This window comes from Oncorhynchus masou, unplaced genomic scaffold (genome assembly GCF_036934945.1).
Source record: "Oncorhynchus masou masou isolate Uvic2021 unplaced genomic scaffold, UVic_Omas_1.1 unplaced_scaffold_974, whole genome shotgun sequence".
In the NCBI taxonomy this organism is placed as follows: Eukaryota; Metazoa; Chordata; class Actinopteri; order Salmoniformes; family Salmonidae; genus Oncorhynchus; species Oncorhynchus masou.
In genome coordinates this window covers 2,158-74,246 of record NW_027016250.1, presented here as the reverse complement: position 1 = coordinate 74,246, position 72,089 = coordinate 2,158, and the positions used below count along the sequence as shown (strand labels likewise).

At 40.4% G+C, this 72,089-nt stretch overlaps 2 protein-coding genes across 9 annotated transcripts; one reads left to right on the top strand and one right to left on the bottom strand.

The window, feature by feature from the left end:
- Positions 1–20,224: 20,224 nt before the first annotated feature.
- On the bottom strand, positions 20,225–22,367 carry LOC135538516 (stonustoxin subunit beta-like). The gene is made up of 2 exons (XM_064964407.1): positions 22,358–22,367; positions 20,225–21,226 (listed from the first exon to the last, which is right to left on the bottom strand). The coding sequence occupies exons 1-2, from the start codon at positions 22,365–22,367 to the stop codon at positions 20,685–20,687; spliced, it is 552 nt and encodes a 183-aa protein (XP_064820479.1). The 3' UTR covers positions 20,225–20,684.
- Positions 22,368–27,113: 4,746 nt separating this feature from the next.
- LOC135538505 (NACHT, LRR and PYD domains-containing protein 3-like) lies at positions 27,114–61,068 on the top strand. 8 transcript variants are annotated; one of them, XM_064964388.1, is made up of 13 exons: positions 27,119–27,201; positions 29,371–29,476; positions 42,922–43,000; positions 44,863–44,961; positions 49,739–49,855; positions 50,040–50,158; positions 50,576–52,373; positions 52,617–52,793; positions 53,714–53,884; positions 57,298–57,471; positions 59,378–59,551; positions 59,741–59,787; positions 60,151–61,068. In XM_064964388.1, exons 3-13 carry the CDS (start codon positions 42,963–42,965, stop codon positions 60,702–60,704), a joined length of 3,468 nt encoding a protein of 1,155 aa, XP_064820460.1. In that variant the 5' UTR covers positions 27,119–27,201; positions 29,371–29,476; positions 42,922–42,962; the 3' UTR covers positions 60,705–61,068. The 8 variants fall into 8 exon arrangements, with proteins under 8 accessions (XP_064820465.1, XP_064820460.1, XP_064820468.1 ...); XM_064964396.1 differs by having other exon boundaries at positions 59,401–59,551; positions 60,151–60,240; XM_064964389.1 differs by lacking the exon at positions 27,119–27,201 and adding an exon at positions 28,299–28,607.
- Positions 61,069–72,089: the final 11,021 nt, after the last annotated feature.

The window sequence follows — 72,089 nt, the reverse complement described above, 5'->3', positions numbered from 1 at the left end:
AAAAAGTTCCGTCACAGGTCGTAGGAACAAGTCAAAACATGTCTGCAATCAATCTTGAGGATGTTTTTAACAAATATCATCAATAAGGTTCCAACCGGAGAACTTCATTGTCTGAATAAAAGCCCTGGAACGAGTGGATATTCTCTTTGAAGCGTGCTTCATGAGACTGAGGCGCTCTGACAGACCCCTCACTAAAAGGGGTCTAATGAGCCCCTCCTTTATAGTATAATCTTAAAACTAGGGTCTAAAGACGGTGACATCTATTGGAAGCCCTGGGAAGTGCATGCACATCCATAACTATCAGGGATTTAAATAGGCTCTGCTTTGAAATTCGACTTCTCACTTCCTGTTTGGATTTCTTCTTAGGTTTTTGCTTGGCATACGAGTTCTGTTATACTCACAGACATCATTCAAATAGTTTTAGAAACTTCAGAGTGTTTTCTATCCAATACTAATAATACTATGCATATATTAGCATCTGGGACAGAGTAGGAGAAAGTTCAGTTTGGGGATGCAATTCATCAAAAAGTGACATATGCTGCCCCCTAACCTAACAGGTTTTATCTAGCCTGATAACTTAAACATGTCTGATATGAACATTGATATAAACACTCTACATACTTGAGTTTCTCCAGTCTGCAGTGTGGATCCTCCAGTCCAGCAGAGACTCCTGAGTCTCCTGGGTGATTGTAGCTCAGGTCCAGCTCTCTCAGGTGTGAGGGGTTTGACTTCAGAGCTGAGACCAGAGAAGCACAGCCTTCCTCTGTGACTAGACAGCCTGACAGCCTGCAAAGAGTAAAATAATTTTAAATTCACACGGCTATTCTTTGGTGGTAAAAATCTTCAACATATTCAGATATATCAGTGTCCTGAAACCTGCCATATCTATTCATAAATGTATATAATATTACAAATGACAAATTATCAAAGTATTGCCTGTAGAGAAAAAAATACGAAGTACACATATGTCACCTTTTATTTGACGGTATTGTCATACATATCTATTTAACTGTTTCAGAATGAAGCACATTATGAATCTACTCCCCCATTTGAATGAGTCATACGTATTCTGACCAATTCACTCATAGTATATTAAAGTAATCAAAAGTATAGTATTTGGTCCCACACTCGTTGGCTGCATTAGCAGTTTGTTTTGGTTGTGTTTTGGGTTATGTTTTGCCCAATAGTAACTGAATAGTGGATGATGACTAGATTAATCTTCTGTCTAAGTGAGTAGATAACATGTTTCTAAACACTACTAAAATATGATATAATTAAGAAAAATAGGGAATCAATCGTGAAAACAGAGGCTACAATAAAACAGCTAACATCTCACCATTATAAATAACAGAGGGGGCATGTGTTTTATTTATGTAATCAGGTAGGCTAGTTGAGAACAAGTTCTCATTTGCATCTGCGACATGGCCAAGATAAAGTGTAGTAATTCGACACATACAACAACACAGAGTTACACATGGAATAAACTAAACATACAGTCAATAATACAGTAGAACAAAAGAAAACAAAAAGTCTATATACAGTGAGTGCAAATGAGGTAAGTTACGGAAATAAATAGGCCATGGTGGCGAAGTAATTACAATATGTCTCTGTAACGTTTTCATTCATCAATTACAATTAATTCATGTTTATTCATAATCATGGTAGCATCCACATGAATGGGGCGGCAGTGTAGCCTAGTGGTTAGAGCGTTGGACTAGTAACCGCAAGGTTGAGAGTTCAAACCCCCGAGCTGACAAGGTACAAAATCTGTCCTTCTGCCCCTGAACAGGCAGTTAACCCACTGTTCCCAGGCCATCATTGAAAATAAGAATTTGTTCTTAACTGACTTGCCTGGTTAAATAAAGGTAAAAAGAAAAGTGTTCAGAAACATTTTATTCTTACAATACAAGTGAAGTGACTCCAAAATGACACAAGATATTATTCACCATTCAGTCTCTATTGGAAAAAACATCACCCAAAACAAACTGCAAATGCCTTCAACAAGTTTGTAGAACCACATCACTGCAGACAAGGAATATACACTCAACTTTTGACTATTTTAATAATACAATAAGTGAATTTGTCTAAATAATTACAACTTCTTCAAATGGGAGAACTAGATACGTAAATTGTATTCAGTATACAGCCCACATCATTCCTATTTTGACATTGAAGCTAACATTCTAAACAGCTCTATACTCCAGCGTTTTAGATCAAATGTTTCATTTGAGGTGACAGTATAATGTCACTTTTTATTTCAGGGGATTTTCATACATATCTCTTTCACCATTTAGAAATGAAAGAACTTTATGTATCTTCTCGCCCCATTTGAATAAGTCTTAAGTTCAGAAACCAAGTCACGTATAGTGTATTTGTCACGGTCGTCTGATGAAGAAGGATCGGACCAAAGCGCAGCGTGGTAAGTGTTCATGATTTTTATTAAAACTGAACACTAGAACAAAAATGACAAAGAGCAAACCGACAACTAACAGTTCTGTCAGGTGCAGAAACACAAAACAGAAAACAACTACCCACAAAACACAGGTGGGAAAAGTCTGCCTAAGTACAGTTCCCAATCAGAGACAACGATAGACAGCTGTCCCTGATTGAGAACCATACCAGGACAAAACACAGAAATACAAAACATAGAAAAATGAACATAGAATGCCCACCCAAATCACACCCTGACCAAACCAAAATAGAGATATAAAAAGCTCTCTAAGGTCAGGGCGTGACAGTATTAAAGTATTCCTGTAGTTGGTCAACAAGTGATAACTGTTCACCAGATCCACGTGTCTACCAGGCACACATAGTCCACATCATATGTGTTTGGAAAGTGAAGCTTACCATTTTAAATTTGGTGCTATGCACACACACACACACACGCACGCACACACACACGCACACACACACAGGGAGGGAATGGTGTGTTTGTTTAATATTGTTTTAGGACTATGAAAATGGAAAAAAGGATTAGTCTATGGATTATGAAAACAACCTAAATAAATTGGAAAATGGGATAGGAAAAATGACTAGAGACAGTGGTCAGCTCTGGTCTTTGTGATGCTGACTTCAGAAAAAGAGCTGGATGTGTTTGACCTGAAGAAATACTCCAGATCAGAGGAAAGTCCTCTGAGGCTGTTGCCAGTGGTAAAAGCCTCCGGAGCTGCTCTGTGAGTACATAAAATGACATTTAAAACCTCTTGGTACTAGGGGGCAGTATTTTAATTTTTGAAAAAAAACCGTTCCCGTTTTAAACGGGATATTTTGTCAGGAAAAGATGCTAGAATATGCATATAATTGACAGCTTTGGATAGAAAACACTCTAACATTTCCCAAACTGTAAAGATATTGTCTGTGAGTATAACAGAACTGATGTTGCAGGCAAAAGCCTGAGAAAAATCCAATCCGGAAGTGCCCCAGGTTTTGAAAGCGCTGCGTTCCAATGACTCCCTATTCAGCTGTGCCATCAATGAGCTTACGCTTTTTACGTATTCCCCAAGGTGTTAACAGCATTGTGACGTAGTTTTACGCATTTCTGTAGAAGAATAGCCGTAGGCGGGTAAATTGCGTAAGTGGTCACATGGTGGCTCCGAGAGAGTCTCGCGTAAAATACAGAGGTAGCTATTACTCCAATCGGTCCTACCGAAAAACTAATTGTCCCGACGGATATATTATCGAATAGATATTAGAAAAACACCTTGAGGATTGATTATAAACAACGTTTGCCATGTTTCTGTCGATATTATGGAGCTAATTTGGAATATTTTTCGTCGTTGTGGTGACTGCAATTTCCGGGCGATTTCTCAGCCAAACGTGAAGAACAAACGGAGCTATTTCGCCTACAAAAATAATCTATTGGGAAAAAATGAACTTTGGCTATCTACCTGGGAGTCTCGTCAGTGAAAACATCCGAAGTTCATCAAAGGTAAACGATTTAATTTGATTGCTTTTCCGATTTCCATGACAAGGTTGCCTGCTGCTAGCAAGGCTTAATGCTATGCTAGGCTATCGATAAACTTACACAAATGCTTGTCTAGCGTTGGCTGTAAAGCATATTTTGAAAATCTGAGATGACAGGGTGATTAACAAAAGGCTAAGCTGTGTCTCAATATATTTCATTTGTGATTTTCATGAATAGGAATATTTTCTAGGGATATTTATGTCTGTTGCGTTATGCTAATTATTGTCAGGCAATGATTGCGGGTTTGGGAATATCAAGAGGAAATTATTATATATATATTTTTTTCCCACCTTTATTTAACCATGTAGGCTAGTTGAGAACAAGTTCTCATTTACAACTGCGACCTGGCCAAGATAAAGCAAAGCAGTGCGACACAAACAACAACACAGAGTTACACATGGAAAAAACAAACATAGAGTCAATAACACAATAGAAAAGTCTATATGTAGGTTGTGCAAATTAGGTAAAATTAGAGAGGTAAGGCAATAAATCGGCCATATTGGCGAAACAATTACAATTTAGCAATTAAACACTGGAGTAATAGATGTGTAGAGATGAATGTGCAAGTAGTGCAAAGGACCAAAAAATATATATAACAATATTGGGGTGAGGAAGTTGTGTGGGCTATTTACAGATGGGCTATGTACAGGTGCAATGATCTGTAAGCTGCTCTGACAGCTGATGCTTAAAGTTAGTGAGGGAGATATGCATCACCAGCTTCAGTGATTTTTGCAATTCATTCCAGTCATTGACAGCAAAGAATTGTAAGGAAAGGCGGCCAAATGAGGAATTGGCTTTGGGGGTGATCAGTGAAATATACCTGCTGGAGCGCGTGCTACGGGTGGGTGCTGTTATGGTGAACAGTGAGCTGAGATAAGGTGGGGCTTTACTTAGCAAAGACTTATAGATGAACTGGAGCCAGGGGGTTTGGCAACGAATATGAAGCGAGGGCCAGCCAACGAGAGCGTACAGGTCGCAGGGGTGAGTAGTATATGGGGCTTTGGTGACAAAACGGATGGCACTGTGATAGACTGCATCCAATTTGCTGAGTAGAGTGTTGGAGGCTATTTTGTAAATGACATCGCCGAAGTCAAGGATCGGTAGGATAGTCAGTTTTACAAGGGTATGTTTGGCAGCATGGGTGAAGGATGCTTTGTTGCGAAATAGGAAGCCGATTCTAGATGTAATTTTGGTCTGGAAGGAGAGTTTATAGTCTAACCAGACACCTAGGTATTTGTAGTTGCCCACATATTCTAATCCAGAGTCGTTTAGAGTAGTGATGCAAGACGGTCGGGCAGGTGTGGGCAGCGATCGGTTGAAGAGCATGCATTTAGTTTTACTTGCATTTAAAAGCAGTTGAATGCCACAGAAGGAGAATTGTATGGCATTGAAGCTTGTCTGGAGGTTAGTTAACAGTTTCCAAAGAAGGGCCAGAAGTACACAGAATGGTGTCATCTGCGTAGAGGTGGATCAGAGACTCACCAGCAGCAAGAGCGACATCATTGATGTATACAGAAAAAAGAGTCGGCCCGAGAATTGAACCCTGTGGCACCCCCATAGAAACTGCCAGAGGTCCGGACAACAGGCCCTCCGATTTAACACACTGAACTCTGTCTGAGAAGTAGTTGGTGACCCAGGCGAGTTGAGAAACCAGGGCTGTTGAGTCTGCCGTTAAGAATCCGGTAATTGACAGAATCAAAATTCTTGGTCAGGTCGATGAAGACGGCTGCACAGTATTGTCTTTTATCGATGGCGGTTATGATATAGTTTAGGACCTTGAGTGTGGCTTAGGTGCACCCATGACAGGCTCGGGAAACCTGATTGCATAGCGGAGAAGGTATGGTGGGATTCTAAATGGTTGGTGATCTGTTTGTTAACTTGGCTTTCGAAGACCTTAAGAAAGGCAGGGTAGGATAGATTTAGGTATTTAACAGTTTGGGTCTAGAGTGTCTCCCCCTTTGAAGAGGGGGATGACCACGGCAGCTTTCTAATCTTTGTGGATCTCAGACTATACGAAAGAGAGGTTGAACAGGCTAAATAATACTACTGATGATCATTACTGTATGAAATACTAAAGTGTTACCCATTATTTATCTGATCACTCTTCCAACATTGATAAACATTTGATAAGTCCAGAGGCTCCAACCAGACCCAGACAATAGTCCCCAGTACCCAGCTGTCAGAGGCTCCAACCAGACCCAGACAATAGTCCCCAGTACCCAGCTGTCAGAGGCTCCAACCAGACCCAGACAATAGTCCCCAGTACCCAGCTGTCAGAGGCTCCAACCAGACCCAGCGAGTAGTCTCCAGTACCCAGCTGTCTGCCTGATCTCTGTATGGACACTCCTCTGAGTTTTATCAGCGTAATGACTCTCTTTGATCAAAAGTTGCCATGAGTGAGACGGTACTTTCAAAAGTTTTTATTGTTCAGAGGTTTTTTAGTTCACTTCCCGGGTTGGGGAGAAAGGGGCATAACTCTGTATTATCCGTACCTGTTGATTACTCTGCTTTGTTAAAATGTTAATCATGACATTACATTAATTGAGAAATAGCAGTGAATGATCTCAATGTCCTCATGTTTTTATAATGTTCTTTCAGCTCTCTGCCAGAGGAGTCTCTCTCTCCTTTATCTCTGTAGTGGATGGTCTACTCTGTTAGAGGATCAGTATCTCTCTCTCTCTCCTTTATCTCTGTAGTGGATGGTCTACTCTGTTAAAGGATCAGTATCTCTCTCTCCTTTATCTCTGTAGTGGATGGTCTACTCTGTTAAAGGATCAGTATCTCTCTCTCCTTTATCTCTGTAGTGGATGGTCTACTCTGTTAAAGGATCAGTATCTCTCTCTCTCTCCTTTATCTCTGTAGTGGATGGTCTACTCTGTTAGAGGATCAGTATCTCTCTCTCCTTTATCTCTGTAGTGGATGGTCTACTCTGTTAGAGGATCAGTATCTCTCTCTCCTTTATCTCTGTAGTGGATGGTCTACTCTGTTAGAGGATCAGTATCTCTCTCTCTCCTTTATCTATGTAGTGGATGGTCTACTCTGTTAGAGGATCAGTATCTCTCTCTCCTTTATCTATGTAGTGGATGGTCTACTCTGTTAGAGGATCAGTATCTCTCTCCTTTATCTATGTAGTGGATGGTCTACTCTGTTAGGGGATCAGTATCTCTCTCTCTCTCTCCTTTATCTCTGTAGTGGATGGTCTACTCTGTTAAAGGATCAGTATCTCTCTCTCTCTCCTTTATCTCTGTAGTGGATGGTCTACTCTGTCAGAGGATCAGTATCTCTCTCTCCTTTATCTCTGTAGTGGATGGTCTACTCTGTTAAAGGTTCAGTATCTCTCTCTCCTTTATCTCTGTAGTGGATGGTCTACTCTGTTAGAGGATCAGTATCTCTCTCTCCTTTATCTCTGTAGTGGATGGTCTACTCTGTTAGAGGATCAGTATCTCTCTCTCCTTTATCTCTGTAGTGGATGGTCTACTCTGTTAGAGGATCAGTATCTCTCTCTCCTTTATCTCTGTAGTGGATGGTCTACTCTGTTAGAGGATCAGTATCTCTCTCCTTTATCTCTGTAGTGGATGGTCTACTCTGTTAGAGGATCAGTATCTCTCTCTCCTTTATCTCTGTAGTGGATGGTCTACTCTGTTATAGGATCAGTATCTCTCTCTCTCTCTCCTTTATCTCTGTAGTGGATGGTCTACTCTGTTAAAGGATCAGTATCTCTCTCTCTCTCCTTTATCTCTGTAGTGGATGGTCTACTCTGTTAGAGGATCAGTATCTCTCTCTCTCCTTTATCTCTGTAGTGGATGGTCTACTCTGTTAGAGGATCAGTATTAACATCGACAAGTCTCTCTCTCCTTTATCTCTGTAGTGGATGGTCTACTCTGCCAGAGGATCAGTCCAGGTGTGCAGCGTGTCAGCAGGTGTTGAGGGATCCAGTCTCTATCACCTGTGGACACAGGTTCTGTAGACCGTGCATCACCAGATAATGGAAGAAACCTGCTCCTTCAGGAGACGATGACTGTCCTCAGTGTAGAAAGAGATCCAGAACACTTCCTGTACTACAGCACCTGAGTGAACCCACTGATACAAGATCTAAACCCTCAGCCATATTTGTTGATGACATGGCAGGTGACCAGAGGTCCCCCTATATAACTCTGTGAGGATACCACTAGCTGGAGTCAGAGTGTGACTGTCGCACCACTACAAGTTATTGTTTAAATGGAATGGAATAGTCCCAAAGGTGCAAAGATCAGTAGAAATCAAGTTCACCTACAAAAATGTACATGGAGTCTTTAACCCAAGTCTGGTATGAAGCTATGATTTCAGGATGTTCAGAACATTCCATTTTCAGATAGAACTGACCTGAAACAGGATACTGGGCCCATATCCACATTGCATCTCATAGTAGGAGTGGTGATCTACGATCTGTCCATATAATCTTATTCATTATTATCTAAACTGATCCTAGGCCTCTTCTGCACACAAGATGATGCACAATAGCTTCAATGAAAACCTTACAATAAAAACATTCTGAATAGAATTCTAGTGAATCCCTTGTCCTTCCAGGTGGTAGACTACTAACAGTAGTATTATAGTGAATCCCTTGTCAAATCAAAATCAAATCATCAAATCATATTTTATTGGTCACATACACATTTGGCAGATGTTATTGCGGGTGTAGCAAAATTCTTGTGTTTCTAGCTCCAACAGTACATAAAATATATAGCAAGTAATATCTAACGATTTTACAATAATACACACAATACACACATCTAAAGTGAAGGAATGGAATTAAGAATATATAAATATTTGGACGGAGCGGCATAGAAACAGTTTTTTAGTCTCTCGGTCCCTGCTTTGATGCTTTTGTACTGACCTTGCTTCTGGTTTATAACGGTGTGAAGACGCAGTAGCTCAGGTGGTTGTTGTCCTTGATGATCTTTTTGGCCTTCCTGTGACATCGGGTGCTGTAGGTGTCCTGGAGGGCAGGTAGTTTGCCCCCGGTGATGCGTTGGGCAGATCACACCACCCTCTGGAGAGCCCTGCAGTTGCAGACGGAGCAGTTGTCGTACCAGGAGGTGATACAGCCCAGAAGGATGCTCTCAATTGTGCATCTGTAAAAGTTTGTGAGGGATTTAGGTGCCAAGCTAAATTTCTTCAGCCTCCGGAGGTTGAAGAGGCGCTGTTGCGCCTTCTCCACCACACTGTCTGTGTGGATGGACCATTTCAGTTTGTCAGTGATGTGTATGCCGAGGAACTTGAAGCTTTCCACCTTTTCCACTGCGGTCCTTCCAGGTGTTAGACTATTAACAGTAGAATTCTAGTGAATTCCATGTCCTTCCAGGGGTTAGACTATCAACAGCGAGTCAGGTGTTCTCTGAATCTGGTCCTGGAGCTACTGGGTGTGAGCTCTGTGGCTATGTAGAGAAGCTACACAAAAATAGACTGTGCCAATGTTTGCTGCTGCATTAAAGAAACTATCACAACAATGAGTTTAATGCTGTTCTAAATGACATTAGAGACAGACTAGTATGTGGGCTACGGAGTGAAGCTACACAAAAGATACTGTTGACTGAAAGTAATCTGACCATGGCAAAGGACATTGAAATCAATGTGTCCATTGAACTAGCTGCTAAAGAGGCTCACCAGTTGATTAATCTAACAAACAGTTGATACATTTTAATCTCATACACAGGCTATACCTTCCACCTAGATAACATAATTTAACAGGCATAAAACCAAGGCTTTTACAGTTACAGAAGTCAACAAATGATAGCACCTGGGTAATAGGAGTGGAACTGGGGGCTACATGGCCTGGGTTAACCTCTACATCACCAGGAGGAGGAGTAGTAGAAGGGTACGGCTAAAGGCTATAAGAACTGGTCGTCTAGTGCGTTGGGGACAGAGAATAAAAGGAGCAGATTTCTGGGCGTGGTAGAATACATTCAAGGCATAATGTACAGACAATGGTATGGTAGGATGTGAGTACAGTGGACGGAAACCTATGCGTTATGTGACAATGAGAGATGTGTTTGTCTCTGGAGGCATCAATTAACGTAGGTGAGGCATGTGTGTGGGTTGGGACGAAAGAGCTATCTAAGGCATTTTGAGTGGGACTGACTGCTCTACAGTGAAATAAAACAATAAAAACTAGCCAAGACAGCAGTAGACAAGGCATATTGACATTAAAGAGAAGCATAAAGCAATCACAGGTGTTGATCAGGAGAGCTAAGACAACAACTGGTAAATGGCGATGAATGGGCAGAGCGGGTCAGTTAGGTACATAAAGGACCTGAGTTCGGCTGGGGCCGACAGGTAAACAAAATGAGGTACCGTGTTATTGAAACAGTCCAGGGGGCATCAGCGGTGTAGCCGAGTGATCATAGGGTCAAAAGAGCAGCAATAGGTAAGTCAGGGTGCTGTTCGGTAGCCACTACTACGCTGGGCAAGCAGGGGACACAGCGTTCAGAAAAGCTAGTGGGCCAGGGCTAGTAGATGGTTCTGAGGCGATATCGTAACAGAATAGCCCTAGAATTAGCCAGTATATGGGCCTAGCTCAAAGCTAGCTGGTGCTTGTTTCAGGACAGAGGCGTTAGCTCACAGTAGCCACTGTTAGTGGCTGCCGGAGTAATGATCCGGTGTAATAATCCAGAGCGGCAGGAATCCGGTGATATGGTAGAGAGAAGCAGTCCGATATGCTCTGGGTTGATATGGCGCTCTGCAGACTGGTAGGTGATTGTCCGAGCTAAGGCTGGCTGATTCCCGGGGGAAAAAAGGCGAGGACCACTAGCCGTGGCTAACAAAGACTATTAGCTAGTTAGCTGGCTAGCTCCAGATGGAAGTTCCAGTTATAAGGAATAAAAATAGCAGATCACATTCGGTGATCTGGCGGGTTGCAGGAAAGCATATTTAGTTCTTACATAAAATAACTTTCTAAGATATATACGAAAAACACTGCCTATTTATAAGGGATAAGACCAGGGATAAGACAAAGACAGATATGCACGTCCTACTGCACTGCCATCTTGGATTTGAAATAAATATCCTTGAATTTCCAGGGCAAAGCTTTGCCCTGAAGCAAGGATATGCATATTCCTGGTACCATTTGAAAGGAAACAGTTTTTGGAAATGTGAAGGGAATGTAGGAGAATAACACATTTAGATCTGGTAAAAGATAATACAAAGAAAAAAACATATTTTAAATGGAAGAGAAAGGCCATAATGTCTTATTCCAGCCCAGGTGCAATTTAGATTTTGTCCACTTGATGGCAGTGTATGCGCAATGTTATAGACTGAGCAATGAACCATTACATTTCTGTTCAAAATGTTGTATCAAGACTGCCCAAATGTGCCTAATTTGTTAATTAATACCTTTTCATGTTCAAAACTGTGCACTATCTTTAAACAATAGCATGGTATTATTTCACTGTAATAGCTACTGTAAATTGGACAGTGCAATTAGATTAACAAGAATTTAAGCTTTCTGCCAATATCAGATATGTCTATGTCCTGGGAAATTTTCTTGTTCCTTACAACCTCATGCTAATCGCATTTGCCTACGTTAGCTCAACCGTCCCGTAGGGGACCCACCAATCCTGAACAAGTTTTAACCCCATAGTATTTCATACAGTAATGATCATCAGTAGTATTACTTAACCCCATAGTATTTCATACAGTAATGATGATCTGTAGTAGTAGAAAGCATCCTGGATCATTTATCATGTCAGACATTTCCCTCTATTTCTTCCCATATCGAACTGCTGTTGTAAAAAGGCTTTATAAATAAATAATTGATATAACGTTGAACCCAACCAAACTCCCAACCAGGCTGCAGTCTGTTACATTCTAACAGTCTATACAAATCTTTGAGGAATTCCCCTTTTCTAATGTATCATGTATAGCAGTAACCTTACTTTGGGTCAAAGGGCATTGGTCCACTGATAACATTCAGAGGATTTTCCCTGGAGCAGTCATAGAGAGAAAGCTGGGTACTGCTCTCTGGGTCTGGGGGTTGGCAGCTCCCTCCTCCTCTCTCTCTCTCTCTCTCTCTCTCTCTCTCTCTCTCTCCTCAGAGACACTCATTTTAGGGGCATGTTCCAACTTCCAGAATTAAAGCGCTATAAAGAGTCACACACACCACTTGGTTGACACACACTTTCTTGATCAAACGTGTACTTACCAGTGTTTATAGTCTATATAAAGACATGCAGTACTACCCAGATTGACACACGATACCTATCTAATAATAACACAAGTTGTCTCTTACTTCAGTATTGTCTCTCTGCTCTGTCTGTTACATTACTGTTCTGAAATACAATACTGTACTGTCCTCTCCAGTTTAGAGTTTATAAGATATCCTGCTCTGTCATCTCAAACTGTATCCCGTCTGGACAGTTTTCTTTACTGACAACTGGGATTAGAGGCCAGAGAGAGAGACAGACTTTAAATACTCATGATTTTTTTTTCACAGTAATTGCATTGTGACACATATCATATGTCTTGTAAAGTATTTTAATACCTTCATAAAGGTAGTGACCATTTTAAATAATATAATTTAAATGTTCAGTGTATGATATACGTCTTAAAACAACTACAGGTGACATTATTGTGGTCATGTGGTCAAATGTAAACGATCACTCCAACACTAAACATGTAAAACTGTGATAGACTGCATCCAATTTGCTGAGTAGAGTGTTGGAGGCTATTTTGTAAATGACATCGCCGAAGTCAAGGATCGGTAGGATAGTCAGTTTTACAAGGGTATGTTTGGCAGCATGGGTGAAGGATGCTTTGTTGCGAAATAGGAAGCCGATTCTAGATTTAATTTTGGTCTGGAAGGAGAGTTTATAGTCTAACCAGACACCTAGGTATTTGTAGTTGCCCACATATTCTAATCCAGAGTCGTTTAGAGTAGTGATGCAAGACGGTCGGGCAGGTGTGGGCAGCGATCGGTTGAAGAGCATGCATTTAGTTTTACTTGCATTTAAAAGCAGTTGAATGCCACAGAAGGAGAATTGTATGGCATTGAAGCTTGTCTGGAGGTTAGTTAACAGTTTCCAAAGAAGGGCCAGAAGTACACAGAATGGTGTCATCTGCGTAGAGGTGGATCAGAGACTCACCAGCAGCAAGAGCGACATCATTGATGTATACAGAAAAAGAGTCGGCCCGAGAATTGAACCCTGTGGCACCCCCATAGAAACTGCCAGAGGTCCGGACAACAGGCCCTCCGATTTAACACACTGAACTCTGTCTGAGAAGTAGTTGGTGACCCAGGCGAGTTGAGAAACCAGGGCTGTTGAGTCTGCCGTTAAGAATCCGGTAATTGACAGAATCAAAATTCTTGGTCAGGTCGATGAAGACGGCTGCACAGTATTGTCTTTTATCGATGGCGGTTATGATATAGTTTAGGACCTTGAGTGTGGCTTAGGTGCACCCATGACAGGCTCGGGAAACCTGATTGCATAGCGGAGAAGGTATGGTGGGATTCTAAATGGTTGGTGATCTGTTTGTTAACTTGGCTTTCGAAGACCTTAAGAAAGGCAGGGTAGGATAGATTTAGGTATTTAACAGTTTGGGTCTAGAGTGTCTCCCCCTTTGAAGAGGGGGATGACCACGGCAGCTTTCTAATCTTTGTGGATCTCAGACTATACGAAAGAGAGGTTGAACAGGCTAAATAACACTACTGATGATCATTACTGTATGAAATACTAAAGTGTTACCCATTATTTATCTGATCACTCTTCCAACATTGATAAACATTTGATAAGTCCAGAGGCTCCAACCAGACCCAGACAATAGTCCCCAGTACCCAGCTGTCAGAGGCTCCAACCAGACCCAGACAATAGTCCCCAGTACCCAGCTGTCAGAGGCTCCAACCAGACCCAGACAATAGTCCCCAGTACCCAGCTGTCAGAGGTCCAACCAGACCCAGCGAGTAGTCTCCAGTACCCAGCTGTCTGCCTGATCTCTGTATGGACACTCCTCTGAGTTTTATCAGCGTAATGACTCTCTTTGATCAAAAGTTGCCATGAGTGAGACGGTACTTTCAAAAGTTTTTATTGTTCAGAGGTTTTTAGTTCACTTCCGGGTTGGGGAGAAAGGGACATAACTCTGTATTATCCGTACCTGTTGATTACTCTGCTTTGTTAAAATGTTAATCATGACATTACATTAATTGAGAAATAGCAGTGAATGATCTCAATGTCCTCATGTTTTTATAATGTTCTTTCAGCTCTCTGCCAGAGGAGTCTCTCTCTCCTTTATCTCTGTAGTGGATGGTCTACTCTGTTAGAGGATCAGTATCTCTCTCTCTCTCCTTTATCTCTGTAGTGGATGGTCTACTCTGTTAAAGGATCAGTATCTCTCTCTCCTTTATCTCTGTAGTGGATGGTCTACTCTGTTAAAGGATCAGTATCTCTCTCTCCTTTATCTCTGTAGTGGATGGTCTACTCTGTTAAAGGATCAGTATCTCTCTCTCTCTCCTTTATCTCTGTAGTGGATGGTCTACTCTGTTAGAGGATCAGTATCTCTCTCTCCTTTATCTCTGTAGTGGATGGTCTACTCTGTTAGAGGATCAGTATCTCTCTCCTTTATCTCTGTAGTGGATGGTCTACTCTGTTAGAGGATCAGTATCTCTCTCTCCTTTATCTATGTAGTGGATGGTCTACTCTGTTAGAGGATCAGTATCTCTCTCTCCTTTATCTATGTAGTGGATGGTCTACTCTGTTAGAGGATTATCTTTATCTATGTAGTGGATGGTCTACTCTGTTAGGGGATCAGTATCTCTCTCTCTCTCCTTTATCTCTGTAGTGGATGGTCTACTCTGTTAAAGGATCAGTATCTCTCTCTCTCCTTTATCTCTGTAGTGGATGGTCTACTCTGTCAGAGGATCAGTATCTCTCTCTCCTTTATCTCTGTAGTGGATGGTCTACTCTGTTAAAGGTTCAGTATCTCTCTCTCCTTTATCTCTGTAGTGGATGGTCTACTCTGTTAGAGGATCAGTATCTCTCTCCTTTATCTCTGTAGTGGATGGTCTACTCTGTTAGAGGATCAGTATCTTCTCCTTTATCTCTGTAGTGGATGGTCTACTCTGTTAGAGGATCAGTATCTCTCTCTCCTTTATCTCTGTAGTGGATGGTCTACTCTGTTAGAGGATCAGTATCTCTCTCTCCTTTATCTCTGTAGTGGATGGTCTACTCTGTTAGAGGATCAGTATCTCTCTCTCCTTTATCTCTGTAGTGGATGGTCTACTCTGTTATAGGATCAGTATCTCTCTCTCTCCTTTATCTCTGTAGTGGATGGTCTACTCTGTTAAAGGATCAGTATCTCTCTCTCCTTTATCTCTGTAGTGGATGGTCTACTCTGTTAGAGGATCAGTATCTCTCTCTCCTTTATCTCTGTAGTGGATGGTCTACTCTGTTAGAGGATCAGTATTAACATCGACAAGTCTCTCTCTCCTTTATCTCTGTAGTGGATGGTCTACTCTGCCAGAGGATCAGTCCAGGTGTGCAGCGTGTCAGCAGGTGTTGAGGGATCCAGTCTCTATCACCTGTGGACACAGGTTCTGTAGACCGTGCATCACCAGATAATGGAAGAAACCTGCTCCTTCAGGAGACGATGACTGTCCTCAGTGTAGAAAGAGATCCAGAACACTTCCTGTACTACAGCACCTGAGTGAACCCAATGATACAAGATCTAAACCCTCAGCCATATTTGTTGATGACATGGCAGGTGACCAGAGGTCCCCCTATATAACTCTGTGAGGATACCACTAGCTGGAGTCAGAGTGTGACTGTCGCACCACTACAAGTTATTGTTGAAATGGAATGGAATAGTCCCAAAGGTGCAAAGATCAGTAGAAATCAAGTTCACCTACAAAAATGTACATGGAGTCTTTAACCCAAGTCTGGTATGAAGCTATGATTTCAGGATGTTCAGAACATTCCATTTTCAGATAGAAATAGAACTGACCTGAAACAGGATACTGGGCCCATATCCACATTGCATCTCATAGTAGGAGTGGTGATCTACGATCTGTCCATATAATCTTATTCATTATTATCTAAACTGATCCTAGGCCTCTTCTGCACACAAGATGATGCACAATAGCTTCAATGAAAACCTTACAATAAAAACATTCTGAATAGAATTCTAGTGAATCCCTTGTCCTTCCAGGTGGTAGACTACTAACAGTAGTATTATAGTGAATCCCTTGTCAAATCAAAATCAAATCATCAAATCATATTTTATTGGTCACATACACATTTGGCAGATGTTATTGCGGGTGTAGCAAAATTCTTGTGTTTCTAGCTCCAACAGTACATAAAATATATAGCAAGTAATATCTAACGATTTTACAATAATACACACAATACACACATCTAAAGTGAAGGAATGGAATTAAGAATATATAAATATTTGGACGGAGCGGCATAGAAACAGTTTTTTAGTCTCTCGGTCCCTGCTTTGATGCTTTTGTACTGACCTTGCTTCTGGTTTATAACGGTGTGAAGACGCAGTAGCTCAGGTGGTTGTTGTCCTTGATGATCTTTTTGGCCTTCCTGTGACATCGGGTGCTGTAGGTGTCCTGGAGGGCAGGTAGTTTGCCCCCGGTGATGCGTTGGGCAGATCACACCACCCTCTGGAGAGCCCTGCAGTTGCAGACGGAGCAGTTGTCGTACCAGGAGGTGATACAGCCCAGAAGGATGCTCTCAATTGTGCATCTGTAAAAGTTTGTGAGGGATTTAGGTGCCAAGCTAAATTTCTTCAGCCTCCGGAGGTTGAAGAGGCGCTGTTGCGCCTTCTCCACCACACTGTCTGTGTGGATGGACCATTTCAGTTTGTCAGTGATGTGTATGCCGAGGAACTTGAAGCTTTCCACCTTTTCCACTGCGGTCCTTCCAGGTGTTAGACTATTAACAGTAGAATTCTAGTGAATTCCATGTCCTTCCAGGGGTTAGACTATCAACAGCGAGTCAGGTGTTCTCTGAATCTGGTCCTGGAGCTACTGGGTGTGAGCTCTGTGGCTATGTAGTGAAGCTACACAAAAATAGACTGTGCCAATGTTTGCTGCTGCATTAAAGAAACTATCACAACAATGAGTTTAATGCTGTTCTAAATGACATTAGAGACAGACTAGTATGTGGGCTACGGAGTGAAGCTACACAAAAGATACTGTTGACTGAAAGTAATCTGACCATGGCAAAGGACATTGAAATCAATGTGTCCATTGAACTAGCTGCTAAAGAGGCTCACCAGTTGATTAATCTAACAAACAGTTGATACATTTTAATCTCATACACAGGCTATACCTTCCACCTAGATAACATAATTTAACAGGCATAAAACCAAGGCTTTTACAGTTACAGAAGTCAACAAATGATAGCACCTGGGTAATAGGAGTGGAACTGGGGGCTACATGGCCTGGGTTAACCTCTACATCACCAGGAGGAGGAGTAGTAGAAGGGTACGGCTAAAGGCTATAAGAACTGGTCGTCTAGTGCGTTGGGGACAGAGAATAAAAGGAGCAGATTTCTGGGCGTGGTAGAATACATTCAAGGCATAATGTACAGACAATGGTATGGTAGGATGTGAGTACAGTGGACGGAAACCTATGCGTTATGTGACAATGAGAGATGTGTTTGTCTCTGGAGGCATCAATTAACGTAGGTGAGGCATGTGTGTGGGTTGGGACGAAAGAGCTATCTAAGGCATTTTGAGTGGGACTGACTGCTCTACAGTGAAATAAAACAATAAAAACTAGCCAAGACAGCAGTAGACAAGGCATATTGACATTAAAGAGAAGCATAAAGCAATCACAGGTGTTGATCAGGAGAGCTAAGACAACAACTGGTAAATGGCGATGAATGGGCAGAGCGGGTCAGTTAGGTACATAAAGGACCTGAGTTCGGCTGGGGCCGACAGGTAAACAAAATGAGGTACCGTGTTATTGAAACAGTCCAGGGGGCATCAGCGGTGTAGCCGAGTGATCATAGGGTCAAAAGAGCAGCAATAGGTAAGTCAGGGTGCTGTTCGGTAGCCACTACTACGCTGGGCAAGCAGGGGACACAGCGTTCAGAAAAGCTAGTGGGCCAGGGCTAGTAGATGGTTCTGAGGCGATATCGTAACAGAATAGCCCTAGAATTAGCCAGTATATGGGCCTAGCTCAAAGCTAGCTGGTGCTTGTTTCAGGACAGAGGCGTTAGCTCACAGTAGCCACTCGTTAGTGGCTGCCGGAGTAATGATCCGGTGTAATAATCCAGAGCGGCAGGAATCCGGTGATATGGTAGAGAGAAGCAGTCCGATATGCTCTGGGTTGATATGGCGCTCTGCAGACTGGTAGGTGATTGTCCGAGCTAAGGCTGGCTGATTCCCGGGGGAAAAAAGGCGAGGACCACTAGCCGTGGCTAACAAAGACGATTAGCTAGTTAGCTGGCTAGCTCCAGATGGAAGTTCCAGTTATAAGGAATAAAAATAGCAGATCCGTACCACATTCGGTGAGGCGGGTTGCAGGAAAGCATATTTAGTTCTTACATAAAATAACTTTCTAAGATATATACGAAAAACACTGCCTATTTATAAGGGATAAGACCAGGGATAAGACAAAGACAGATATGCACGTCCTACTGCACTGCCATCTTGGATTTGAAATAAATATCCTTGAATTTCCAGGGCAAAGCTTTGCCCTGAAGCAAGGATATGCATATTCCTGGTACCATTTGAAAGGAAACAGTTTTTGGAAATGTGAAGGGAATGTAGGAGAATAACACATTTAGATCTGGTAAAAGATAATACAAAGAAAAAAACATATTTTAAATGGAAGAGAAAGGCCATAATGTCTTATTCCAGCCCAGGTGCAATTTAGATTTTGTCCACTTGATGGCAGTGTATGCGCAATGTTATAGACTGAGCAAATGAACCATTACATTTCTGTTCAAAATGTTGTATCAAGACTGCCCAAATGTGCCTAATTTGTTAATTAATACCTTTTCATGTTCAAAACTGTGCACTATCTTTAAACAATAGCATGGTATTATTTCACTGTAATAGCTACTGTAAATTGGACAGTGCAATTAGATTAACAAGAATTTAAGCTTTCTGCCAATATCAGATATGTCTATGTCCTGGGAAATTTTCTTGTTCCTTACAACCTCATGCTAATCGCATTTGCCTACGTTAGCTCAACCGTCCCGTAGGGGACCCACCAATCCTGAACAAGTTTTAACCCCATAGTATTTCATACAGTAATGATCATCAGTAGTATTACTTAACCCCATAGTATTTCATACAGTAATGATGATCTGTAGTAGTAGAAAGCATCCTGGATCATTTATCATGTCAGACATTTCCCTCTATTTCTTCCCATATCGAACTGCTGTTGTAAAAAGGCTTTATAAATAAATAATTGATATAACGTTGAACCCAACCAAACTCCCAACCAGGCTGCAGTCTGTTACATTCTAACAGTCTATACAAATCTTTGAGGAATTCCCCTTTTCTAATGTATCATGTATAGCAGTAACCTTACTTTGGGTCAAAGGGCATTGGTCCACTGATAACATTCAGAGGATTTTCCCTGGAGCAGTCATAGAGAGAAAGCTGGGTACTGCTCTCTCGGTCTGGGGGTTGGCAGCTCCCCCCTCCCCTCTCTCTCTCCTCAGAGACACTCATTTTAGGGGCATGTTCCAACTTCCAGAATTAAAGCGCTATAAAGAGTCACACACACACCACTTGGTTGACACACACTTTCTTGATCAAACGTGTACTTACCCGTGTTTATAGTCTATATGAAGACATGCAGTACTACCCAGATTGACACACGATACCTATCTAATAATAACACAAGTTGTCTCTTACTTCAGTATTGTCTCTCTGCTCTGTCTGTTACATTACTGTTCTGAAATACAATACTGTACTGTCCTCTCCAGTTTAGAGTTTATAAGATATCCTGCTCTGTCATCTCAAACTGTATCCCGTCTGGACAGTTTTCTTTACTGACAACTGGGATTAGAGGCCAGAGAGAGAGACAGACTTTAAATACTCATAATTTTTTTTCACAGTAATTGCATTGTGACACATATCATATGTCTTGTAAAGTATTTTAATACCTTCATAAAGGTAGTGACCATTTTAAATAATATAATTTAAATGTTCAGTGTATGATATACGTCTTAAAACAACTACAGGTGACATTATTGTGGTCATGTGGTCAAATGTAAACGATCACTCCAACACTAAACATGTAAAACAAATCTGTGTTTATATAGTGTAACATGGTTATTATTTACAGGAAAAAACTGGCTCAAACTGGTGTGTGAGTGTGTTACTTATTTAAATGTCATATTGTCTTATTAAACACAAAACATTTAGAACTGCTGTTCTTTCATCTGCTAACCTTAATTCGTCACATCTGTCACATGTACATTTCATTCAGTGGAATTGAGTTTATGCAGAAGCAAGATTGATGTGTAAAGAATTAGACAAACATTCTACCGACAACAACATTTACAAACACCAAGAAGCCCAATAACAAGATCAGTGATTTCTAAATGAAAAGTTTTTACAACACAGTGTGGTGATTCATTATATTAATGAATGACTTCAATGGTGTGTATTCATGAATACTTACAATCATATGTTTACAGACTAGAGAGATATTCTACATTGTTGCTCCAGTGTGTCTGACTGAACATGACCAGGATTAGAAACATCATGTTGTGTTTTACACAGGGACCACCTGACACAGGGACACTGAGGCGGCATCAAACCAAACATGAAACCCTGGATAGAGGGGCTCAGTGAATGTGGTGTAGAATGTGTACAGGTGGGTCAGTGAGTCAGATGAGACTCTGTAGAAGGACAGAGTGCCGGCTGGCCAATCCAGATACACTCCTACTCTGTGGGAGCTGGAGGGGGGGACGTCTATGGTAGTGGGATTATCATTGTGCCAGGCAACAAAACTGTTGACAGAGTAAAACAGACTCCAGGACTTGTCATTCCATCCAATCCCACTGTCATTACCACTTCCTTTTCTGCTGATTCCTTTATAAGTCACTCCTATGTAAGCCCCTCTCCCATTCCACTCTGCCTCCCAGTAACAGCGCCCAGTCAGACCCTCTCTACACAGCACCTGTTTCCAGTCAAATCTCTCTGGGTGATCAGGATACGGCTGCTCCTCTCTCCTCCATGTCACCTTTCTGTTCTCCTCAGACAGAGAGAGGTTTCTGTTTACTGTGTTTGGGTCCAGTGTGAGATCACAGGCATCTGATGGATGAAACCAGAGACATTATTAGAAATCATCAGCATGAACACACACATTTCTAAAGTAACACTTTGTTCAGTTTCAACTGCCTTCACAGCGTCACCCCTTTATATATCGACAGTAACCAGAGGGTGGCGCTAACAGTCAGTTGCATGCGACAACAGTAACTCATGACATTTTGTTCCGAATTTTGCTTCAGTTTTTTAAATTATAATACTAAAAGACATTGCTCTTACATTATTTTAGCTAAACCTATAATTTACTAGGAACCAGGTTTAGTTGTGTTTTTTTCCTTAAATATAAATACAAATTACTGTAGGTCCGTAATAATTGTAACCAGGTCTACTTGTAAACAGGCTTACAAACCCAAAAGCTTTTCATTTGAGGATGTTCATTTGTATGCCTCAAATATTAAACTGTCTTAGATTATTTGATGATTAGTTGAATCAGGTGTGTACTGTAAGAGCTGGGCAAGAACAAAACCCTAACATTTAAAAGCTCCTCGTCATCGTCACCAGACGTTTTACTGATAACATGTAGGCCTACTGATTCGTTTCCACTTAGAATACTGCTGTCTGTCAGCAATAAGCTCAAGTAACAGTTCTACTAACTAGTAATATCTCATTCCAGGTATTAGTTATATTAATCTGTCCTTAAAAAAATATTTCGTTCAGCAATACTTTATTTCTTACTCTATATAGTGTTTTCTGCTCTGTCGTCTCAAAATGGATCTTGAACAAAATAACGCATTGACTTTCGGTTTCAGCTCAGCCGTCATCCACTAGATGGCAGTAAGCACCTGCTGTAACTAGACTTTAGAACAGTATGTCTTCGGTTTCCTGGTTCTGGTGACTCCTGGTCCCTTATTCATGAAGGCAGTTTGTCTCAGAGGAGGAGTACTGAACAAGGATTAAGTCCTCCTCTCCATGTAATCTGACTCATTATGATCTAAAAGACTATTCATACTCTTTTTTTTTCTATACTGTCACAGGTGACTCCTCAAGATGAAGCTCATAGTTATATACTATGAGATCTTAACATAAAGGTACTATATAAATGGTAATTTTAATGGGGTTGAACATCCATCCCATCAGATTGTGTAAAGGATTTTATGATTTCAGAAAAATACTGACCTGGAAGCATCTCTCTGACCTCACCCTGCTGAAACACACTCAAGTCAAGACCACATAACTCTTTGGTCCTATCACAGTTTACTTACTAATGGCACTGCCTACTCCAGATGACTCGTTTTTAAAATCATATGAGCAACAAATATTTCATTTTATTTGGAATGCTAAGCCAGACCAAATTAAATGTTCATAATTTATATAAGGAATATGAGTTTGGGGGGCTAAAATGATTAAATATTAAAGCTTTTAACCTCTCACTAAAAGCTTCACTCATACAAAGTTATACTTAAACCCCAAATGGTTCTCCAGTAGATCATTAAGAAAGGCTCATCCTTTGTTAACAAATGGCCTTTTTACCTTTATACAGGTTACAACTTCTCATTTCTGACTAATTGAAAATGACATGTTGTTTAAAGTATCACCCTTTCTTCAACAAGCCATACAAAGCTGGTTACAATTTCAGTTTTATCCTCCAGAAAAGGTAGAATAAATATTACAACAAATGTTTTGGTTAAACTCAAATATAATGATGAATAAAAAAACATTCTTTATGGAAAAAATCTTTAAAAATGATATTATATTTGTTGATGATATTATATTTGTTAATGATATTATATTTATTAATGATATTATAAATAGAAACGGAGGTGTTATGTCACATATGTAGTTATGGAAAATATCTGGCAGTATCTGCTCAATCCAAATTTACAACCAACTGATTGAACCATTACCACAAAAATGAGGCAAGTGGAAAAGGGAGAAGGTAGGGAACTTGTTTGTCTGCTTTATGCAGTTGAAGTCGGGATGTTAACATACATTTAGGTTGGAGTCATTAAAATTAGTTTTTCTCCACAAATTTCTTGTTACAAACTATAGTTTTGGCAAGTCGGTTAGGACATCTACTGTGTGCATGACACAAGTAATTTTTCCAACAATTGTTAACAGACAGATTATTTCACTTATCATTTATAATTGTACTTATAAGTAATAGTATTTCACTTAATTGTATCACAATTCCAGTGGTTCAGAGGTTTACATACACTAAGTTGACTGCCTTCAAACAGCTTGGAAAATTCCAGAAAATGATGTCATGGCTTTAGAAACTTCTGATAGGCTAATTGACATCATTTGAGTCAATTGGACATGTACCTGTGGATGTATTTCAAGGCCTAACTTCAAACAGTGCCTCTTTGCTGAGGGTTTATTTTTCCTCCTAGTTGGTGTACGCCAAGTGTAAGGCTCCTGGGCACCTAACCAGAGGGAAGCTACATCCCTTACCTGTTCCACAACGACCTTGGTCGCACCTGTCGGTGGATTTTCTGCGTGTGTGAGATAGAGATAAAGAGAGAAAGGGTGTTAAGGTTCTGCAGGATTCTTTAATCAGTTTGGCTCATTGGACAGGTCAGAGTCTATGTTTGAAGTTGTTGAGTGGTTTTTGGCAATACACTGTAGATGTATTCATGGATTTAGCTGTTGAAATTCCTTCCCGGACCTCCCCTACTGGCTATGGGCTAAGCCACCATTGTCTTCAAATCCTAGGGGAGAGAGGAGCTGCTACCAGGAGACTGCGACCCTGCTAGTGAAGAGCTTAACGATTGGTGATTCAAATCAAATCAAATCCAATTTTATTTGTCACATACACATGGTTAGCAGATGTTAATGCGAGTGTAGCGAAATGCTTGTGCTTCTAGTTCCGACAATGCAGCAATAACCAACATGTAATCTAACTAACAATTCCAAAACTACTGTTTTATACACACAAGTGTAAGGGGATAAAGAATATGTACATAAAGATATATGAATGAGTGATGGTACAGAGCAGCATAGGCAAGATACAGTAGATGGTATTGAGTACAGTATATACATATGAGATGAGTATGTAAACAAAGTGGCATAGTTAAAGTAGCTAGTGATACATGTATTACATAAAGATGCAGTAGATGATATAGAGTATATACGTATACGTATGAGATGAATAATGTAGGGTATGTAAACATTATATTAGGTAGCATTGTTTAAAGTGGCTAGTGATATATTTTACATCATTTCTCATCAATTCCCATTATTAAAGTGGCTGGAGTTGAGTCAGTGTGTTGGCAGCAGACACTCAATGTTAGTGGTGGCTGTTTAACAGCCTGATGGCCTTGAGATAGAAGCTGTTTTTCAGTCTCTCGGTCCCAGCTTTGATGCACCTGTACTGACCTCGCCTTCTGGATGATAGTGGGGTGAACAGGCAGTGGCTCGGGTGGTTGTTGTCCTTGATGATCTTTATGGCCTTCCTGTAACATCGGGTGGTGTAGGTGTCCTGGAGGGCAGGTAGTTTGCCCCCGGTGATGCGTTGTGCAGACCTCACTACCCTCTGGAGAGCCTTACGGTTGTGGGCGGAGCAGTTGCCATACCAGGCGGTGATACAGCCCGCCAGGATGCTCTCGATTGTGCATCTGTAGAAGTTTGTGAGTGCTTTTGGTGACAAGCCGAATTTCTTCAGCCTCCTGAGGTTGAAGAGGCGCTGCTGCGCCTTCTTCACGATGCTGTCTGTGTGGGTGGACCAATTCAGTTTGTCTGTGATGTGTATGCCGAGGAACTTAAAACTTACTACCCTCTCCACTACTGTTCCATCGATGTGGATAGAGGGTGTTCCCTCTGCTGTTTCCTGAAGTCCACAATCATCTCCTTAGTTTTGTTGACGTTGAGTGTGAGGTTATTTTCCTGACACCACACTCCGAGGGCCCTCACCTCCTCCCTGTAGGCCGTCTCGTCGTTATTGGTCAAGCCTACCACTGTTGTGTCGTCTGCAAACTTGATGATTGAGTTGGAGGCGTGCGTGGCCACGCAGTCGTGGGTGAACAGGGAGTACAGGAGAGGGCTCAGAACGCACCCTTGTGGGCGCCTCAGTGTTGAGGATCAGCGGGGTGGAGATGTTGTTGCCTACCCTCACCACCTGGGGGCGGCCCGTCAGGAAGTCCAGTACCCAGTTGCTCAGGGCGGGGTCAAGACCCAGGGTCTCGAGCTTGATGACGAGCTTGGAGGGTACTATGGTGTTAAATGCCGAGCTGTAGTCGATGAACAGCATTCTCACATAGGTATTCCTCTTGTCCAGATGGTTTAGGACAGTGTGCAGTGTGGTTGAGATTGCATCGTCTGTGGACCTATTTGGGCGGTAAGCAAATTGGAGTGGGTCTAGGGTGTCAGGTAGGGTGGAGGTGATATGGTCCTTGACTAGTCTCTCAAAGCACTTCACGATGACGGAAGTGAGTGCTACGGTGCGGTAGTTGTTTAGCTCAGTTACCTTAGCTTTCTTGGGAACAGGAACAATGGTGGCCCTCTTGAAGCATGTGAGAACAGCAGACTGGGATAGGGATTGATTGAATATGTCCGTAAACACACCAGCCAGCTGGTCTGCGCATGCAGGCCGTCTGGGCCTGCAGCCTTGCGAGGGTTAACACGTTTAAATGTTTTACTCACCTCGGCTGCAGTGAAGGAGAGTCCGCATGTTTTCGTTGCAGGCCGTCTCAGTGGCACTGTATTGTCCTCAAAGCGGGCAAAAAAGTTATTTAGTGTGCCTGGGGGCAAGACATCCTGGTCCGTGACTGGGCTGGTTTTCTTTTTGTAATCCGTGAATGACTGTAGACCCTGCCACATACCTCTTGTGTCTGAGCCGTTGAATTGAGATTCTACTTTGTCTCTATACTGACGCTGAGCTTGTTTGATTGCCTTGCGGAGGGAATAGCTGCACTGTTTGTATTCGGTCATGTTTCCGGTCACCTTGCCCTGATTAAAAGCAGTGGTTTGCACTTTCAGTTTCACGCAAATGCTGCCATCAATCCACGGTTTCTGGTTTGGGAATGTTTTAATCGTTGCTATGGGAACGACATCTTCAACGCACGTTCTAATGAACTCGCACACCGAATCAGCGTAATCGTCAATGTTGTTGTCTGACGCAATACGAAACATATCCCAGTCCACGTGATGGAAGCAGTCTTGGAGTGTGGAATCAGATTGGTCGGACCAGCGTTGGACAGACCTCAGCGTGGGAGCTTCTTGTTTTAGTGTCTGTCTGTAGGCAGGGATCAGCAAAATGGAGTCGTGGTCAGCTTTTCTGAAATGAGGGCGGGGCAGGGCCTTATATGCGTCGCGGAAGTTAGAATAGCAATGATCCAAGGTTTTGTCAGCCCTGGTTGCGCAATCGATATGCTGATACAATTTATGGAGTCTTGTTTTCAGATTAGCCTTGTCAAAATTCCCAGCTACAATGAATGCAGCCTCAGGATGTATGGATTCCAGTTTGCAAAGAGTCAAATAAAGTTCATTCAGAGCCATCGATGTGTCTGCTTGGGGGGGAATATATACGGCTGTGATTATAATCGAAGAGAATTCTCTTGGTAGATAATGCGGTCGACATTTGATTGTGAGGAATTCTAAATCAGGTGAACAGAATGATTTGAGTTCCTGTATGTTTTTGTGATCACAATATAATTGTTGGGGCACGTTTGGCAGGATCTTCAGTGACAAAGACTGCTCAACTTGCTGATTTCTCACAATATGCCATGGACGTCTCAGTCACCAGGTCTCAACCCAATTCAATACTTATGGGAGATTCTGGAGAGGGGCCATCAACAAAAAATAAATGAATTGAATTTCTTGTGGAAAAATGTCACATACCTCCAATAGAGTTCCAGACACTTGTAGAATGTATGCCAAGGCATATCGTAAGAGCTATAAAGAGAGACAGAGTGTGAGAGAGAACAGGCAGAACCTGATATGTAAATGAGTAGAGCAAATGAAAGTAACTTTCTACTACCGAATGATCATTCCAGACTCTGCTTCTGTTGAGAGAGAAATATAAGGTATGACGACAATTGTTATGTGTATTAATATAGTTGATGATATTATGTTTATTCATATAGTTGATGTTATTGTTATGGGTATTCATATAGTTGATTATGTTGTTATGCGTATTCATATAGTTGATGATATTGTAATGTGTATTCATATAGTTGATGATATTGTTATGTGTATTCATATAGTTGATGATATTGTTATGTGTATTAATATAGTTGATGATATTGTTATGTGTATTCATATAGTTGATGTTATTGTTATGTGTTAATATAGTTGATTATATTGTTATGTGTATTCATATAGTTGATGATATTGTAATGTGTATTCATATAGTTGATGATATTGTTATGTGTATTCACATAGTTGATGATATTGTTATGTGTATTAATATAGTTGATGATATTGTTATGTGTATTCATATAGATGGTGACATTGTTATGCGTATTCATATAGTTGATGATATTGTCAACTATATGAATACACATAACAATACCATCAACTATATGAATAGAATGCATGGAAGCGGATCTGAAGAGCACTGGATTTGACACAATGTCTTTTGTGAAGGGGCCTTTTCCGAACATCTGCTAAAAACCTGTATGCTACCCAGCCAGCATAGATGTTATCTGCATATGAGAGTTTGTGAATAGTATAGTTGATGAAATTGTTATGTGTATTCATATATTAGTTCACATGTGTTATGCGTATTCATATAGTTGATGTTATTGTTATGTGTATTCATACAGTTTATGATATTATGTGTATTCATACAGTTGATGATATTGTTATGTGTATTCATATAGTTGATGATATTATGTTTATTCATATAGTTGATGATATTGTTATGTTTATTTATATAGTTGACTATCAAGAACTTACACTTCCTCAAAACAGATTGTTTGCATTCATTAGTGACCACTGTAGCAAAACGTTTGGCAACGGATACCTTTCAGGTCACATTGTAGAGCATTTAGAGTAAACTGTTTATGCAACGTTGCAAAACTGTTGGCTGCGGTGTAAACTACTGAATACGGCCCAGGTAGTAGCCTACAACCCGGCTGTTGATGCCTGCCTGATGGTGAAACATGAACGTAACCTGAGAGGTATACTATGATGCAAGCTGGATATACTGGTTTTCTAAAGTTAGCTATCTTCAGTTAGCTTCACATTCCAGCTTAGGCCTCATCCATCAGAATATACAGAGCGCTAGTCATCAGGAAGGTGTTCTCTCAGCAGAACGGAACATATCTCAATGACTTGACATGTTCTGGTTGTGAATTCAGGCTACAAGGTGACAATCCTGCCAGTGATTATTGTAAAATGTGTAGAGAAATTAAACATATGTTGTTATTTTAGTATAGTTTATGGAAGTTAAACACGCAGACCTAACAGCCTATTTCTTCTGGGACAGGTACGTGTCAGTTTAATCGTACAAAATGGATGTGGGAAATTCAAATTCAATATTCATATATCAATGTTTTACATTTCACATTTTGTATGATAAATGTAATTGTATCATAGTTCCACTATAGCACGTGTCAAACTCATTCCAGGGAGTGTCTGCGAGTTTTCGCTCCACCCCTCTACTCGATTGATGAATTAATGTCACTAATTAGTAAGGACCTCCCCTCACCTGGTTGTCTAGGTCTCAAAAACCTGCAGACACTCAGCCCTCTGTGAGTTTGACACCCCTACACTATATTGTAATGATCCTTGCTGTATGAGCCATGTCACAATTCCAGCCAAGTAACCCTATTTGCGGCAATGGCGCAATGCGATGCATAGTCCTTTAGTCTCCATGAGCCAAATGGCCGGTTGGTGAAGGCCACAGCACAGGGAAGGTTTACAGGTCCATAGGTTTACAGCAGCTGAGAGTTGCTTCATTGTTAAAAACTCAATCATTTGATCATCCTGTTGCACAATACTTAACACTTGTAGTATTTGAGATTTTAAAAGGCTTCTGAAGTTTGTAATTTCCATTTTTCCACTTTAAAAATGTTAATTAATTCTAATCCAAATAATTTTCCTGCGGTGGAAACTGGCTCAAATTAAGATCCTACATCTGTAGAAATATATCTGTCTTTAAAGTACATGGCTATATCAGGAGGACAGGATTCTCCTTTGACCATTCTTGTTTGACCATTTTACATCTTTTTTTATCTACTGTTGTTTAGGCTTGTTGATTGAGTTCCCTATGAGAAGCTACTTCATCTGCAAGAAAACAGCTGTCCGCACCTGTAACTGTTAGAAGTTCTGTGAACTCCTCATATGACATTCAGAGTAAGTGTGCAGCCTACGCAGTCACAATATAGCTGTTCCAACGGCACATTTCTGGGCAACATTAGAAGTCAGATGAATGTGTTGATTTAAAGGAAAGATGGGCAGACTGGTAGTTCTGGGCGACATACAAACTATTATCAAGTGATAAAGTTAGGTCTCCGTCAGACATTCAATAGACAGTAGGCTTGAGATATGATCCTACATCATGCTGACCAACCCGGGCTCAGTTTCCCGATAACGTCTAAAGATGTAACATGCGTTTCCCAAAACACCATGCAAAGTGGGTCATTGAGGTGTGTCAATACTGATGGGATGGAAAGAAAGGCAACGCTGCTCTAGGATCAACTTTCCATTCAAGGAGAAATGCTCATTAACAGGGATGTATACATTTGTGCACAACATGTGGGAGAAATAAGCTTTTTGTGCATATGGATAATTTCTGGAAACTTTTATTTCAGCTCACTTCTATTTTTTTTTTTTTAATCTGCATTGTTGGTTAAGTGCTTGAAAGTATGTGTTTCATGATAAGGTCTACCTACACCTGTTGTATTCGGTGTATGTGAACACAAATGTTTGATTTGAAACATGGGAACAACATTTAAAAAATGTTTATATTTTTATCAGTGTCGATATTACACCTTCATAGTAGGTGGACAGAGAGCTCAAGGCGTAGGGCCACATGGCAGAGGAAGCTCTCCTGAAATCATAGCACACTTGTATTCAATCTTGAGACGGCATATTTAGAATTGTTTTCCTTTTTCTCAAACAGTAATTGTAAGTTAAATGGCTCTTGTAGTTATCAAATTTTGGATCCCAAGTTTTTTGTTAATATGTAAAAGTGAGTTGAAAAAGTTGAATTCAAACCCAAAGCAAAGTTGACAAGCCGTTACCACGTGATAAATTACATCCAAAGCTTAGTTAGATCTGCCAGTGGACCCCGGTATGGCTTCCATAACATCGACCTCTATTCTCCTCCATTTCCTCTGTTGCATACTAACCGCACTAACCATACTATTTGTGACGTGAATTGAGAATATATTGTGCTTATTGGTCATAGTATGGATATAGTCAGTATGCTTATTGGTCATAGTATGGATATAGTCAGTATGGATATAGTCAGTATGCTTATTGGTCATAGTATGGATATAGTCTGTATGGATATAGTCAGTATGGATATAGTCAGTATGGATATAGTCAGTATGGATATAGTCAGTATGCTTATTGGTCATAGTATGGATAGAGTCAGTATGTTTATTGGTTATAGTATGGATATAGTCAGTATGCTTATTGGTTATAGTATGGATATAGTCAGTATGCTTATTGGTTATAGTATGGATATAGTCAGTATGCTTATTGGTTATAGTATGGATATAGTCAGTATGGATATAGTCAGTATGGATATAGTCAGTATGGATATAGTCAGTATGGATATAGTCAGTATGGATATAGTCAGTATGCTTATTGGTCATAGTATGGATATAGTCAGTATGCTTATTGGTTATAGTATGGATATAGTCAGTATGCTTATTGGTCATAGTATGGATATAGTCAGTATGGATATAGTCAGTATGGATATAGTCAGTATGGATATAGTCAGTATGGATATAGTCAGTATGCTTATTGGTTATAGTATGGATATAGTCAGTATGCTTATTGGTTATAGTATGGATATAGTCAGTATGGATATAGTCAGTATGGATATAGTCAGTATGCTTATTGGTTATAGTATGGATATAGTCAGTATGCTTATTGGTTATAGTATGGATATAGTCAGTATGGATATAGTCAGTATGGATATAGTCAGTATGGATATAGTCAGTATGGATATAGTCAGTATGCTTATTGGTTATAGTATGGATATAGTCATGGATATAGTCTTATTGGTCATAGTATGGATATAGTCAGTATGCTTATTGGTTATAGTATGGATATAGTCAGTATGCTTATTGGTCATAGTATGGATATAGTCAGTATGGATATAGTCAGTATGCTTATTGGTTATAGTATGGATATAGTCAGTATGCTTATTGGTCATAGTATGGATATAGTCAGTATGCTTATTGGTTATAGTATGGATATAGTCAGTATGGATATAGTCAGTATGCTTATTGGTCATAGTATGGATATAGTCAGTATGGATATAGTCAGTATGGATATAGTCAGTATGGATATAGTCAGTATGGATATAGTCAGTATGGATATAGTCAGTATGGATATAGTCAGTATGGATATAGTCAGTATGGATATAGTCAGTATGCTTATTGGTCATAGTATGGATATAGTCAGTATGGATATAGTCAGTATGCTTATTGGTTATAGTATGGATATAGTCAGACTGCTTATTGGTCATAGTATGGATATAGTCAGTATGGATATAGTCAGTATGCTTATTGGTCATAGTATGGATATAGTCAGTATGGATATAGTCAGTATGCTTATTGGTTATAGTATGGATATAGTCAGTATGGATATAGTCAGTATGGATATAGTCAGTATGGATATAGTCAGTATGGATATAGTCAGTATGGATATAGTCAGTATGCTTATTGGTCATAGTATGGATATAGTCAGTATGGATATAGTCAGTATGCTTATTGGTCATAGTATGGATATAGTCAGTATGCTTATTGGTTATAGTATGGATATAGTCAGTATGGATATAGTCAGTATGCTTATTGGTCATAGTATGGATATAGTCAGTATGGATATAGTCAGTATGGATATAGTCAGTATGGATATAGTCAGTATGGATATAGTCAGTATGCTTATTGGTCATAGTATGGATATAGTCAGTATGGATATAGTCAGTATGCTTATGGTCTTATAGTAGTATGGATATAGTCAGTATGGATATAGTCAGTATGGATATAGTCAGTATGGATATAGTCAGTATGGATATAGTCAGTATGCTTATTGGTCATAGTATGGATATAGTCAGTATGGATATAGTCAGTATGGATATAGTCAGTATGGATATAGTCAGTATGGATATTGGTTATAGTATGGATATAGTCAGTATGTTTATTGGTCATAGTATGGATATAGTCAGTATGCTTATTGGTTATAGTATGGATATAGTCAGTATGCTTATTGGTTATAGTATGGATATAGTCAGTATGCTTATTGGTTATAGTATGGATATAGTCAGTATGCTTATTGGTCATAGTATGGATATAGTCAGTATGCTTATTGGTCATAGTATGGATATAGTCAGTATGCATATTGGTTATAGTATGGATATAGTCAGTATGCTTATTGGTCATAGTATGGATATAGTCAGTATGGATATAGTCAGTATGGATATAGTCAGTATGGATATAGTATAGTATGGATATAGTCAGTATCAGTATGGATATAGTCAGTATGGATATAGTCAGTATGGATATAGTCAGTATGGATATAGTCAGTATGGATATAGTCAGTATGCTTATTGGTCACAGTATGGATATAGTCAGTATGGATATAGTCAGTATGGATATAGTCAGTATGGATATAGTCAGTATGGATATAGTCAGTATGCTTATTGGTTATAGTATGGATATAGTCAGTATGCATATTGGTTATAGTATGGATATAGTCAGTATGCTTATTGGTCATAGTATGGATATAGTCAGTATGGATAGAGTCAGTATGGATATAGTCAGTATGCTTATTGGTCACAGTATGGATATAGTCAGTATGGATATAGTCAGTATGGATATAGTCAGTATGCTTATTGGTCACAGTATGGATATAGTCAGTATGGATATAGTCAGTATGGATATAGTCAGTATGCTTATTGGTTATAGTATGGATATAGTCAGTATGCTTATTGGTCACAGTATGGATATAGTCAGTATGGATATAGTCAGTATGGATATAGTCAGTATGGATATAGTCAGTATGCTTATTGGTCACAGTATGGATATAGTCAGTATGGATATAGTCAGTATGGATATAGTCAGTATGCTTATTGGTTATAGTATGGATATAGTCAGTATGCTTATTGGTCACAGTATGGATATAGTCAGTATGGATATAGTCAGTATGGATATAGTCAGTATGCTTATTGGTCATAGTATGGATATAGTCAGTATGCTTATTGGTTATAGTATGGAAATAGTCAGTATGGATATAGTCAGTATGGATATAGTCAGTATGGATATAGTCAGTATGCTTATTGGTCATAGTATGGATATAGTCAGTATGCTTATTGGTCATAGTATGGAAATAGTCAGTATGGATATAGTCAGTATGGATATAGTCAGTATGTTTATTGGTCATAGTATGGATATAGTCATTATGGATATAGTCAGTATGGATATAGTCAGTATGGATATAGTCAGTATGGATATAGTCAGTATGCTTATTGGTCATAGTATGGATATAGTCAGTATGGATATAGTCAGTAGTATGGATATAGTCAGTATGGATATAGTCATATGGATATAGTCAGTATGGATATATATAGATATCAGTATGATATAGATATAGTCAGTATGGATATAGTCAGTATGGATATAGTCAGTATGGATATAGTCAGTATGGATATAGTCAGTATGCTTATTGGTCATAGTATGGATATAGTCAGTATGGATATAGTCAGTATGGATATAGTCAGTATGGATATAGTCAGTATGGATATAGTCAGTATGGATATAGTCAGTATGCTTATTGGTCATAGTATGGATATAGAGCGTCTGCTAAATGACTTAAATGTAAATGTAGTATGCTTATTGGTTATAGTATGGATATAGTCAGTATGCTTATTGGTTATAGTATGGATATAGTCAGTATGGATATAGTCAGTATGGATATAGTCAGTATGCTTATTGGTCATAGTATGGATATAGTCAGTATGCTTATTGGTTATAGTATGGATATAGTCAGTATGGATATTGGTTATAGTATGGATATAGTCAGTATGCTTATTGGTCATAGTATGGATATAGTCAGTATGCTTCTTGGTCATAGTATGGATATAGTCAGTATGGATATAGTCAGTATGCTTATTGGTTATAGTATGGATATAGTCAGTATGGATATAGTCAGTATGGATATAGTCAGTATGCTTATTGGTTATAGTATGGATATAGTCAGTATGCTTATTGGTCATAGTATGGATATAGTCAGTATGCTTATTGGTTATAGTATGGATATAGTCAGTATGGATATTGGTTATAGTATGGATATAGTCAGTATGGATATTGGTTATAGTATGGATATAGTCAGTATGGATATTGGTTATAGTATGGATATAGTCAGTATGCTTATTGGTTATAGTATGGATATAGTCAGTATGGATATTGGTTATAGTATGGATATAGTCAGTATGCTTATTGGTTATAGTATGGATATAGTCAGTATGGATATTGGTTATAGTATGGATATAGTCAGTATGCTTATTGGTTATAGTATGGATATAGTCAGTATGCTTATTGGTTATAGTATGGATATAGTCAGTATGGATATAGTCAGTATGGATATAGTCAGTATGCTTATTGGTCATAGTATGGATAGAGTCAGTATGGATATAGTCAGTATGCTTATTGGTCATAGTATGGATAGAGTCAGTATGGATATAGTCAGTATGGATATAGTCAGTATGGATATTGGTTATAGTATGGATATAGTCAGTATGCTTATTGGTTATAGTATGGATATAGTCAGTATGGATATAGTCAGTATGGATATAGTCAGTATGCTTATTGGTCATAGTATGGATAGAGTCAGTATGGATATAGTCAGTATGCTTATTGGTCATAGTATGGATATAGTCAGTATGGATATAGTCAGTATGGATATAGTCAGTATGGATATAGTCAGTATGGATATAGTCAGTATGCTTATTGGTCATAGTATGGATATAGTCAGTATGCTTATTGGTCATAGTATGGATATAGTCAGTATGGATATAGTCAGTATGCTTATTGGTCATAGTATGGATAGAGTCAGTATGGATATAGTCAGTATGGATATAGTCAGTATGGATATAGTCAGTATGGATATAGTCAGTATGCTTATTGGTCATCAGTATGGATATAGTCAGTAGTATGGCATAGTATGGATATTATATGGTCATAGTATGGATATAGTCAGTATGCTTATTGGTCATAGTATGGATATAGTCAGTATGCTTATTGGTTATAGTATGGATATAGTCAGTATGGATATAGTCAGTATGCTTATTGGTTATAGTATGGATATAGTCAGTATGCTTATTGGTTATAGTATGGATATAGTCAGTATGGATATAGTCAGTATGGATATAGTCAGTATGCTTATTGGTCATAGTATGGATATAGTCAGTATGGATATAGTCAGTATGGATATAGTCAGTATGGATATAGTCATAGCTTATTGTCAGTATGGATATAGTCAGTATGGATATGGATATGGATATAGTCAGTATGCTTATTGGTTATAGTATGGATATAGTCAGTATGGATATAGTCAGTATGCTTATTGGTCATAGTATGGATATAGTTAGTATGGATATAGTCAGTATGCTTATTGGTCATAGTATGGATATAGTCAGTATGGATATAGTCAGTATGCTTATTGGTCATAGTATGGATATAGTCAGTATGGATATAGTCAGTATGCTTATTGGTTATAGTATGGATATAGTCAGTATGCTTATTGGTCATAGTATGGATATAGTCAGTATGGATATAGTCAGTATGCTTATTGGTTATAGTATGGATATAGTCAGTATGGATATAGTCAGTATGCTTATTGGTCATAGTATGGATATAGTCAGTATGCTTATTGGTTATAGTATGGATATAGTCAGTATGCTTATTGGTCATAGTATGGATATAGTCAGTATGGATATAGTCAGTATGCTTATTGGTCATAGTATGGATATAGTCAGTATGGATATAGTCAGTATGGATATAGTCAGTATGCTTATTGGTCATAGTATGGATATAGTCAGTATGCTTATTGGTCATAGTATGGATATAGTCAGTATGGATATAGTCAGTATGGATATAGTCAGTATGGATATAGTCAGTATGGATATAGTCAGTATGCTTATTGGTCATAGTATGGATATAGTCAGTATGGATATAGTCAGTATGGATATAGTCAGTATGCTTATTGGTCATAGTATGGATATAGTCAGTATGCTTATTGGTCATAGTATGGATATAGTCAGTATGGATATAGTCAGTATGGATATAGTCAGTATGGATATAGTCAGTATGCTTATTGGTTATAGTATGGATATAGTCAGTATGGATATAGTCAGTATGCTTATTGGTCATAGTATGGATATAGTTAGTATGGATATAGTCAGTATGCTTATTGGTCATAGTATGGATATAGTCAGTATGGATATAGTCAGTATGCTTATTGGTCATAGTATGGATATAGTCAGTATGGATATATTCAGTATGCTTATTGGTTATAGTATGGATATAGTCAGTATGCTTATTGGTCATAGTATGGATATAGTCAGTATGGATATAGTCAGTATGCTTATTGGTTATAGTATGGATATAGTCAGTATGGATATAGTCAGTATGCTTATTGGTCATAGTATGGATATAGTCAGTATGCTTATTGGTTATAGTATGGATATAGTCAGTATGCTTATTGGTCATAGTATGGATATAGTCAGTATGCTTATTGGTCATAGTATGGATATAGTCAGTATGCTTATTGGTCATAGTATGGATATAGTCAGTATGGATATAGTCAGTATGGATAGAGTCAGTATGGATATAGTCAGTATGGATATTGGTCATAGTATGGATATAGTCAGTATGCTTATTGGTCATAGTATGGATAGAGTCAGTATGCTTATTGGTTATAGTATGGATATAGTCAGTATGCTTATTGGTTATAGTATGGATAGAGTCAGTATGGATAGAGTCAGTATGGATAGAGTCAGTATGGATAGAGTCAGTATGGATAGAGTCAGTATGCTTATTGGTCATAGTATGGATAGAGTCAGTATGGATAGAGTCAGTATGGATAGAGTCAGTATGGATAGAGTCAGTATGGATAGAGTCAGTATGGATAGAGTCAGTATGGATATAGTCAGTATGCTTATTGGTTATAGTATGGATATAGTCAGTATGGATATAGTCAGTATGCTTATTGGTCATAGTATGGATATAGTCAGTATGCTTATTGGTTATATTATGGATATAGTCAGTATGCTTATTGGTTATAGTATGGATATAGTCAGTATGCTTATTGGTTATAGTATGGATAGAGTCAGTATGCTTATTGGTCATAGTATGGATATAGTCAGTATGCTTATTGGTTATAGTATGGATAGAGTCAGTATGGATAGAGTCAGTATGGATATAGTCAGTATGGATATAGTCAGTATGGATATAGTCAGTATGGATATAGTCAGTATGCTTATTGGTCATAGTATGGATAGAGTCAGTATGCTTATTGGTTATAGTATGGATATAGTCAGTATGCTTATTGGTTATAGTATGGATAGAGTCAGTATGCTTATTGGTCATAGTATGGATATAGTCAGTATGGATATAGTCAGTATGGATAGAGTCAGTATGGATAGAGTCAGTATGCTTATTGGTCATAGTATGGATAGAGTCAGTATGGATAGAGTCAGTATGCTTATTGGTCATTGTATGGATAGAGTCAGTATGGATAGAGTCAGTATGGATAGAGTCAGTATGGATAGAGTCAGTATGGATAGAGTCAGTATGGATATAGTCAGTATGCTTATTGGTCATTGTATGGATAGAGTCAGTATGGATAGAGTCAGTATGGATATAGTCAGTATGGATATAGTCAGTATGGATATAGTCAGTATGGATAGAGTCAGTATGGATATAGTCAGTATGCTTATTGGTCATAGTATGGATAGAGTCAGTATGGATAGAGTCAGTATGGATATAGTCAGTATGCCAGAAGTTCCCGGATGTCGTACTACATTTCGCCAAAATACGAAGAATACATGCAGGGGACACTATTTCTATACTTTTCGGGCCCACAATTCTTCAGAAAATGGCAGTGGTTTCACAACGTTTTCAGATTTGAAGAAAATAAGCAGCTGAATTCTGACGAGAACAGATACAAATTCATTGCTTTCACTAATTATGACAAATGTTAAGAAAATGTTGAGCAATGTAATAAAGTAATGACTTTTCAAATAAGTTAAGTTGCACGTTATGTTGGCTGACAATTTGTTAGCTACACTATCCTTACGAATCGCATAGCATGACAGCAGTATGTACCTGTATGTTAGCTACTTACCTAATGTTAGTTGGCTACTAATACTGTACATTGAACTTGCCAGGCAGTACATCAACTATCTGCTATCTAACTACTCAACGTTTATTGACTTGGTTATTCACATCATTCTTAGCTAAGTGGTATAGTCGTTGTGCATTTCAATGGGCATTGTTAATTCTGGCTATCTACTCTGATTTCAGAGCACTCTCACGCAGAATAACTGATGAATTTACTTATGGCCAGTGTCAGTAAACGTGTGCAAAAAAGAGTGTAATTAAATTGTTGCTAGCAGCACAGTTACAGTCACCAACGCTCTGGATAACATTAAAATAGCCTAACCAGCTCTGCTAGGGTGAGTTAAAAAATGGTCAGAGTGAGGTGTTCTCTCATTTGTGTCTGGAAGTAGCTAGCCAATGTTAGCCAGTTAGCTTGGGTGCTTGACTGCCGTTAAAGGCTCGGATCAACTCGACTCGTCGGCCAGAGTGTCAAGTGTGCGCTCTGAATGCTCAGAGAGCAAAACTCTCTGAATTTACAAACTGACAATCTGACAATGCTCTGGATTGACGAGCACACTCCAGCACTCCAGATTGAATTTACGAACACCCCCGAAATCATAAAATGTTTAGCTAGTCATTTGTTATGATAGCAAGCTAGCAAGAGATTGCATAGCAACAACATCAACTTCCGGTAGACGGGCGAAGTTCTAGTACGCTCAACTGAAAGGTTACTGTTCGTTTTATAGTATAATAAAATGAACTAATAGTAATTAAGTATGTAGTATACAGTATGTCAGTATGGGTATTCGAACACAGCTTTAGTCTAGATATTCTTCTCCATTTCTCACCTGACTGGTGTCTCTGCCTATAGAGTCGTGAGTGAGTTTCTTGTCTTGTGGAGGCACAGGATCAAATCCCCCTATAGATATTTTGGAATAGTTTTCTTTGAAACACTGACTACATTATATTTCAAACTTTTAAATAATGAGTTTCTATAAACATAGACTGTTGGGTCTTTTATTTAACACCCTAAATCATGCAATGGAGCCACTGTCATTTTTAAATGTTTTGTTTGCAACAAAAGATCTAGTTTCGAAGTAACATTACCACGTTATCATTGATGTTTGATCACATGCTTTTTCAAACCATGTGTTGCAAAATGTAGGAGATCCCACTAATTTCTCCCTGGTCAAGCTGCTTTTTCGAAGCAAAGTCTCTTTCAAGCACTGACCTCTACTGGACACCTTATTTACACATTTAGTTCATGTCTTCCAGCTTGTAGAGACTGAATGGCTCAGCAGGTAGGGACAGGGATCTGGATCAGATATCAGCATAGGCACATGATAGGCACTAGATTGAATCCTGGCTATGGTTGGAAAAATGTTTATCTGTGAAACCACGCTATCTTCCTGTTGTTGTTTAAATAACTTGTTTTATTTAGTGTAGCCTGTGATAATCTTTTTTCTCTCCGGCATCCTAAATAATATCACGGATGCTTTTGAAAAAATTGTGAACATGGAGGCAAAAAGGATGTGAACTAACAAAAACACCTATCCATTGCGCCACAACGTTTTGATGGATTCATTGGGAAAACAATTCTACATTAACATTGAACATGCTGATTTTTATTCCTGACCAGAAGTTGTCCCTAATGTACACTGTGTTTAACGCTCAGAGTAATGAACCATTTCTCAACACTATTTGGTGAAAGCCTCAAACGGTTCTGAAAGCCTCGGTTTCCCATCACTAGTGGACAACCCATGAATGTCTTTGAGAAACCTTCCTAAAACCACCTGTTTCGTCTCGGTTGTTGTTACTGACCAGTGGTGGTCGGTGCCATTTAAGATGAGGGAGGATGATTTGATTTTTTATGAATATGGCCTTATTTATATTACAGCGTATTACTGCAATTCATATTCCATTCACCCAGCTCAATGTAACATTGATAGGTTTAGGCTACTACATTATACTAAAGTTTTCCCTGTACCCATCATGAGGTTGCTACAGCCTAGCAGGTCGAGAGAGTTTTGAGTAATCAAGGTGACAGACAGACAAATGGACAGACAGTGACACATTCAATACCACGTTGCATACTCTTGCCTGCATCTAGCTGATCTAGCCTCTTGAATCTCCCCATCCCGGATCCGGGATCGTGACTAAAGCCTCAGGCTCATTAGCATAACGCAACGTTAACGATTTCTGAAAATCGCAAATAAAATGAAAATAATGCGCCTGCTCTCAAGCTTAGCCTTTTCTTAACAACACTGTCATCTCAGATTTTCAAAATATGCTTTTGAACCATAGCAATGGACTAATTTGTGTAAGAGTATGCTAAGCTAGCTTAGCATTTTGAGTAGCATTTAGCACGCAACATTTTCACAAAAACCAGATAACCAAATAAATAAAATCATTTACCTTTGAAGAGCTTCGGATGTTTTCAATGAGGAGACTCTTAGTTACATACCAAAAGCGCAGTTTTTCCTGAAAGCGTCTGTGTGTAGGAGAAATCGCTCCGTTTTGTACATCGCATTTGGCTACCGAAACGAACCGAAAATTCAGTCACCTACAACGTCAAACTTTTTCCGAATTAATTCCATAATATCGACCGAAACATGGCAAACGTTGTTTGGAATCAATCCTCAAGTTGTTTTTTCACATATCTCTTCATTGATATATCGTTCGTGGAAGCCTGTATTCTTCTCTAAATTCCATGGAAAAATACTTGCAGCTGACTTTTGCGCACCAATTTCGGCGCAGGACACCGGGCGGACACCTGGTAAATGTGGTCTCTTATGGTCAATCTTCCAATGATATGCCTACAAATACGTCACAATGCTGCAAACACCTTGGGGAACGACAGAAAGGGCAGACTTACTCCTCTCGCATTCACAGCCATATAAGGAGACAATGGAAAACAGAGCCTCAAAAATCCTGCTCATTTCCTGGGTGCCGTCTCATCTTGGTTTTGCCTGAAGCTCACGTTCTAGGGCACGCACAGAAAATATCTTTGCAGTTCTGGACACGTCAGTGTTTTCTTTCGAAAGCTATCAATTATATGCATAGTCGAGCATCTTTTTGTGACAAAATATCTTGTTTAAAACGGGAACGTTTTTCATCCAAATATGAAATTGCGCCCCTAGAGTTTCAACAGGCTAGGGTTTAATCACTAGTCCAACAGTTACAAATGAGAGTTTCTATTGGACAAATTCAATCTCTGTTTTGTTCCATTTGCTTCCGTTTAAGAAACGTTTTTCAACAGAATCTGCTAAAACCCCTGGATCACACGCAAACACAGTTCACTTTCATAGCAGCCACATACAAACCGCTCGTTGTATATATAATTCCTTCTTGCATCTATTTATGCGCTCTCTTCCTCTCACCTTTTCCGTTTGCTTGTGGACTTCTGTGCACAACATCGAACAAACCTTTTCAAGCCAAACCTTCATATCATGACCACTAACCACGACACACAGCCTACATCAATTGTCAAGTCATAGTCATCATAGCTACTAGAACTAACGTGTTAGTAAGCCCACTACAATCATGCAGTACAGTGATAAGTCAGCAGCAAGCAGTTTAGCAGTTTAGCAGTTACACTGGCGAGCCCCGGTGACAACAAATTAATAAAGCCAAAAGCTTACCTTGACTTGGAAGACTTCCAGTGTTGGATAGCCATAGTCAGCTTGCTAAAATAGCACCCTTCTCTGTTTGAGCTGGGTGTTTGAGTAGGCTAAATTAGCTAGCTGCATTTGATGCTAGCTAAGTAAGTGAAAGTGAAAAATATATACTATGAAATATAAATAATTCTCTCTCACTCTCTCTCTTGCTTCGTCATTTTGGAAGAAATTAATTTGTTCAATACTGTTCAACTATTGTCTTTCTCTTTCTTTGAGTGAACTATTTACCACAATTTATGCTGAAAATGATAACTTCTTTAATCTTTCACTATTTTTATTTTTATGAAATTCACTGAGGAGGATAGACCTCCCCTTCCTCCGTTGAGGAGCCTCCACTATTAGTGACTCTTTGTTAGTTACCTCTTCTGTTTGAGCACCAATTTTTGTTATTTCTTGTTAGGGAACATAGCATTACCATGGAGAAGAGATATCAATCAAAACTACATGTTCATGTGATTTCATTAAATCACCTGACTGTTTGGATATAATGAATAAAAGAGAACAATAGACATTCGATAATTAGTTGTCACCGTGTTAACCAGAACCAACATGCCTGATCTCTGTTTAGGGGTCAGTGATCTAAAATGAGTCTGGGGCCCTGCTTCTAAAATGAGTCTCCCTGGGGAACATGACACCAAAGCTAAGAGGTGAGATGAACATTAAAAAAAAAATTTTTTGGTTGGTGACTGTAACTGGTTTGGTTGGTGACTGCGTTGGTGACTGTAACTGTGCTGCTGGCAACAATTTAATTATGATTTTTTTGCCAACGTTTACCGAGCATTACAACATTGGGCAGTTATTGTGTTTAGTGTTACGACATTGGGCAGTTATTGTGTTGAGCGTTAGGAGATTGGGCAGTCATTGTGTTGAGCGTTAGGAGATTGGGCAGTTATTGTGTTGAGCGTTAGGAGATTGGGCAGTTATTGTGTTGAGCGTTTGGAAATTGGTCAGTTATTGTGTTGAGCGTTTGGAAACTGGGCAGTTATTGTGTTGAGCGTTAGGACATTGGGCAGTTATTGTGTTGAGCGTTAGGACATTGGGCAGTTATTCTGCCCTCTGGCTCACTGAGACGAGAGCGCTCTAATAGTTTAAAACCATCTGCTATAATTTTCTCTTTAAACAGTTATTCAAGAAGATCTAAATTTTCGTAGGCTATTTGTGATTGTTCTCAATCAAATAATTGGCATGCAGATGCAGTTTCCCTGGTAAAACATGAATAATGACAGTAATGATGGCCTTGAAATTAGCTATGTCTAACTTGGTGTCTAAGGGTATTAGAAATATAAAAACAAATTAAGAGATGTTATTGTGGGCAGAGGCAGACGTTGCAATTGGAGGATGCATTTGATGCATCTTCTATAACAGGGCTCTCCAATCCTGTTCCTGGAGAGCTGCCATCCTGTAGGTTTTCTGATTCAAATAATTAGTTGGTTTGTAAGATTAATCAGGTTAGCTGCAGTTGGGGTTGGAGTGAAACCCTACAGGAGGGGAGCACTGCAGGAACAGGGTTGGATGGGCTGGCTATTTATTATGTCAATTACGTCATAATGATGGGCTGGCTATTCAATAGGCTGTATCTATCTGTACAAACTTGAGGAAAGTATGACGTAATTGACATATTTTTATTGCGCTCCCTCACCTAAAAAAAATACACCTCTGCTTATTTTGGGCTCCCGAGTGGCGCAGCGGTCTATTGCACTGCATCTCTGTGCTAGAGGCGTCACTACAGACCCTGGTTCGATCCGGCCGTGATCGGGAGTCCCATAGGGGGGCGCACAATTTGCCCAGCGTTATCCAGGTTAGGGGAGGGTTTGGCCGGGGTAGGCCGTCATTGAAAGTAAGAATGTGTTTTTAAACTGACTTTCCTAGTTAACTAAAGGTTAAATAAATTTATAAAATTATTATGCCGAACGACCTGATGGAAATGTTCTGAAAAATATCAGGCCTAGGCTACTTGCTCTGTCCTTCTACTGTTATGCGTATAACATTATGGGAACTGATCTGAACAGGTTGGTCATCCATGATATGTAGCTATAACTGAGGTATAGACCTCGATCTGCATATAACGAACAATCTGCTATTATACATTATAAGGTAGCCTAGTTTACATAATATAACATCTCTTACTTATTGCAAAAAGCCTTTCTGAATGGATCAATCAAGCCCATTTTATCCCTTCTGTCCACATTCTCAGATACGTTTAGAAAAGAACCGATTGAAAGACAATAAATAGCCTACTTTGAATTAATAAAAATAAGTGTGAGAAATGGCCTTGTGTTTCCCCACTGTCTATAACAAAAAGTGACTTATTATTATTATTGACTGTTACCATGGAGAAGAGATGTCACAACTACATGTTAGTGTGATTGAATTTAATCACCTGACTGTTTCGATATGTCTGTTAGTAAATGTTTTATTTCTCAAAGAGATAATGAATACATAAGATTAATTGACATTCAAGAATTGTTGTCAGTGTTAACCACAACCAACATGCTGGATCTCTGTTTAGGGCTCAGTGCTATAAAATGAGTCTCTCTGGGGAGAGAGAGGAGGGGGTCCCTGCCTCTAAAATGAGTCTCTCTGGGGAACATGACACCAAAGCTAAGAGGTGAGATGACAATTTTGCTTAAGATTTATTATGTTTATTTCCAAAACACTCCATCCACATTTTTTTTTAACATAGCTTTTTTATTTAGAAATGATGTTACTGTAAGGGGTGCGTACTGGCGGCAGAGAAGTCAGACGCAGGAGAGCAAAAACTGTGTTTCCTAACAGAGCAGTTTAATAACAAAAAACCCCACCGGAAAACAGTACAATCAAATAATGTGTACATAACCCGACGCACACCAGGACAGATGTGCACAAACACTTACAATAAACAAACACTGACAAAGACATGAGGGGGAACAGAGGGTTAAATACACAACATGTAATTGATGGGATTGGAACCAGGTGTGATGGAAGATAAGACAAAACCAAAGGAAAATGAAAAGAGGATCAGCGATGGCGAGAAGGTCGGGGACTTTGAGAACTCCTCAAACTGGTCCAACGCCGCATCTCACTCTCTCCACACGGCGTTGGCTCACTCCAGGGCTTTCCCAGTGAGGCACGAGATGAGGGCGGACACTCTCTCACGGCCCGATGGTGCCGGGTGGACGGTGGCCAGGTATAGGTCCAGTTGAAGAAGGCAGTTCGCAGCCTTTCCGTCGCATTCTTGGGGCAGGGAGAGACAAATCCCACTGGAACCAGGAGGAAGAGGGGTGCTCAGAGGAGACCCCGGTTGTGCTGGTGGAGGCGCTGGAAGAACTCTCTGTCTCTCCCAGCGGTACATAGTCTGGACAACCCGGTCCATGGCGGTGCCAAGATGGTGGAACATTGCTGCGTGCTCTCGGATGCACTTCTCCACCCCTACACCCGGGGTACCTGTTCCTGCTGACTCCAAAGTCTGGTCGGTGATTCTGTAAGGGGTGCGTACTGGCGGCAGAGAAGTCAGACACAGGAGAGGAAAAACTGTGTTTCCAAACGGCGCAGTTTAATAACAAAAAAAAACCCAGAACAATCAAATAATGAGTAAATAACCCAACACCCACCAGGACAGACGAGCACAAGCACTTACAATAAACAATCACCCACAAGGACATGAGGAGGAACAGAGGGTTAAATACACAACATGTAATTGATGGGATTGGAACCAGGTGGGACGGAAGATAAGACAAAACCAAAGGAAAATGAAAATAGGATCAGTGATGGCTTGAAGGTTGGTGACTTCGACCGCCGAACGCCGCCCGAACAAGGAGAGGGACCAACTTCGGCAGAAGTCGTGACAATTACTGTTCTCTGATTTTGTCACGTTCGTTGAATGGAGGAGACCAAGGCGCAGCGTGATATGAATACATGTTATATTTTAATAAAGACGGACACTAAACAAACTACAAAAACAACAAAACAAACATGAAGCTATACTATAAATGTACAGGCAACTAGACATAGACAATAACCCACAAAATACCCAAAGAAGATGGCTGCCTAAATATGGTTCCCAATCAGAGACAACGATAAACAGCTGCCTCTAATTGAGAACCAATCTAGGCAACCATAGACATACATAAACACCTAGATAGTTAACACCCCCATAAACATACAAAGTCCCTAGACAGTACAAAAACACATACATCACCCATGTCACACCCTGACCTAACCAAAATAATAAAGAAAACAAAGATTACCAAGGTCAGGGTGTGACAGATTTGTTTTATTTTTATCAATCATTCAATCAAATGTAATTATAAAGCTCTTCTTACATCAGCTGATGTCACACAGTGCTGTATGGAAATCCAGACTAAAACCCCAAACAGCAAGCAATGCAGGTGTAGATGCATGGTGACTAGGAAGAACTCCCTGGAAAGGCCAGAGCCTAGGAAGAAACCTAGAGACGAACCAGGCTATGAGGGGTGGCCAGTCCTCTTCTGGCTGTGCCGGGTGGAGATTATAACAGAACATGGCCAATATGTTCATAGATGACCAGCAGGGTCAAATAATAATAATCACAGTGGTTATAGAGGGTGTAACAGGTCAGCACCTCAGGAGTAGATGTCAGTTGGATTTTCATCGCCAATCATTGAGAGTATCTCTACCACACCTGCTGTCTCTAGAGAGTTTAAAACGGCAGGTCTGGGACAGGTAGCACGTCCGGTGAACAGGTCAGGGTTCCAAAGAACAGAACAGTTGAAACCAGCTGGACTGGGGACAGCAAGGAGTCATCAGACCAGGTAGTCCTGAGGCATGTTCCTAGGGCTCAGGTCCTCCAAGAGAAAGAGAGAGAGAAAAAGTGAGAGAGAATTAGAAAGAGAGAAAAATAGAAAGAGAGAATTAGAGAGAGCATACTCAAATTCACACAGGACACCGGATAAGACAGGAGAAATAATTCTAATATAACAGACTGACCCTAGCCCCCCGACACATGAACTGTTGCAGCTTCTAAATGCTGGAGGCTGAGACAGGAAGGGTCAGGAGACATTGTGGCCCCGTCTGACAATACCCCAAACAGGCAGAATATTTTTTATTTGTTTTTATTTCACCTTTATTTAACCATGTAGGCAGGTTGAGAACAAGTTCTCATTTACAATTGCGACCTGGCCAAGATAAAGCAAAGCAGTTCGATAGATACAACAACACAGAGTTACACATGGAGTAAAACAAACATACAGTCAATAATACAGTAGAAAAATAAGTTTTGGTGACAAAACGGATGGCTATTTGTAAATGACATCGCCAAAGTCGAGGATCGGTAGGGTGGTCAGTTTTACGAGGTTATGTTTGGCAGCATGATTGAAGGATGCTTTGTTGCAAAATAGGAAGCCAATTCTAGATTTAACTTTGGATTGGAGATGTTTGATGTGAGTCTGGAAGGAGAGTTTACAGTCTAATCAGACACCTAGGTATTTGTAGTTGTCTACATATTCTAAGTCAGAACCGTCCAGAGTAGTGATGCTGGACGGGCGGGCAGGTGCAGGCAGTGATCGGTTGAAGAGCATGCATTTAGATAAACTTGTATTTAAGAGCAGTTGGTGGCCAAGGAGAGTTGTATGGCATTGAAACTCGTCTGGAGGGTTGTTAACACAGTGTCCAAATAAGGTCCAGAAGTGATATGCGATATGTGGTTGTCTCACCTAGATAGCTTAAGATAAATGCACTTTCAGATGTCATATCTTAATTTCACATAATTTCTCACATCAGGAAAATAATCCTACAGCATCAGGAAATTGTAATTCATAAACAAATGTAGGGGTTGGTACATTTTTCAATAGTGCAAATCAAGTTTGACATTTGGTAAATGGAAATTACAAACTATAGAAGCCTATATAAAGCCTGATAGCGATTGAAATTAGGCTTACGGGTGTTTTTAAAACGCATATTTTATACAACCGCCCAATATGTAATATACGTTCCCCACGCATCACGCAGAGAGAACGGTTGTGTCGTTGGAGCATGTCGTTATTTAGAGGATGTATAGAAAGGGAGTGCTGCTCCTGGATCAGATTTCTCTATTCAAATCTTTCCTTAACATTATACTTATTTCACAATACTGATGACGGCTCCGCTCCTAGAGAGATAATACTACAATCGGCTGGAAATATTGAGGTGGCTTATTCTAATACCCAATAAAAATGCAATAAATCACAGATTTGACACAACATTGCACACGTTAGGCTACACGTCATGAAATTTCTGATCGTAGTCTACAAGTAGCAAAATAAAACTTTATTGATTGAAAATGAAATATATTTCAATATGATTGAAATAGGCCTGTAGCCAACTGGTTAAATTTTAATGCAGACATCGCGGTTTTCCTTTGAAGCATAATTTTATATTTTCCTTGTTTGTATCAATTACGAAGACATTGGCAATTTTGTTCCGAAGCTATCAGCGGTCACAGAGAGACCAAGGTTCTAACGATAAACTTTTCGGGAAACCGGACCCAGGATAAGAATATTTGCTAAATGACTAAATTGTCAAATGTAAATGTTTTAAAAACAGATCTCATATTACTGTACAGAATTATTATTTAAAAAATATATATATATATATTATTGTCACAAAGAAGTACTGTAGTACGTCTGGGTTTCACACAGTCAAATGTAACGAATAACAATGTATTACATATTTCTATGAGAGTGAGGCAGATGTATAATATATCAAATAAATTTTAAACAAATATGATGACATAGTGAAGAAAACACACCAATTGCTTTCGTAATTTCTTTAAACAATAAGATCAAAGGTACTACTCAACTCCAGCCACTTTAATATTGGGAATTGATGGGAAATGATGTAAAATATATCACTCGCCATTTTAAACAATGCTACCTAATATAATGTTTACATACCCTACATTATTCATCTCATATGTATACGTATATACTGTACTCTATATCATCTACTGCATCTGTGTGTAATACATGTATCACTAGCCACTTTAACTATGCCACTTTGTTTACATACTCATCTCATATGTATATACTGTACTCGATACCATCTACTGTATCTTGCCTATGCTGCTCTGTACCATCACACATTCATATATCTTTATGTACATATTCTTTATCCCCTTACACTTGTGTGTATAAGACAGTAGTTTTGGAATTGTTAGTTAGATTACTTGTTGGTTATTACTGCATTGTCGGAACGAGAAGCACAAGCATTTCGCTACACTCGCATTAACATCTGCTAACCATGTGTATGTGACAAATACAATTTGATTTGATTTGATACTAGCATTTTCCAAAAATGGGTATATATCATTTTGGAAGGAAACGTTTCTCATGTTTCTCCATCTGAGCTTAGAGTAAATGAGATTCCTAATGTTTGTCTCTGTTGTGTTGAAGTCCAATCAAGCAGGAGAGACCAGCCTCCCCTGTACCCAGCTGTGTGTCCATGACTAGTGACTGTTCTAAGCTTGAACCTATACAGTTTAGAGAGGGATACTTTTCTACTGAAAAAAGGTAAGAAAAAGTCATGGGTCATGGTCAGTGAGTTAAACAACACTGTCTCTAGTCATTTCTCCTCTCCCATTTTCCCATTTATTTTTGTGGTGTTCATAATCCATAGGCTAATCCTTTTTTCAATTTTCATAGCCTTAAAACAATATTTAACAAACACAACATTCCCTGTATGTGTGATTCTTAGTCCAGAACTCCCAGAAGACTCTGAGAGTCAGAGGGAGGATGAGGAAGTGGTGAATGCTGAAGACGAGAAGCAGGAGAGCAGTGCCATAGAGAGGGACATTTCTGACACACTGGAGAAAAGTAAAAGATGTCTGACTCATGTTGATTGCTGTTTTGTAACAAACATTTAAAAGCTGTAGCTAAAGTACAGATAACGTAGCTGTGTAACTCAATGATATTGTAGAAGCCTTAATACAACACCTAGTGACCTTATCAAATAACAGGAGGGATGTGTTGTGTTGATTAATTTAGTCAGAAAGAGGAGAGATGAGAGATAGACAGAGACACAACATTAATGATAATATCAGTAATACAAATAATAAAAATATACTCTGTCACTCCAGTGTGCAATGATTATGAAAACACTTAAACATTTATACAGTCAGTGAACGAATTAAGAGAAGAAAATATTATAATGTACAACTTTATAACACATTCCTACAATACTGTAGGCATATAAAACAGACTTATTATTAATATCCTCTGGGTTATTTCTAGATTCAGATGCGCTTGCTGTGATTTGCCAACGTGAACTCAAACTTAATCTAAAGAAGAAGTTTCAATGTATATTTGAGGGGATCGCTCAACAAGGAAACCCAACACTTCTCAATAAGATCTACACAGAGCTCTACATCACAGAGGGTGGAACAGGAGAGGTCAATAATGAACATGAGCTGAGACAGATTGAGACAACAACCAGGAAACAAGCAAGACCAGAGACTGCAATCAAATGTAACGACATATTCCAACCCTTAACTGGACAAGACAAACGTATCAGAACTGTGTTGACAAAGGGAGTCGCTGGCATTGGAAAAACAGTCTCTGTGCAGAAGTTCATTCTGGACTGGGCTGAAGGAAAAGCAAATCAGGATGTCCAATTTGTTTTTTCATTCCCTTTTCGGGAGCTGAATTTGATGAAAGAGGAAAAACACAATTTGATTGAACTTCTCAATCACTTCTCAACAGAAATTAAAGAATCAAGAATCTCCAACTATGACAAGTACAAAGTTCTGTTCATCTTTGATGGTCTGGATGAGTGCCGACTGCCCCTAGAATTCCAGAAAAACAAGATCTGTTGTGACATCACAGAGTCAACCTCAGTGGATGTTCTGCTGACAAATCTCATCAAGGGAAACCTGCTTCCCTCTGCTCTCCTCTGGATAACTACCCGACCTGCAGCAGCCAATAAGATCCCTTCAGAGTGTATTGACCAGGATACAGAGGTACGAGGGTTCAATGACCCACAGAAGGAGGAGTACTTCAGGAAGAGATTCAGTGATGAGGACATGGCCAGCAGTATCATCTCACACATAAAGACATCAAGGAGCCTCCACATCATGTGCCACATTCCAGTCTTCTGTTGGATTTCTGCAATAGTGCTTGAACACATGCTGAAGCATAAGAGAGAAGAGATGCCCAAGACTCTGACAGAGATGTACACACACCTTGTGGTGTTTCATACCAAACAGAAGAATGAAAAGTATCTTGGGAAAGAAGAGACAGGTCCACACTCGAATAAAGAGAGCATTCTGTCACTGGGAAAGCTAGCTTTTCAACAGCTTGTGAAAGGCAATCTGATTTTCTATGAAGAAGACCTGAAGGAGGCTGGCATTGATGTCAATGAAGCCTTAGTGTACTCAGGATTGTGCACACAGCTCTTTAAAGAGGAATGTGGGCTGTACCAGGACAAGGTGTACTGCTTCGTGCATCTGAGCATTCAGGAGTTTCTGGCTACTCTATATGTATTCCTCTCATTCATCAACAACAATGAGAATCTAATGGCCAAACCGCAATCAACATCCAGCAACTTTCTTGCTCTGTTCAGAGACAGGCGTGAAGTTACACTCTACAAGAGTGCTGTGGATAAAGCCTTACAAAGTGAGACGGGAAACCTGGACCTTTTCCTCCGCTTCCTTCTGGGCCTCTCACTGGAGTCCAATCAGAAGCACTTACGAGGTCTACTGACAAAGACGAGAAGCAGCTCACAGAGCCATGAAGAAACAGTCAAGTACATCAAGGAGAAGATCAGGGAGAATCCCTCTCCAGAGAGGTGCATCAATCTGTTCCACTGTCTGAATGAACTGAATGACCATTCTCTAGTGGATGAAATACAAAGATATCTGAGCTCAGGAAGTCACTCTAGAGGCAAACTGACACCTGCACAGTGGTCAGCTCTGGTCTTTGTGTTGCTGACTTCAGAAAAGGAGCTGGATGTGTTTGACCTGAAGAAATACTCCAGATCAGAGGAAGGTCTGCTGAGGCTGCTGCCAGTGGTCAAAGCCTCCAGAGCTGCTCTGTGAGTACATAAAATTACATTTAGAAATAAATATTTACTTCAGAGAAGAATATGTATTATTGATAATAATACTGAATCAATGCATTGATGTTCACATTAGTATAACATTGTGAACATAACATTCTAGGAGACTGAAGATGAATCTATATGTTTTTTGAGAGACTAAACCTAATGCCATTGTCCTTCTACACTATGTGTTAAATGAACAGTGTGTTTGTGAAATCATGATGTTCTCTCTGTCAGGCTGTCAAGCTGTGGAGTCACAGAGAAAAGTTGTGCTTCTCTGGCTTCTGAAGTTCTGAAGTCAAACTCCTCACATCTGAGAGAGCTGGATCTGAGTAACAATGACTTGAAGGATTCAGGAGTGAAGCTGCTCTCTGCTGGACTGGGGAATCCCCACTGTAAACTGGAGACTCTGAGGTCAGTAAATAATGTACTGTATGTATAATGTATTGTGTTATTTTTAAGTCCCTTTTATTATAAATCAGAATATAATGTGTTTCTCAACTCTTCCATATTTAATATAGATGCTACCATGGTTGTAGCCTTCCTCAGGGAATCGTGAATAATTATGAGTGAGAAAATTACAGATGCACAAATATCATACACCCAAAAACTGCTAACCTCCCCTTTTATTGTAATGGTGAGAGGTTAGCTGTCTTGGGGTATGATATTTGTGTTTCTAACTTTCTCACTCATCATTATTCACAATTAATTCAGGACTATCCATAATCATGGTAGCATCCACAATAATCTAGAAGTGTTTAGAAACATATTCATATTTACAATACAAATTACTCCAAAATAACTCACCTTTCATTTATACTGGGCACAAAATAATCTGAAACACAACCAAAACAAACAGCAAATGCACCCAACAAGTTCGTAGAGTCACAAGCTTGATGTAATAGTTGCATGCTAGGAATATGTTATTTTCGAAACAGATCAACCTATATGGATGAAAATACCCTCAAATGAAAGCTGATAGTCTGCACTTTAACCTCACAGTCAGTGTATCATTTCAAATCCAAAGTGCTGGAGTACAGAGCCAAAACAGCAACACATGTGTCACTGTCCCAATTCTGTCAGGTTTTATTATTTTTGGGAGGCAAAAGTTAGAATTCTTCATCCACTTTGACATTAGTGTGTTTCGTGTAGATCATTGACAAAAAAATGTTTTTTTTATGAAATACATTTTTATCCCACTTTGTAACACAACAAAATGTGGAAAAAGTCATAGGGGTGAATCATTTCTGAATGCACTGTATCAGGTTTAAGGACACTGATATATCTAAAAGAATAGCAGTGTGATTTAATAAATATAGTTTTACTCCTTGCAGGCTGTCAGGCTGTCTAGTCACAGAAGAAGGCTGTGCTTCTCTGATCTCAGATCTGTCAAGCCCCTCACACCTGAGAGAGCTGGATCTGAGTAACAATAACCTGAAGGATTCAGGAGTGAAGCTGCTCTCTGCTGGCCTGGGAAATCCCCACTGTAAACTGGAGATTTTGAGGTCAGTATTCCTGTAGTTAGTCAACAAGTGATAACTGTTCACCAGATCCTCAACAGGCACACACAGTCCACACCATATGTGTTTGGACAGTGAAGCTCACAGTTTTAAATGTGTTGTTCTGCTCCATCATTTTGGATTTGAGATAGAATGTTTCATATTAGGCGACAATACATAATGTCTGTTTTTATTTGAGGGTATTTATACATCTATTTTACCGAATATAAAGTGATTCTAAATCTAGTCCTCCCATTTGGAGAAGTTGTAATTATTTGTATTTATACATATATTTTACAGATATGATTTTACCGATAGAAATGAATCACTTTATATATCTAGTCCTCCCATTTGGAAAAGTTGTAATTATTTGGACAAATTCATTTAGTCAAAAGTTTAGTATTTGGTCCCATACTCCTTCGCTGACAGAGATGGCCGCCTCGCTTCGCGTTCCTAGGAATCTATGCAGTATTTTGTTTCTTTACGTGTTATTTCTTACATTGTTACCCCAGGAAATCTTAGGTTTTATTACATACAGTCGGGAGGAACTACTGGATATAAGAGCAACGTCAACTCACCATCCATTACGACCAGGAATACGACTTTCCCGAAGTGGATCCTGTGTTTTGCCCACCACCTGGGACAATGGATCGGATCCCAGCCGGCGAACCAAAACAACGATGCCGTAAAAGGGGCAGACGAAGTGGACTTCTGGTCAGGCTCCGGAGACGGGCATATCGCGCACCGCTCCCGAGTATACTACTAGCCAACGTCCAGTCTCTTGACAACAAGGTAGAAGAAATCCGAGTAAGGCTAGCATTCCAGAGAGACGTCAGAGACTGTAACTTTCTTTGCTTCACGGAAACATGGCTCACTCGAAACACGCTATCGGAGTTGGTACAGCCAGCTGGTTTCTTCACGCACCGCGCCGACAGAAACAAGCATCTTTCTGGTAAGCAGAGGGCCGGGGGGGGTTGCCTTATGATTAACGAGACGTGGTGTGATCATAACAACACACAGGAACTCAAGACCTTCTGTTCACCTGACTTAGAATTCCTCACAATCAAATGTCGACCGCATTATCTACCAAGAGAATTCTCTCCGATTATAATCACAGCCGCATATATTCCCCCCCAAGCAGACACATCGATGGCCCTGAACAAACTTTATTTGACTCTATGTAAACTGGAAACCACATATCCTGAGGCTGCATTCATTGTAGCTGGGGATTTTAACAAGGCTAATCTGAAAACAAGACTCCCTAAATTCTATCAGCATATCGATTGTGCTACCAGGACTGGTAAAACCATTGATCATTGTTATTCGAACTTCCGCAACGCATATAAGGCACTCCCCCATACTTTTTTCATAAAAGCTGACCATGACTCCATTTTGTTGCTCCCTGCCTATGGACAGAAACTAAAACAGGAAGCTCCCGCGCTCAGGTCTGTTCAACGCTGGTCCGACCAATCTGATTCCAGGCTTCAAGATTGCTTCGATCACGTGGATTGGGATATGTTCCGCATTGAGTCAAACAACAACATTGACGAATACGCTGATTCGGTGAGCGAGTTCATTAGCAAGTGCATTGGCAATGTTGTACCCACAGCAACTATTAAAACATTCCCAAACCAGAAACTGTAGATTGAAGGCAGCATTCGTGCGAAACTGAAAGCGCTAACCAGGGCAAGGTGACCAGAAACATGACCGAATACAAACATGCTTCAAGAGGGCCACCATTGTTCCTGTTCCCAAAAAAGCTAAGGTAACTGAGCTAAACGACTACCGCCCCATAGCACTCACTCCTGTCAACATGAAGTGCTTTGAGAGACTAGTCAAGGACCATATCACCTCCCCCCTACCTGACACCCTCGATCCACTCCAATTTGCTTACCGCCCCAATAGGTCCACAGACGTTGCAATCGCAACCACACTGCACACTGCCCTAACCCATCTGGACAAGAGGAATACCTATGTGAGAATGCTGTTCATCGAGCTCAGCATTTAACGTCAACATAGTACCCTCCAAACTCGTCATCAAGCTCGAGACCCTGGGTCTCGACCCCGCCCTGTGCAACTGGGTACTGGACTTCCTGACGGGCCGCCCCCAGGTGGTGAGGGTAGGCAACAACATCTCCACCCCACTGATCCTCAACACTAGGGCCCCACAAGGGTGCGTTCTGAGCCCTCCCCTGTACTCACTGTTCACCCATGACCGCGTGGCCATGCACACCTCCAACTCAATCATCAAGTTTGCAGACGACACTACAGTGGTAGGCTTGACTACCAACAACGACGAGACGGCCTACAGGGAGGAGGTGAGGGCCCTCGGAGTGTGGTGTCAGGAAAATAACCTCACACTCAACGTCAACAAAACAAAGGCGATGATCTTGGACTTCAGGAAACAGCAGAGGGAGCACCCCCATATCCACATCGACGGGGCAGTAGTGGAGAGGGTAGTACGTTTTAAGTTCCTCGGCGTACACATCACGGACTGAATTGGTCCACCCACACAGACAGCGTGGTGAAGAAGGTGCAGGAGGCTGAAGAAATTCAGCTTGTCACCAAAAGCACTCACAAACTTCTACAGATACGCAATCGAGAGCATCCTGTCGGGCTGTATCACCACCTGGTACGGACTGACTCCGCCCACAACCGTAAGGCTCTCCACAGGGTAGTGAGGTCTGCACAACGCATCACTGGGGGCAAACTACTTGCCCTCCAGGACACCTACACCACCCGATGTCACAGGAAGGCCAAAAAGATCATTAAGGACAACAACCACCCGAGCCACTGCCTGTTCACCCCGCTATCATCCAGAAGGTGAAGTCAGTACAGGTGCATCAAAGCTGGGACCGAGAGACCTTAAAACAGCTTCTTCCTCAAGGCCATCAGACTGTTAAACAGCAAACACTAACATTGAGTGGCTGCTGCCAACATACTGACTCAACTCCAGCCACTTTAATAATGGAAAAATTGATGTAATAAATGTATCACGAGACACTTTAAACAATGCCACTTAATATAATGTTTACATACCCTACATTATTCATCTCATATGTATATACTGTACTCTATACCATCTACTGCATCTTGCCTATGTCGTTCTGTACCATCACTCATTCATATATCTTTATGTACATATTCTTCATCCCTTTACACGGGTGTGTATAAGGTAGTTGTTGTGAAATTGTTAGTTAGATTACTCGTTGGTTATTACTGCATTGTCGGAACTAGAAGCACAAGCATTTCGCTACACTCACATTAACATCTGTTAACCATGTGTATGTGACCATGTGTATTTGATTTGATTTTGATTTTACATCAAGCTTTTGACTCTACAACCTTGTTGAATTTTCTGTTTGTTTTGGTGTTAAATGAACAGTGTGTTTGTAAAATAATGATGACCTCTTTGTCAGGCTGTCAGGCTGTGGAGTCACAGAGGAAGGCTGTGCTTCTCTGGGCTCAGCTCTGAAGTCAAACCCCTCACATCTGAGAGAGTTGGATCTTAGTAACAATGACCTGAAGGATTCAGGAGTGAAGATGCTCTCTGTTGGACTGGAGAATCCCAACTGTAAATTGGATACTCTGAGGTCAGTTAATTAATAATGTATGTACCGTGTATTGGGAAAGTATTCAGACCCCTTGACCTTTTCCACATTTTGTTACAATTTGACTTATTTGACAATTTGACTTATTAAAATTGATTAAATAAATAAAAATGATCATCAATCTATGTACAATACCCAATAATGACAAAGCGGAAACAGGTTTTTAGACATTTTTGCAAAAGTATTAAAAATAAAAACAGAAATACCTTACATAAGTATTCAGACCATTTGCTCTGAGACTTGAAATTAATCTAAAATGCATCCTGTTACCATTGATCATCCTTGAGATGTTTCTAAAACTTGATTGGAGTCCACCTGTGGTAAATTCAATTGATTGGACATGATTTGAAAAGCCACACATCTTTCTATATAAGGTCCCACAATTGGCAGAGCAAAAACCAAGCCATGAGGTCAGGAGGTCAAAGGAATTGTCCGTAGAGTTTTGAGACAGGATTGTGTTGAGGCACAGATCTGGGGAAGGCTACCAAACAATTTCTGCAACATTGAAGGTCCCTAAAACACAGTGGCCTTCATAATTTTTAAATTGAAGAAGTTTGGAACCAGCAAGACTCTCCCTCATGCTGGCCGCCCGGCCAAATTGATCGGGGGAGAAGGGCCTTGGTCAGGGAGGGGACCAAGAATCCGATGGTCAGTCTTACAGAGCTCTAGGGTTCCTCTGTGGAGATGGGAGAAACGTCCAGAAGGACAACCATCTCTGCAGCACTCCACCAATCAGGCTTTTATGGTAGTGGCCAGAGGGAAGCCACTCCTCAGTAAAAAGGCTCATGAAATACTGCTTGAAATTTGCCAAAAGGCACCTAAAACCCTCAGACCATGACAATTAAGATTATCTAGCCTGATGAAACCAAGATTGAACTCTTTGGCCTGAATGCCAAGTGTTACATCTGGAGGAAACCTGATACCATCCCTATGGTAAAGCATGGTGGTGGCAATATCAAGCTGTGGGGTTGTTTTTCAGCGGCAGGGACTGGGAGTCTAGTCAGGATCGAGGGAAAGATGAACAGAGCAAAGTACAGAAAGATCCTTGATTAAAACCTCAGGACCTCAGCCTTGTGTGAAGGTCACCTTCCAACAGGGCAAAGACCGTAATCACACAGCCAAGACAACGCAAGAGTGGCTTTGGAACAAGTCTCTGAATGACCTTGAGGGGCCCCGCCAGAGCCCAGAACCCTTGAACCCTTTCGAACATCTCTGGAGAGACCTGAAAATAGCTGTGTCGTGACACTCCCCATCAACCTGACAGATCTTGAGAGAGTTTGCAGAGAACAATGGGAGAGCGTCATACCCAAAAAGACTCGAGACTGTAATTGCTGCCAAAGGTCATTCTTTGTGACTGAGTGAGGGGTATTATTTCTGTTTTTAATTTTTGATATTTCTGTTTTGAAATTTGTTATACATTTGCAAACGTTTCTGTAAACTGTTTTCACTTTGTCATTGTGGGGTATTATGAATAGATTGATGTGGATTTGTATGTATTTCATTAATTTTAGAACAAGGCTGTAACATAACAAAATGTGAAAAAGGGAAGGGGTCTGAATACTTTCCCAATGCACTGTATAATTAATTGTGTTCTTTTTTAAAATTGTAAATAAGAAAATAATATGTTTCTAAACAATTCTACTTTCAATTTAGATGCTACCATGATTATGTGAATCGTGAATAATGATAGATTGTTGACAAAAAAATGACAATTAAATCCATTTTAATCCCACTTTGTGGACACAACAAAGTCAAAGGGGTGAATACCTTCTGTATGGCAGGTTTCAGGACACTGATATATCTGAACATGCTGTTCAAATATACCGCCACTCTATTTTCAACACCAAAGAATAGCATTGTGATTTTAAAATGATTTGACTATTTGCAGGCTGTCACGCTGTCTCGTCACAGAGGAAGGCTGTACTTCTCTGGTCTCAGCTCTGAGGTCAAACCCCTCACACCTGAGAGAGCTGGACCTGAGCTACAATCACCCAGGAGACTCAGGAGTCAGACTGCTCTCTGCTGGACTGGAGGATCCACACTGCAGACTGGAGAAACTCTGGTATGTAGAGGGTTTACATCAATGTTCATATCAGACATGTTTGAGTTATCAGGCCTGTTAAGACAAACATTCTTACTACCCCTTGGACATTGTTATATGCTGACTGTGTGTGTGTCTGTGTGTCTGTGTGTGTGTGCGTGTGAGTTCACGTGTATCACTCAATGACTGTTCTTCTGCTTACCACTACAGTGTGGAACATGGTGGAGAGTACACAATGAAACCTGGGCTTAGAAAATGTGAGTGTTGACTGCTGTGAAGAATATGACTAAGAATAAGTCTTAGTTCAAGTTAATTCAAAGTCAAAGACCACCATCATTACTTACATGGTCAAATTAAATATAAGCTGTAGTTCAACAGAAGCAGAAATCAGGGACACCAAAGTTTAGAAAGAGTTGCTTTGACAATGTGTATGGCGTGTTCGTGTTACATAAGACGTGTGTGTGTGTGTGTGTGTGTTCATGCATGCATATGTGTGTGTCAAGTTACCTTACTTTATCCTTTAGATACCTAGAAACATCTACATTAAATTCATTAGTGAAAAGTGAGTTCTAATGTGAATGATGAGGATTTCTAATATTGTGTCTGGTGTCATCCATCAGATGCCTGTGATCTCACAATGGACCCAAACACAGTACACAGACTCCTCTCTCTGTCTGAGGAGAACAGAAAGGTGACATGGAGGAGAGAGGAGCAGCTGTATCCTGATCACACAGAGAGATTTAAGGACAGGGAACAGGTGCTGTGTGGAGAGGGTCTGACTGGGCGCTGTTACTGGGAGGTAGAGTGGAGTGGAAGAGGGGCTGTTATAGGAGTGACATATAAAGGAATCAGCAGGAGAGGAGAGGGTAATGACTGTGTCATTGGATTCAATGACAGGTCTTGGAGTCTACAATGCTCTGACAACAGTTACTATGCAAGGCACAATGATAATCTCACTACAATAGCCATTCCCTCCTCCAGTTCCCACAGAGTAGGAGTGTATCTGGACTGGCCAGCCGGCACTCTGTCCTTTTACAGAGTCTCCTCTGACACACTGACCCACCTGTACACATTCCACACCACATTCACCGAGCCCCTCTATCCAGGGTTTAGGGTTTGGTATGACTCCTCAGTGTCCCTGTGTCAGGTGGTCCCTGTGTCAAACACAACATGATGTTTCACTCTAATCCTGGTCATGTTCAGGTAGGCACACTGGAGCAACAATGTAGAATATCTCTCTAGTGTGTAAACATTTGATTGTAAATATTCATGAATACACACCATTGATGTTGACAGACATTGTCAACTGGAGTCAGTCATTAATAGAATGAATCACCACACTGTGTTGTAAAAACTGTTTTCATTTAGAAATAATTGATCTTGTTGTTATTGGGCTTCTTGGTGTTTGTACATATTGTTGTCTGTAGAATATTAATTTGTCAACTTCTTGACACAACAATCTTGGTTTTGTTTAAACTCAATTCCACTGAATGAAATGTACATGTGACAGATGTAAATAATAAAGTTAATCAACCAGATGGAAGAAGAGAGGTGTAAATGTTTTAATAGTGATCACAATATGACAGTACAGTAATAGATGGAAGAAGAGAGGTGTAAATGTTTTAATATTGATCACAATATGACAGTACAGTAATAGATGGAATAAGAGAGGTGTAAATGTTTTAATATTGATCACAATATGACAGTACAGTAATAGATGGAAGAAGAGAGGTGTAAATGTTTTAATATTGATCACAATATGACAGTACAGTAATAGATGGAAGAAAGAGGTGTAAATGTTTTAATACTGATCACAATATGACAGTACAGTAAATGGAGTACAGTAATAGGGGTTGTGTTCAGTACATAGAAATGGGTCTTATTCAGTTGAAAAATAAGCTTTTATGATCACACACACACACAGACCTTAACCATGTAAAATGTCAACTTCAATGGGGTCGTAGCTGTATCTTAGTAGTGTGTTTTCAGTGAATCTCCTTTCTCTATCATCTCTGGTACAACACCCTCTGTGGGGTTAGAAACATTCAGGGGAAATGGAAAGAGATCATGTGACGTGATTTCCTCTTTTGGACATTAACAAAGCAACACTCCATCTTAGCTTCTCCACATTTACTGGATTGGTTCAACAGGATTGAAGAGAACCTCCCCACCAGTTCATTTTGTCACTTAAAGACCAGCAAGACACAAACGCCGCTCTGGCAATTATTTTATGCCTGTTAGGTTACTGGTTGTCTACAATGACGACTCCTGCAGCTTCAGGAAGTGATACTGTGCATTTAGTAATCACATTATAATATCCACTATTCTGTCATCATACACCGAGCAAACTATAAATGCAAGATGTAAAGTGTTGGTCCCATGTTATATGAGCTGAAAAAAAAGATCCCAGAAATGATCTATATGCACAAAAAAGTTATTTCTCTCAAATGTTGTGCACAAATTTGTTTACATCCCTGTTAGTGAGCATTTCTCTTTTGCCAAGGAGAGGTGTGGCATATCAAAAAAGCTGATTAAACAGCATGATAATTACGCAGGTGCACCTTGTGCTTGGGATGATAGAAGGCCAATCTAAAATGTACAGTTTTGTCACATGGCACAACGCGACAGATGTCTCAAGTTTTGAGGGAGTGTGCAATTGGCATGCTGACTGCAGGAATGTCCACCAGAGCTGTTATGAGAGAATTTAATGTTAATTTCTCATAAGCCCCCTCCAACATTGTTTTAGAGAATAAAGCAGTGCGTCCAGCTGGCCTCACAACCACAGACCACGTGTAACCACGCCAACCAAGGACCTCTACATCCGGCTTCTTCACCTGCAGGATCAGCTGACACCATCCATCCGGACAACTGATGAAACGGTGGGATTGCACAACCAAAGAATTTCTGCACAAACTCTCAGAGACCGTCTCAGGAAGCTCATCTGCATGCCCGTAGTCCTCACCAGGGTTTTGACCTGACTGTAGTTCGGCGTTGTAACTGACTTCAGTGGGCAAATGCTCACAGATGGCCACTGGCACGCTGGAGAAGTGTGCTCTTCACGGATTAATCCCGGTTTCAACTGTACCGGGCAGATGACAGACATGGCATCGTGTGGACGAGTGGTTTGCTGATGTCAACGTTGTAAACAGAGTGCCACATGGTGGCGGTGGGGTTATGTTATTGGCAGGCATAAGCTATGAACAACGAACACATTTGCATTTTATCTGTGGCAATTTGAATTCACAGAGATACCGTGGCAAGATCCTGAGACCTGACGAGCCATTCATCTGCCGCCATGACCTCATGTTTCAGCATGATAATGCTTGGCCCCATGTCGCAAGGATCTGTACACAGTTCCTGGAAGATGAAAATGTTCCAGTTATTCCATGGCCTGCATCAGAGGTGCAACTTTGGTTTTAGAAGGGAAGCACAAATATATATACAGTATATATATAGTGGGGCAAAAAGTATTTAGTCAGCCACCAATTGTGCAAGTTCTCCCACTTAAAAAGATGAGAAAGTTTTCATCATAAGTACACTTCAACTATGACAGACAAAATTAGATTTTTTTCCCCAGAAAATCACATTGTAGGATTTTTTATGAATTTATTTACTTATTTTCCACCATAATTTGCATTTGGTCACCTACAAACAAGCAAGATTTCTGGCTCTCACAGACCTGTAACTTCTTCTTTAAGAGGCTCCTCTGTCCTCCACTTGTTACCTGTATTAATGGCACCTGTTTGAACTTGTTATCAGTATAAAAGACACCTGTCCACAACCTCAAACAGTCACACCTCAAACTCCACTATGGCCAAGACCAAAGAGCTGCCAAAGGACACCAGAAACAAAATTGTAGACCTGCACCAGGCTGGGAAGACTGAATCTGCAATAGGTAAGCAGCTTGGTTTGAAGAAATCAACTGTGGGAGCAATTATTAGGAAATGGAAGACATACAAGACCACTGATAATCTCCCTCGATCTGGTGCTCCATGCAAGATCTCACCCCGTGGGGTCAAAATGATCACAAGAACGGTGAGCAAAAATCCCATGCTGAGTTGCATCCAAAGAACAACATCATGCTTTGGGGCTGTTTTTCTGCAAAGGGACCAGGACGACTGATCCGTGTAAAGAAAGAATGAATGGGGCCATGTATCGTGAGATTTTGAGTGAAAACCTCATTCCTTCAGCAAGGGCATTGAAGATGAAACGTGACTGGGTCTTTCAGCATGACAATGATCCCAAACACACCGCCCGGGCAACAAAGGAGTGGCTTTGTAGAAGCATTTCAAGGTCCTGGAGTGGCCTAGCCAGTCTCCAGATCTCAACCCCATAGAAAATATTTGGAGGGAGTTGAAAGTCCGTGTTGCCCAGTAACAGCCCCAAAACATCACTGTTCTAGAGGAGATCTGCATGGAGGAATGGGCCAAAATACCAGCAACAGTGTGTGAAACCCTTGTGAAGACTTACAGAAAACGTTTGACCTCTGTCATTGCCAACAAAGAAGACTCTATGCTGTAGGCTACCAAAATATTTGATCAACTTCCAGATATTGTTTTACAAAAGATATAGAGAGGGTTAGGCTTTCGGCCATCACCAGCAAGTGAGCTGGGCATCATTGGGTGAGTCAGTGAAATTGGAAAGCATTTTTAGGACTATAATTTCCTCCTCATATTGTGGCCTACAATATGTGTCTCCACACAAATAGGCCCATGCTATTGACGAATTCAAGACAAGGTTGTTTTTATTCATCTAAGATTGTCAGTTTGTCAGTGTCAAAGTAGCCTGCCATTTCGATCATTTGTGCGGATTTAAAAGATTCTGACAATGTCTCCAGTAATGTAAAATGAAGTAGAATATGACTATTCAATGCTGGTCTGACCAATCGGAATCCACGCTTCAAGATTGTTTTGATCACTTGTAGTGGAATATGTTCTGGGTAGCCTGCGAGAACAACATAGACAAATACACTGATACGGTAACTGAGTTTATCACTAAGTGTATAGGAGATATTATACCCACTGTGACTATTAAAACCTACCCTAACAAGAAACCGTGGATAGATGGCAGCATTCACGCAAAACAAGCGAACCATTGCGTTTAACCATGGCAAGATGACTGGATACAAACAATGTTGTTATTCCCTCAGAAGGCAATCAAACAGGCAAAACGTCAGTACAGATGTCATGCCCTGTGTCACGAATCTCGCCGAGGATGGTGCCTCTTCCTGTTCGGGGCGGGGCTCGGCGGTCGTCGTCTCCGGCCTATTAGCTGCCATCGATTCCCTTTCCGTTTGTTTTTGGTTATTGGTTAATTGGGTACACCTGTTTTGTATTAGGGTTTGTTTGTAGGGTATTTAAGGGCACTAGGCCCGCTGGGTATATGTGCGGGCTTGTTTTTGTTTTTTGTGTTGGATGGTGTTATTTTGTTCATATCCTTATTCGCCGGACTATTTTTGTCCTATTGTTTGGACTGGCAACTTATATACGCCCTGTGTGTTGGCGTAACCGTTTTTGTTGCGCTGGGGAATAAATTTGACAAAACGACTGAACCCTGCTCTCTGCGCCTGATTCCACCCACCACTCCTAGTTATCGTAACACCCTGGCCATAGAGAGAGGTTTCTATTCTCTATTTTGGTTAGGCCAGGGTGTGACTAGGGTGGGCATTCTATGTTCATTTTCTATGTTTTGGACTTCTGTGCTGTTTGGCGGGTGTGGTTCTCAATCAGAGGCAGCTGTCTATCGTTGTCTCTCATTGAAAACCATACTTAGGTAGTTATTTTCTGTTTATTGTGTTTTGCACCTGACGGAGCTGTTTTGGTTGTTCTTTTGTTACTTGGTGTATTTAGTGTTCAGTTTAATAACATGTACACTTACCACGCTGCACTTTGGTCCTCACCTTCTTCCACCAATGGCTGTTACAACAGAGACAAAGTGACATCGCAATTTAACAACTCAGACACGAGACGTATGTGGCAAGGTCTACAGACAATCACGGACTACAAAAGGGAAAACCAGCCATGTTGCAGACACCAAAGTCTGGCTTCCGGACAAGCTAAACACCTTCTCATGCTTTGAGGATAACACAGTGCCACCGACACGGCCCGCTACCGAGGATTGTGGGCTCTTCTTCTCTGTGGCCGACGTGAGAAAGACATTTAAGCGTGTTAACCCAGACCCAGACGGCATCCCTAGCCTCATCCTCAGAGCATGTGCAGACCAACTGGCTGGAGTGTTTACAGGCATATTCAATCTCTCCCTATCCCAGTCTGTTGTTCCCACATGCTTCAAGATGTCCACCATTGTTCCTATACCCAAGAAAGCAAAGGTAACCGAACTAAATTACTATCACCCCGTAGCACTCACTTCTGTCATCATGAAGTGCTTTGAGAGACCAGTCAACGATCATATCACCTCTACCTTACCTGACATCCTAGACCAACTTCAATTTGCTTACCGCCCCAATAGATCCACAGACGATGCAATCGCCATCACACTGCACACTGCCCTGTCCCATCTGGACAAGAGGAATACTTATGGAAGAATGCTGTTCATTGACTATAGCTCATCATTCAACACAATAGTACCCTCCAAGCTCATCATTAAGCTCAATGCCCTCTCTGTGCAACTGGGTCCAGGACATCCTGACGGGCCGCAGAAGGCTGAAGAAATTTGGCTTGGTATCTAAAACACTCAAACTTTTACAGATGCACAATTGAGAGCATCCTGTTGGGCTGTACCACTGCCTGGTATGGCAACTGCACCACCAGCAACCGCAGGGCTTTCCAGAGAGTGGTGAGCTCTTCCCAACGCATCACCGGGGGCAATCTATCTGCCCTGCAGGACACCTAAGGCACCCGATGTCACAGGAAGGCCAAAAAGATCATCAAGGACAACAACCACCCGAGCCACTGCCTATTCACCTCATTATATTCCAGAAGGTGAGGTCAGTACAGGTGCATCAAAGCTGGGACCGAGTCAATGAAAAACAGCTACTATCTCAAGGCCTTCAGACTGTTAAATGGCCATCACAGGCACATTAAAGGCTGCTTGCCATATACATAGACTTGAAATCACTGGCCATTTTAATAATGGAACACTAGGCACCTTAATAATGTTTACATATATCATATGTCCAGTTGAATTTGGAAGTTTACGTACACCTTAGCCAACTATATTTAAACTCTGTTTTTCACAATTCCTGACAATTAATCTAGTAAAAATTCCCTGTCTTACGTCCAGTTAGAATCAGCACTTTATTTTAAGAATGTAAAATATCAAAATAATAGTAGAGAATGATTTATTTCAGCTTTCATTTCTTTCATCACATTCCCAGTGGGTCAGAAGTTAACATACACTCAATTAGTTTTCTGTATCATTGCCTTTAAATTGTTTCACTTGGGTCAAACGTTTGGGTAGCCTTCCACAAGCTTCCCACAATAAGTTGTTTTGGCCCATTCCTCCTGACAGAGCTGGTGTAACTTACTCAGGTTTGTAGGGCCTCCTTACTTTTTCAGTTCTGCCAACACATTTTCTGTAGGATTGAGGTCCTAACCGACTTGCCAAAACTATAGTTTGTTAACAAGAAATTTGTGAAGCGGTTGAAAAACTAGTTTTAATGCCTCCAACAAGTGTATGTAAACTTCCGACTTCAACTGTAGGTATTTCTCTTGTCCAGATGGGATAGGGCAGTGTGCAGTGTGATGGCGATTGCGTTGTCTGTGGACCTATTGGGGCGGTAAGCAAATTGGAGTGGGTCTCGGGTATCAGGTAGGGTGGAGGTGATATGATCCTTGGCTAGTCTCTCAAAGTACTTCATGATGACAGAAGTGAGTGCTACGGGGCGATAGACATTTAGCTCAGTTACCCTAGCTTTCTTGGGAACCGGAACAATGGTGGCCCTCTTGAAGCATGTGGGCACAGCAGACTGGGATAGGGATTGATTGAATATGTCCGTAAACACACCAGCCAACTGGTCTGCACATGCTCTGAGGACGCAGCTAGGGATGACGTCTGGGCTGGCAGCCTTGCGAGGGTTAACATGTTTAATTGTTTTAATTACGTTGGCCAAGGTGAAGGAGAGCCCCATCAAGCTTTGGTTGCGGGCCTTGTAGGTGACACTGTATTGTCCTCAAAGCGAGTAAAGAGGTTTTTAATTTGTCTGGTAGCAAGACGTCGATGTCGCGACGGGGCTGGTTTTCTTTTTGTAATCCGTGATTGACTGTAGACCTTGCCACATTCTGGTTTTTGGTGTTTGAGCCGTTGAATTGCGACTCTACTTCGTCTCTATACTGACACTTTGCTTGTTTGTTTGCCTTGTTGGGGGAATAGCTACACTGTTTGTATTCGGTCATGTTTCCAGTTGCCTTGTCATTATTAAAAGCAGTGGTTCAAGCATTTAGTTTTGCGCGAATGCTGCCATCAATCCACGGTTTCCCATGGGTGATGAGGGGGCAGGCACGTGGCACGAGTCTTCTAAAAGTCCTGGTTCTGACTGTGCAGGAGAGTTTAAGATGAGGAAAGTGATACGTTCATAGTGGTTGTGAGTAACTGTGAGGAAATGGGAATCGTGGTCTAGCGCACCATTCCTGATCCTAGGGGACGGTTGTCTAGGGCAGAGACTGGGATAGGGGTTGTAAAGGGACTAGAGGAACACGTAATGATAAGACCACTGACCGGCCTAGGAGTCCACTAGGGCAGGACAGCCGTCCTGCGGAAAGCCGTCAACAGGGCCTGGACGCTCCAGCCAGGGAAATCCAGAGCGTACTCCGATGCTCTCCTGGACCCCTGGCGGAGGAGAGCCTCACCTCCCTTTCGACCCTCTGTAGGGTGATCAAAGATGGCAGGGAAGAGTTGGGTGAAGCGCTCATCGGACCGAAGCACTTCCTGGTCCATCCATCTCCCAAACGGCTTGTGCCACTCCAGAGCCCGGCCTGTCAGCACCGAGATCACCAAGACCACCTCGTATCTCTCGGAGCCATCCGGCATGACGGGCCAGGTGGAGGTGTTGGGGAATAGTCAGAATTAGTTGGTAACATAGGTAAGATGTTTTACATTGATTATATTTTTGCGAAGTTACTTCTCATCAGAATGTTTATTTTGGTATAATACTGTGGCCGGGTTGCAGTCATCTGTTCTCTGTCAGGACTAAGTTACTTGGGCCGCAGAGGGGAGAGGTCAAGCGTGTATCTCTTGGCTCCACAATGTCTGTGTGCCATTCAATGTGTCTCTGTGATCTTGTCAAGGAGGGGGCATGTGATATATGCCTGTTGATATGAGGATTTGTTTTATGGTTCTGAGTTTGAGAAAAGAACATAGTTGATGACAATGCTGATGTGACAGCCTTCGGTGTGGGTGTGGAGACAGAGACAACAGGGGTTCAAAACTGTAGAACCCAGTTCCTACATTTAAATATAAAAGGAGACTTTATCAAACAAAACTATGCTACATTTTATCTCTGGGACCCTCAGAATGACAAATCAGAGCAAGATTACTGAATGTAAGTACATTATTTACCTTCAGAGGTGAACGTATCAAACCAGTTGCTGTGATAAACGTTTTTGTTGTTGTGCACTCTCCCAAACAATAGCAAGGTAGTTTTTCACTGTAATAGCTACTGTAAATTGGACAGTGTTGTTAGATGAACAAGAATGTTAGCTTTCATATTAGCACACATTAGCTCAACTGTCCCAGTATAGCAACACCGATCCCGTTGAGGTTAAACTGTCTTTCATTCTGTCATCAAAATTCCAAGTGGTCTAGGGAAAGTAATAACACTTTTGTTCAGTTCTAACTACACATTCTAATAGACAGTGATTTGATATTCCAGGCTCACAAAGTGAGAGGACCCTGTCAAGATTGACTTCACTATCGATCTGAAGCATGAGGTAAGCTTATATCCGACCGCTTTATAGTTTTGAGTTCTGACGGTTCTAATGGAAATGTGTATAAAAGAGTAATTTAAATCATTTGTTTTTAACATTTTGTAATAACTGCTACACTCATGATGGTGTTGGCAATTGATGTTATTCTTCAATAACACAAACTCCAAAGCAAATCAGGGGGAGAAAAATAGGTTTATTCAGAGGACAAATCAAGATGTTATGCTGGGAGTCAGATGTTCAGTCTCCCTGTCCTCAGCTTTTCCCCACTGTCATGACGTTGGCCTGGGGTAGGTTTATGACAGTCATAAATACCTCTTCCCCCTTTTTTCCTCTCTCTACCCTACTGATGCTACATTTGCAAACCCTTTGGTTAACATAGAGATTCTGGGAACATCAGAACGTGGGGAAATGAACTATAGTCTGGTAATCCGACCAATTGAACATATGCAGTGGTACTTAATGAATATGATGTCAGTTCGGTTGTCATCTGAGACATTCTCATCAATGATAAGATGACATAAACTCTACAGTGGAAAGTCTAAACCGGAGTTATCGGATTCACATGGAATTGTTGTTCAATTTAAATGTTAGAATATTAAATTATTTGTGATGGGATGAAATGTGATTTTAGCTTCTAAAATGTGAGATTTGGGTTTTCACAAGGTAGGGCTCTGCTCAATCAGCGTCCCCTGTGAAGGGACATGGGCTATAAAACTTTTCAAACACTCCCTCCTCTCCTTCCTATATAAAGCCTTGGACGACAATATAACCTCCTGTTCCGAGGACGTAGGGACCACGGTCCGATGTCAGAATGGTTCAGATAATAACTACAGAACAGAAGCCAACATCAGCGTGAGCTTTGGTTGCGAATGGTATGAACTTTGAACTCTTATTCACTACAGAAGTGATACCTCCTAGCTGTTGAGTTAGCAACAGCAGATGCAAACGAGGGTTAGGAAGGAACAGACAGGGTATCCCGTCTATCACACAATGATGTTACTACAACGTATCCAATTGACAACCAGAGACATTCTTCAAAGGACTCGGTTGGACAACACGGCCTTCCGTCTACCACCAAGCTACCGAAGCACAGCTCAGAGTAAATATTTATTGCATTTTCCTTTTCCAAATGGGCGGTAATTTAGAATGCATAAGATGCAGTATTTACGATAGCACAGGTTAAGCCCCTTCGTTCCTCAGTCTTCCCGCTCTTTCACTCAAAACCTGCCCCTTTTCTTTTGTGTAACAAGCTGTCATATCTGTTCCGCCCGCTAGGGACGTTTTCCTTTATGACGTAATATTTGTAATCAAGTTATGATTTAAATGTGTATGTGTAATTCTGTGTGATTAGTTAGGTATTTAGTAAATACATAATTAAACCCAATTTTGTATTGCTGGTTAAACTTGTTAGCTAGGGTTCTTGAAGATAACCAAGAATTTACAACTTTCAGATGAGACTGAATTAAGATGACGATTAATATTGACTGCTATTGATGTTAAATATTTACTAGGTCTTTAAGAATTTATTCGGAAGATAACAGCTCTATAAATATTATTTTGCGGTGCCTAACTCTCTAGTTAATTACATTTACATGATTAGCTCAATCAGGTAATATTAATTATGGAGAAATTATGTTATAAAATAGCATGTCATATCACTTAATCCGGCATAGCCAAAGACACGACACCACTGAACAGAGGAACAGGATGCCATTTAAACCCCCCCACCCTATCCTGGGGTTGACCAATCAGATGTCCTTGCAGAACGACTGGGCCAATGGCCAAATAACCAGTAATCTGCTCCTGACTCAATGTACAGACCAATGAAAACGTGGCACACGTCGCTCTGAGTTCAGGAGTGACTTTCCACAGATTCAAACAGATGAAATCCACCTCCTATTTACAATTTGCTATTGACCATTAGTACTGTAGTTTTTAGTCCTCTCGTGCTCTGTGTTGTGTATTTATCTTCAAAATATACTTATAATGGAATGGAGAACACAGATGTTTTCATTTGATTGTAATTTGTGTCACTGACACTGCACTTTCTTCAACTTGTTGACAGTGAGCCTATACGCTAATATCGCCTTAAGCGTTGTACTTGCTAATCAAGTGAAGTATAATTTCAATATACCCTACTGTCACAAACTAATATCCTCCAACAACAGCGCAATAGAAGCAGCTTCCTCCTCATATGTCCCTCCTCCTACTGACTGTCACATTGTCTGAGGGACACTCTGTTCCTGTGCCTTCTCTTCCTTTTCTGTGTTTTTTCAGTCCTTCATTCAGGGGAGAAATAGAATAGCACTTTATCTCTCTCTCTCTCGCCCTCTCTCTCTCTCGCCCTCTCTCTCTCTCGCCCTCTCTCTCTCGCCCTCTCCCTCTCTCTCGCCCTCTCCCTCTCTCTCGCCCTCTCCCTCTCTCTCGCCCTCTCTCTCTCTTCCTCTTCCGCCCTCTCCCTCTCTCTCTCTCTCTCTCTCGACACATTCCCTATCACATTTCTCAGCCTCATGGATTTAGCCTCAGATATGAAAGACAAGGAAAGGTAACACTTTACAATAAGGATACATTAACATTAGTCAATGCATTATTTAACCTGAAAAAATAATTTGTGAATGTATCTACTAAGCATTTATTAATTTAATGCATTTTTACTAAGCCATAAGAAATGCATT

What these genes read in the sequence shown, in the direction of transcription:
- LOC135538505 (XM_064964388.1), top strand. Translation starts at nt 42,963, where the DNA reads ATGAGTCTCCCTGGGGAACATGACACCAAAGCTAAGAG. An exon ending in CATGACACCAAAGCTAAGAG is followed by an intron (nt 43,001 to 44,862) that starts GTGAGATGAACA and finishes ATCTCTGTTTAG; the next exon opens with GGCTCAGTGCTATAAAATGA. An exon ending in TGTAAATTGGATACTCTGAG is followed by an intron (nt 57,472 to 59,377) that starts GTCAGTTAATTA and finishes GACTATTTGCAG; the next exon opens with GCTGTCACGCTGTCTCGTCA.